The sequence below is a fragment of the Megalobrama amblycephala genome, linkage group LG19, assembly GCF_018812025.1.
Source record: "Megalobrama amblycephala isolate DHTTF-2021 linkage group LG19, ASM1881202v1, whole genome shotgun sequence".
Taxonomy (NCBI): domain Eukaryota; kingdom Metazoa; phylum Chordata; class Actinopteri; order Cypriniformes; family Xenocyprididae; genus Megalobrama; species Megalobrama amblycephala.
In genome coordinates, this window is record NC_063062.1 from 22082851 (window position 1) to 22154939 (window position 72089).

At 37.1% G+C, this 72089-nt stretch overlaps 1 protein-coding gene across 1 annotated transcript; it reads left to right on the plus strand.

Moving 5' to 3' along the window:
- The first annotated feature begins 5769 nt into the window (after positions 1 to 5769).
- Positions 5770 to 41671, plus strand: LOC125254287 (hepatocyte growth factor). The gene is made up of 19 exons (XM_048168846.1): positions 5770 to 6096; positions 11356 to 11512; positions 12099 to 12211; positions 15027 to 15141; positions 17273 to 17415; positions 18644 to 18764; positions 21470 to 21588; positions 23160 to 23325; positions 24077 to 24210; positions 27469 to 27562; positions 29234 to 29370; positions 33254 to 33286; positions 33461 to 33566; positions 34493 to 34567; positions 35522 to 35671; positions 35777 to 35883; positions 36342 to 36484; positions 37859 to 38002; positions 39983 to 41671. The coding sequence occupies exons 1-19, from the start codon at positions 6048 to 6050 to the stop codon at positions 40022 to 40024; spliced, it is 2148 nt and encodes a 715-aa protein (XP_048024803.1). The 5' UTR covers positions 5770 to 6047; the 3' UTR covers positions 40025 to 41671.
- Positions 41672 to 72089: the final 30418 nt, after the last annotated feature.

Below are 72089 nucleotides of genomic sequence, written 5' to 3' on the forward strand. Positions count from 1 at the left end.
AGTCACGACTTCAAACCATGACTCACGACTTTGTAGCGTTCCAGGAAAGTCACGCCAAACTGCCTGAGTGTAAACAAACCAGCATGGCTGACTGTACGGGGCTTATGCTCATTTAAAAAATTTTCTATCGCCAAAGGTGCTTACTTCTTGCTTATTTGAGGGAAATGGAGGAGGTAAACAATTCCTTTTATTTTACGTTATTTTACCGTGCACTTGCATAAACACCGTATCCGTAGGGGCTGCCATTGTTGTTTCACGGACTATGTGACGTCAGAGCGCGGAACTGGGAGTACATCGATCTAGTACGTGTTCACGGGTGGGAAGTCACGGGTTTTACTGCCGTTCCAGGTCATTTTCACGGGTAGTAGAAGGTTGGAAAAACACAGGTTAGGGGTTGCCTGGAATGCGGCATAACACAAGACGAATCACTTGTATTTTAATGGGAGAAATTGCAACGCACAATATGGCGTAATAAGTCCCGCCTTCTAAATAAGAGCCAATCGCCGATTGGTAAAGTCACCGCGTCACTGCAGCGGCCGTTAGAAGCTCCGGTTCCTACAGAAACATTCAGACGCGCACCTCTGAAATGAGGCAAAAGAGCATTAGCTTGATCTAGCTTGAATAATAATATGTTTTTTTGTCATGATTCAAGCGTTTAGAAACACAATTTATGAGACAGTTGTTGTCAGATTTCATTGATGATTTCAAATGTGAAATTTAATCGAAAGCTTGGCAAACAGCTTTGGAGAATTTGATGTTTCCCCATTCAAAGAGATAGGAGCTGCACTTGCCATTCAAAGATGGCCGCCGAGTGAAATGACTTGTCTTAAAGGGACTTTGTAAGAATCCACCAAGGCTGCATTTATTTGATTAAAAAATACATTTAAAAAGTAATATTGTGAAATATTATTACAATTTTAGTCAACAGCAGCCATTACTCTGTGTCACATGATCCTTCGGAAATAATTCTAATATGCTGATTTGCTGCTCAAGAACATTTCTTGTTATTATCGATGTTGAAAACAGTTGTGCTGCTCAATATTTTGGTGGAAATCATAAAACAAACAACAAAAAAAATTCAGGATTGAATAGAATGTTAAAAAGAATTTATAGCATTTAGCATTTATTTGAAATCTTTGCAAGAATATAAATGTCACTTTTGATCAATTCATTGCAACCTTGCTGCATAAAAGTATTCATTTCTTTCAAAAACATTGATTAACCTCAATTTTTGAATTGTAGTATATAATTGTATTGCAATATTTTAAATCACAGTAAGTAATGAGAATATAATAAGAAGAATAATTTAGGGAAAATGATAATGAGAATTTCAGGGTAATATATGCTTAATTGTCTTGAAAATATTGTCAAAATTCAAAAAATCTTAATAACCCTAATTGTCATTATGCAAAATACAATTTTATATGTTTTTTTTCCTTTTAATTTTAGGGGTGAAATGTGATCTGGACATGTTGTGAGATTCACCCAGAGGCGTTGAGAGATGAGAGGACAGGATGTGGAATGACAATGCTGGAAACAGTATTAAATACACACACAGAGACTGATTACTCCCATGGGGCCGTCAGGCATGTCATTTGACATTTGTAGTTTGTATCTCCATCATCAGAGGAAGGAGAAGCAATGCGATCACAGAGTCATGGAGGACACTCACATAAACACCACTGCTATTAACTAAACTAATACAAACATAGTACGGCTAAACAACCAGCCATATACACAAACATGCCAAACTGAGTGAAAAATTGATATTCAAACAAAAAATCTCGAACGCATCCAAAAGCAGAACAGCCTGGAATACCTGTTTGAGTGTGAGCATATCACAAATAAACAGATGGAGTGTATTTCCATCACAGAGCACAATAGAAGAGCTCTTTCTGTTCCAAGAGAAGACGAGAGCATCTTGAGTGTAGTACTGTTTAATAAACAACTTGTGCTTCCAACCTGCTCTCATCCTCCTCTCTCTCCTACTCATTGATCTGAAATTCGTGACACAGGAAGATGAGTTACATTCATTGTGACAATATCATAAACTTCAGATTACAAAAAGTATAAAGCTTTAATGTGCTGCCTGTCTATACTGTGTATATATATATATACACAGTATCTCACAGAAGTGAGTACACCCCTCACATTTTTGTTAATATTTTAATATATCTTTTCATGTGACAACACTGAAGAAATTACACTTTGCTACTATGTAAAGTAGTGATTGTACAGCTTGTATAATAGTGATGGGAAGTTCGGTTTTTTTTCCGCGAACCGGTTCTTTCGGACAGTTCGATTCAATAAACCGGTTGAAAAAACCGGTTCACCGGTTCTTTTACGCTCCGACGTAATGACGTCATCCGGGATTAAAAAATTAACACATTCAAATATATAAAGTCAGTAATCATAACATCAGTCAACTAAAACATTATAATCTGAAGCGTTTCTTACAATTTAGTTTTGCATCTAAAGCATCCAAACACATGACATATACAGGCAGTGATGTGCAAACAAAGTTTTACAGTTATAAAGTGAATAAATTAGTCTTCATCAGAGCAGAAACCATGATCCTCTTACATTACGATTTATTTGTAATTAAATAAACTTACGTTTCGCCAGATTGGCCCCTCATTCGAGCATCAGTTGTCCTAGTTAGCCGGTGCTGTGATGTTACTGTTCTGTAGCTTTAGACCACACGCTGAATCACGCATGCGCAGTATCATCAGCTCACCGGGAAGCGATTCAAACCCCGAACTCTCGAGAACCCCGAGAGCGATTCAAAAGGAGTCGCTTGTTTGCTCTCGCTGTAGTTTGATTACGTCATGTTTTATTGTTTTTTTATACGTCATATTTTTGTTTAGAAATTAAATAAGCTGTCCATGGATTATTTATGAAACAAATAAATGTTTCCAATCTTTAAAAAAACTTAACTTGAAAGCACAACTGCACAACTTTCACTATATTGCTTTTTAAATAACATCAATATAGACAAATAAATTTGTAGAACTATTTCTGAACATTAGTTTGATCTGTGTACAAAATATTATGTTCATGTTGGCATGTAGTTTATTATGTACAGTATTATGTACAGTATTTTATGCTATTAATTTGCTCTGGTGTATTTGGAAAAGCACAATAAACTTTTTGTATTTTGAATTAAGTCATAAACATATTTCCAGTATGTTTTATATTATCACACTGTCCGATGTTCAACAAAACTTAACTAACGTGCTTTTCATTCTCTTGAAAAATTGCACGCATGCGCAGTATCATCAGCTCACCGGTTCTCAAATCGGACATGTCCGAAAGAAGCGGTTCTCGGTCGTGTACTGATGATCCGAAAACCGTTGCAACCGGTTCTTGACTCGAGAACGAGAACGGTGACAGGCCGCGTGTGTTCGTTCGTGTACGCCGCACATGCGCACTCATATCAGCTGCTCTGCTGCCCGTGCTCATCATCATCAGTTCTCTCTTCACAGCAGGTTAAATCAGTGTACTGTTGGATTAACTGAATAACTCCGGGATGTTGGTTTATTTTGAGAGGTAGTGTCAGGCACGTCAAAAAGTGAGTAACTTTAGTAATTTGTGGATTCGTGTTTGCTAACTGGAGATGCGAACTGTTTGGAACGATTCAGACCGATTTGGTGAACTGGTTCGACCGGTTCACTGAAAAGAACCGGTTAAAAAGAACGATTCGTTCGCGAACCGGACATCACTATTGTATAACAGTGTAAATTTGCTGTCCCTTCAAAATAACTCAACACACAGCCATCAATGTCTAAACCGCTGGCCACAAAAGTGAGTACACCCCAAGTGAAAATGTCCAAATTGTATTTGGACATTTGTATTTTACTGTATATACACGCATACATACATACAATCCCGATTCCAAAAAAAGTTGGGACACTGTACAAATTGTGAATAAAAAAGGAATGCAATAATTTACAAATCTCATAAACTTATATTTTATTCACAATAGAATATAGATAACATATCAAATGTTGAAAGTGAGACATTTTGAAATGTCATGCCAAATATTGGCTCATTTTGGATTTCATGAGAACTACACATTCCAAAAAAGTTGGGACAGGTAGCAATAAGAGGCCGGAAAAGTTCAATGTACATATAAGGAACAGCTGGAGGACCAATTCGCAACTTATTAGGTCAATTGGCAACATGATTGGGTATAAAAAGAGCCTCTCAGAGTGACAGTGTCTCTCAGAAGTCAAGATGGGCAGAGGATCACCAATTCCCCCAATGCTGCAGCAAAAAATAGTGGAGCAATATCAGAAAGGAGTTTCTCAGAGAAAAATTGCAAAGAGTTTGAAGTTATCATCATCTACAGTGCATAATATCATCCAAAGATTCAGAGAATCTGGAACAATCTCTGTGCGTAAGGGTCAAGGACGGAAAACCATACTGGATGCCCGTGATCTTCGGGCCCTTAGACGGCACTGCATCACATACAGGAATGCTACTGTAATGGAAATCACAACATGGGCTCAGGAATGCTTCCAGAAAACATTGTCGGTGAACACAATCCTCCGTGCCATTTGCCGTTGTCGGCTTAAACTCTATAGGTCAAAAAAGAAGCCATATCTAAACATGATCCAGAAGCGCAGGTGTTTTCTCTGGGCCAAGGCTCATTTAAAATGGACAGTGGCAAAGTGGAAAACTGTTCTGTGGTCAGACGAATCAAAATTTGAAGTTCTTTTTGGAAAACTGGGACGCCATGTCATCCGGACTAAAGAGGACAAGGACAACCCAAGTTGTTATCAGCGCTCAGTTCAGAAGCATCTCTGATGGTATGGGATTGCATGAGTGCGTGTGGCATGGGCAGCTTACACATCTGGAAAGGCACCATCAATGCTGAAAGGTATATCCAAGTTCTAGAACAACACATGCTCCCATCCAGACGTCGTCTCTTTCAGGGAAGACCTTGCATTTTCCAACATGACAATGCCAGACCACATACTGCATCAACTACAACATCATGGCTGCGTAGAAGAAGTCAAGATCTTTCACCCATAGAAAACATTTGGTGCATCATAAAGAGGAAGATGCGACAAAGAAGACCTAAGACAGTTGAGCAACTAGAAGCCTGTATTAGACAAGAATGGGACAACATTCCTATTCCTAAACTTGAGCAACTTTTCTCAGTCCCCAGATGTTTGCAGAGGGGATGCCACACAGTGGTAAACATGGCCTTGTCCCAACTTTTTTGAGATGTGTTGATGCCGTGAAATTTAAAATCAACTTATTTTTCCCTTAAAATTATACATTTTCTCAGTTTAAACATTTGATATGTCATCTATGTTGTATTCTGAATAAAATACTGAAATTTGAAACTTTCACATCATTGCATTCTGTTTTTATTCACAATTTGTACAGTGTCCCAACTTTTTTGGAATCGGGTTTGTACATACATTTATCTAAGGCAGTGAAATGATAGCATATTTGTGAATGAAAAAGTAAGCATGATTAATAATTTCATTCTATCATGACTAAGAGGGCTGCCGATAACTAAATGTAAAATAAGCTATCTTGCAAACTAAAACAACGTGAGTGGCCCAGAGTTTATCAATTCACAACTTTACTCCCAAACACCCTCAGGAAGGTTAGTGCAGCATCACACAGCTGTGTTGACATCTCCTCAACACTTTCCATCCGCTCCAATAAATTAGAGAGGCAACAATATAAACAATTTGCATTTATTTTACTTCCCGGATCGGTTCAACAACCTCAGTGTCTATCAGGAAATGCGATAATATGTGATAATTTTATATGGAGGAGTGGACAGTGGCGGGGCGACTTTAAATGAGCTGAGGGAAAGGGGAGGGAGCGCGTGAGGTAGAGTCTCTCAGCTCGCGCTCATCTTCAGTCAGTACATCGCGCGCTTGTTCACTGTCCACAAGAGCACCGCCACAGCCACTGCTGGTGAGACTAGAATCTTACTAATAGTATTATTAAAAGGAGGAAAACGCCAAGACTTCTGACATCTCTTTTGAATTTTGGAGTCACATAAAACTATCCAAAGAGACATGTGGATTTACAAAATTTTGCTCTGTGTGGCTGTTTTGGTTTACTCAGGTAAGTTTTTTTTCTTCTTCAGTAAGACAAAGCTTCTTTCTAGGTGTCATGTATAATGTTTTGAAGTAATAACCTAACTGTATCCTGTTTTACAGGATAGCTGCATCATGTTTTACAGTAATACAGTAGTAACTGGTTTCAGGGCTGAATATGGCATGGCTATTTTTTGTAACAGTGTTTTGGAGATGCCCACTATCTCTGCGCGAGCTCATAGGATGCTATTTATGGGTCATTCCTAATTGGTGCCTTTTGGGCTTCGAGAAATTAACGTATTAGTATTTTTTTTTTTTCCATGAAAGTAACATATTAAAGTTTTTGAAAGTCACAGATTAAGCTCACTGATTTGTAGTTACATTTATACGTATAGAAACCTGTTTAACAAATTAGTAGAGTTAGGCTAACACAAATGTTCACCCTGTTATTGTCAAATAAACATCAGCTTAATAGACTTGCATGTATACTTTTTTTTTTTTTTTTTTTTTGATGATGATGAATCTAGAGGTTTGTCACACAATCTTTTATTTGATAAAACATTATATATTATTTAAAAAAATAATACAAATAATGACAAGTGTTATTCCACACATTTATATCATGTTTAAAATAATCATAGATATTGTTTCACTGTTTACTTAAGATAAAGATTAATTTACAACATGTATATCTGTTTCATTATTGTTGATAGTATTACTATGAGTATGTAAATATTTATGCAAGCGTGTTAATTTCTACTGCAATGTCAATATATTGAAAGTCGACTCTATTTACTTTGGTAGTGCACATTAAGTCTTGTGGTGAACAATAGTTAATCTGTAGAAGAAAAAAAAGGTCAAAATTGGATAATTTTTTTCCCCTCTTTCTCTGATGATGTCAGTTTGGCGTCTTGGGCAGAACATTATTAAACACTCCCCTCCAAGGAGGAGGTGCACTAAATTCAAGCCCCACCCTTTATTTTTTCTAACTCAATATTACTTTTCACCCTGAAATATGCCACAATATTGAAGTAAAGTTGGTCACAACTTCCATTTTCACATGGACTTTAAACAAAATGACACAAACAAAAGTGTTATTTTACTGAATATTAGCATGGCTGTGATTTGGCCATGCTAGTATTATGCAGACCAATAACATGGTTGTGAATGTGATGTTGCTTTAATACAACAGCTCTTTATGTTTCATGGCTTGTTATTTTGTATATTTTATTCTCTGACAAGGAAAGTTGTTCCAAAAGAAGCCAAATCACAAACTCTGATCTGAAACCCCACAAACAAGCAGAGCGATACAAACAGTAAAATATTCTGTTGTTGTTGGACTATCAGCACTATTAGAACACCGCTCAGCCAATCAAATTTGAAGACCAATGTCAAATATACTATAACTTAGTGTGCTACATAAATTTTATCCTCAGAATAAACGTCATACATTTTTTCATCTTTATTAATCTCTTAAATTTCCATTTTTAATCTATTTTAAAAGCATCAAAATGCACTGGCCATGCAGTTCATGACTCAAATTACACATGTATCAAAAGCGTCACAGTTCCCAAACATTGTATTAAGTTTCACTACGGAAAACTTCACAGATGTTGACATTCATGGTGAGTGGGCTGTTTCTTTGCAAAACATCTGGATAAATGAGTCACCGACAGTGTGCATGGAGCCGAAGTGAGAGATTAAGTGTTAGAGTGTGGCACTATGAAACTCTTCTTCTGAAATCAAAACCGCTTTGTTGCACAAAGCCTATTAATTATTCTGAGTTTAGTCATTTAGTTTCTAATCTGCTGTATGATCTGTGACATTGAAGAATCAGTGTGGCTTGTTGGTTGCTCTGATCATAGAGTTTATTGATTTTATAGCAATACATTCTGTATAATGGGGAGTAAAACCTTTGTTCAGATGTACTGAGTCATATACACCGATCATGCATAACATTATGACCACTGACAGGTGAAATGAATAACACTGATTATCTCTTCATCACGGCACCTGTTAGTGGGTGGGATATATTAGGCAGCAAATAAACATTTTGTCCTCAAAGTTGATGTGTTAGAAGCAGGAAAAATGGGCAAGCGTAAGGATTTGAGTGAGTTTGACAAGGGCCAAATTGTGATGGCTGGACGACTGGGTCAGAGCATCTCCAAAACTGCAGCTCTTGTGGGGTGTTCCCGATCTGCAGTGGTCAGTATCTATCAAAAGCGGTCCAAGGAAGGAACAGTGGTGAACTGGCAACAGGGTCATGGGCAGCCAAGGCTCATTGATGCATGTGGGGAGCGAAGGCTGGCCCATGTGGTCTGATCCAACAAACAAGCTACTGTAGCTCAAATTGCTCAAGAAGTTAATGCTGGTTCTGATAGAATGGTGTCAGAATACACAGTGCATCGAAGTTTGTTGCTTATGGGGCTGCATAGCCGCAGACCAGTCAGGGTGCCCATGCTGACCCCTGTCCACCGCCGAAAGCGCCAACAGTGGACACGTGAGCATCAGAACTTGACCACGGAGCAATGGAAGAAGATGGCCTGGTCTGATGAATCACGTTTTCTTTTGCATCACGTGGATGGCCAGGTGCGTGTTCCTCGCTTACCTGGGGAACACATGGCACCTGGATGCACTATGGGAAGAAGGCAAGCCAGTGTGATGCTTTGGGCAATATTCTGCTGGGAAAACTTGGGTCCTGCCCTCCATGTGGATGTTACTTTGACACGTACCACCTACCTAAGCTTTTATGCAGACCATGTATACCCTTTCATGGAAACGGTATTCCCTGGTGGCTGTGGCCTCTTTCAGCAGGATAATGCGCCCTGCCACAAAGCAAAAATAGTTCAGGAATGGTTTGAGGAGCACAACAACGAGTTTGAGGTGTTGACATGGCCTTCTCGAGCATCTGTGGGATGTGCTGAACAAACAAGTCCATGGAGGCCCCACCTCGCAACTTACAGGACTTAAAGGATCTGCTGCTAACATCTTGGTGCCAGATACCACAGCACACCTTCAAGGGTCTAGTGGAGTCCATGCTTTGACTGGTCAGGGCTGTTTTGGCAGCAAAATGTGACCAACACAGTATTAGGAATGTGGTCATAATGTTATGCCTGATCGGTGTGTATATGCTCAGATATCATGCCGTTTTGCATAGATTAGAATATATAGGCCTACAGTATATTATGCTTTACTGCTATTAGACTACTACTATACTTTGATATTTGTATAAACATATTCATGTTACTGTTTATTATATTATGAGATGACCCTGAGTGTAGTGCACTGGGAAACTGGCAATCTTGTTGCTTGTTGTGCTGTACAGACTTACTTTCTAATGATATTCAGAGCTGGAGTCTTTTCAAAGAGAATGACTGTTGGCTTTGGGTCAGTTTTAGAGTTTGGACGGATAGTAATGTTCCTTGATTGGTCAACTATCAGTATCCAATGCTTGTTTTACATCCAAAAACATGTCTGATTTTACAGTGTGGTTTGTGGCTGTGTAATTGGTGCTTTCTAACCATGTGCTTGACAGATAACTCAGTTCTTATGACTGCAGTTGGCATGGATGGCCTCTTGTGGTGGTTTTAGAAGGTTTGTTGTGGCACACTCGGATCAGTGCCAGTTTCCGTTGGCCCTGCAACCAAAGAAGATTGATTGATGCCTTTGCATCCTGTTATGCACTCAATAATCTTGAAATAAAGTGTTGTAACCCAGAAAGATCAGGATCCAGGATGCCCAAGAAGGATCCTGCCTGCCCCACAACTGACTAGTCTATTAGTGACCTCACTAGTAGGTTGTTGGGCAACTAACTAGTTGATCAATGACCTCAGCAGTAGGTTGTTGGGCAGCTAGGATCTTTGTAAGTGTAATATTGTGGTAAAGCTGACTAAGTTTAGTCTGATCAGGGGCTTGTGGATGTGATACCATATAAATTACAGAAGGGTTCCTTAAAAGTTTTTTTTTTTGTTGTTGTTGTTGTCCAAAGGCCTTAATAATAATAAAAAACAAAGATATGACATCCAAAGTATGTAAGGTAGTACAACTAGAGCTCTTTTATTGAATCCAAAAGGTTTTAATTATATTTTGCCACATATAAATGTATTTTAAAGATTTTGAAGTGTCAAAAGGTCATTCGGTTTGACCGTCCAAAAGCCAATACAGCCATTTAATTTGTGATTAAAATATCTTAAAATGTAATAAATGTATACATTTTTTGTTCTGGCATGATTTTATAACATCATATATCAACAGTGCAAAATGGTATTAAAATTATGTGTAGAAGTCGTTGCTTTCTCATGAGAAAGAATGTCCAGAAAAATGAATTTCACTGATGTCATTTGGAGTAACCAATATAAAGGGACTATTTTGGATCAAGTCATGCGGTTAGTATCATGTGACAGGATGTGACATCAGACACCTGCAAAGGACCACATGGTCGTAAAGCAAAGTAACTAACTCTCTCTTAACTATTTGAAAAATTCATGTTTTCCTTTGCTCATACACACATCAGGTCTTGAAACATCAGGCATTTGGTACAACTACTATAAAACACAGAAAATTTTGTAATATTTTAAAAAAAATGTACTAAATATAAAATGTTTAATTGTCCTTTTCTTAGCTAGCTAACAAGCTATCTAGCTTGCTAGCTAGATATCAGCCTGTTAGCATTGTTTGAAAATATCATCATTCTGTAAAACCGAAATTTTGGTTTAATGACTTTTTTGGTGACAAATTTTGTCCATCTTATGACCACATAATCTCATTGTTAACACTTAATAAACTTCGAAATTACACTCTTAAAAACCTTATTCGTCAATGACCCTTGTATTTATGTAATTATTTATTTAGTGCAATGACAGTCACGAAACATTCTTTAAAATACCTTCTATGTTCTGCAGAAGAAAGAAATGCATTCAGGTTTAAAATGACTTGAAGATGAGTAAATGATGGTAAAATTATCATTTTTGCCCGAATTCTTCCTTTAACACAAACTAGTTGACTAGTTATCCAGACATCCAACGCTAGTCGATTGTGAAAACATGTAGATTTGCCCATTTTTATTGTGATCTAAGCAGGTTGTTGAAATACAATTTCATCATCTTAGTTCCTTTTTTGCTCCATATTTTATATTCTAATTTATGGCCACTCTGCTCTCTCCTATGAGGCTTATGATCAGCCTCAGCCGATAAAGAGGAAAAAAAATAACGTACCATCTGTCATGAAATTCATGTTTGGATTCGACTAGTGCTTCTCCCCATCCTAACATGTATGTTCTGTGTGGCAGAAACTAAGAGGCATGCCCTGCAAGACTACCAGAAGACTGATGCCGTGCGCTTGGTCACGCCACCTGATGTGTCCTACATGTCCAAAGGCCGCAATATGAGTGTGGGAAAGTGCGCACGTCGCTGTAGCCGCAACAGGAAGCTTCAGTTCACCTGCAGGTACAGAGGTCTACAAAGGTTAAACCACAGAGACACCCCACCTTACACGTAATCATAAACAGCCAAAGCATAATTCTGAAGAGTGTCTAAATAAAAGAAGCACACTCCCAAGTTGCTCTTTCCAAACTCGCTGATTTGAAATAGCATTGGATTGGCTAATTGTGTACAACACAGTGTGAGAGGAAGCAGCTGGAATCTGCCTCACTAGGGGAAATCGAACATCAGCAGTCCCAGTATTTCCTATTTTGATGTTTCAGGTCAATGACCTCTGGTTACTTCTGCATAGAAAGAAAATGCAGCTCTTAGTAGATAGAAATTGCATGAAGTTGCATGACATTTGATCTTTAGCTCTTGCAATGCTTTCATTTCTTTTTTTTGGGAGGCATCACCTGACTTCAAAATACAAAAATAAATCAAAAATAGTAAACAGTAGCTATTTTATGCATTGCTTTACATGATAATAATATCTACTGATGACATTACATGTCTCAATTCGAGGCTCACAATCATCATTTTTGTCACCATCGTCTTGTTTTCATATGCTTAACATCATTTAATGAATAACATCTGTCATGTATCTTTGCAGAGCATTCAGCTTTGATCAGAAAAGTGCAAAGTGTCATTTACTCTCATACGACAGCCTCACCATTGGTGTCCGCATGGAGAATGACTTCAACTGCGACCTATATGAAAAGAAAGGTAAACTGTAAAAACCTGCTTTATTGCCACTAGGTTTTACATCCTTTAGGCCAGAGAGTAGTTCTAATAGGAATGCACAATATATCAACTAACTCTCATTAGAATATTAGTAGACTGTAGTAGACTGTTAGTATACTGTTAGGTTAGGATTATGTGTTAGGGTTAGTAGAATAAGTTGACAGGTACTTGCAAAGATACTTTATAGTCAGTAGAAACATGTCTGTAGGAGGACCATCAAAACAAATTGTTCACAGATATTAAAGCTGCTGTCTGTAACTTTTTTTGGTTAAAAATGATCCAAAATCAGTTTTTGAGCAAGTACATAACCAGCCAGTGTTCAAAACTATCTCCTTACCTTAGCCTGATTCACAACAGTAAGCCTGTAATAATGTTTTCTAATTCGAGTGGTACTGGTAGGTTTCCGTTCGTCTTTGCGTCATTCCATTACATCCCAGCTAGTAGGCTATATCATGTGAGGATGCTGCAGGTAGCAGATCATTTATAGCCTGTTTTTCACAGCAGCTGGAATAATTAAACATATCATTTTGATGGAGGATTGTATGGTCTGACAAATTAGCGTTAGAGATTAGACTGTACAGAAATTGAAATCTACAGGTAATGCTAATACACACTAAATACACGTAGTCACGCAATGCTGATCATTTGAGAACAATTTGAGAACAAAGTATAACAATAATAATAATTTGCACGGTTTGATGTGATATGAGCTAAGCGATCGTTAGATTTAATCACCACTGGTGGCGCAATTCATTGTAATGCTTTTTTTTTCTCAGTTGGTCAGAAAAAAAGTGACAGACGTGTTACTTACTTGTTCAGATGACATTCTCTGGTGAAAATTATTATTTTGGTCATTCTTCCAAGACTACAATCTGTAATTCCGAATCCGAAGTACAGTATCCACCAGTACGGTGACTGACAGCCACACATTCTCCTCAAAACATTAGATTCATCCGCGCTGAGGAGCCGTGCCCATGCACAACCTATGTAAAGATGATAATTCTGCAAATAACTGCAATTGCAGGTTTTCAAACAGAGATGGCGACAAAGAGGCAAAACTTATGGACTGCAGCTTTAAGCAGACAGTCTAATAATACTTTAATGAGAGTTAGTTGACATGTAGTTGCAAATTTGCTTATAGTTAGTAGAATGTCTAAAGTGGACCATCGAAATAAAGTATTACAGAGATAGTAATTTCACAGCTATTCAAAAACCATATTCTTTTTCAATACCAGGTTTCAAAAGTACCAAACTGTTATCAATCATATTCACTGTGCATTTTCATTTTTTAATGTCTGATGTCATGTCAAATTTTTGATTGGGGCTTTAGTTTGAATGCTTTTCAAACTAAAAAGCCAAAACAATATAAATTTGGAATTGGATATCATATCAGTTATCAAGCATAAAATGTCTATATCACATCAAAATGTGTGATTTGGTACATGCTTTGTTTTTAAACCCTTTTAAGTCTCTATACCAAGACATTTAGAGTTAAAGCTTATGCTGGCATGATCTGCCACTGAGGGGTTTTATAATGTGAAGAGCTGTTCTCAAACCTTAGCCAAGCATTGGACTCTTAAGGATTAATTAAGTTTCAGTGTGAATAAATGTGAGATCAGTGTCCATGTGATGATGACACACTCATGCAAACACACACACATTCTATCTGTCCACCATCATGATGAGGATGACACAGCAGAATGAATCTCACTCTAAGTCACTGGAAGTAAATACCCCTCTGTTCACTTCTAATTCTAATAGTACTGCAGATTATCTGAAGTCTAAAACACTTGCCTTAAAGACTTGACATTTATCAAATCAACTCATGTTTGTGTATGTTTATGTAGCATTTTACCTCAAAAACGTTTATGTAGCACTTTACCCAAAAACACAGATCAGGCTGGGATTTCTGTTGACTTTGCTTGTTTATATGTATTACTGCTGACAACAGAGTGGTAAAGTGACATTTAGGGACTTATAGCGACCTTGGTTCAAGACTTTTTTTTCTTTTCTTTTTTGAAAGAAGTAAATACTTTTATTCAGCAGATTCACATTAAAGGATCAGTTTACTTTAAAATGAAAATTATACACATGATTTACTCTCCCTTAAGCCATCCTAGATGTATATGACTTTCTTCTTTCAGATGAATACATTCACAATTATATTAATAATCACCCTGATTCTCCAAAGCTTTATAATAAAACCACCTGTTTGAAGCTTGAAAAAAAGTGCATCCATCCATCATAAACGTATTCCACACGGCTCCACACCACCAAAGAATCACAGTTTCCGCAAAAATATTAAGCAACTGTGATAATAATAAGAATTGTTTCTTAGACACCAAATCAGCATGAAGCATCATGTGACACTGAAGACTGGAGTAATGATGCTGAAAATTCATCTTTGCCATCACATCAATAAATTACATTTTACAATGAATTAAAATAAAAAACAGTTATTTAAAATTGTAATAATATTTCACAATATTAATGTTTTTACTGTATTTTGGGTCCAATAAACGCAGCCTTGGTGAGTATAAGAGACTTCTTTCAAAAATATAAAAAAATTGTTAAATATTTTAAATTCAAAATAAGGTTTTAAAATCACTCACTTCAGAAACTACAAAAGCATACACTATTGCCTAACAAGTTTGAAGTAGATGATTGGTTTGTCTTGAAATGTTAAAAAAAATCTGTTTAGTGAAAATGAATGAGATTTTTGCTTCCAGAACCCGACTGTTGCACATAAAGATCAATGCATAACCTGAGGTGTGTTTGTATGCCTGTTGTCTTTTAGATTTCATGAGAGAATGCATCATCGGCAATGGACTCAACTACAAAGGAAAGAGATCAGTGACCAAGAGTGGAGTACAGTGCCAACTCTGGAATTCCAAAATTCCACATGAACACAAGTAAGAGCTTACTCAGTCTCTTTACCTCCCATTCTTGGTTCGGTCTCTCTCTCTATGGGCAATTAAACTCAATTACCCACTATGTGCATTTCTGTGATTATCAAAAGTCTTGTGGAGAGCAGATAGCGGTTAACATCTCCTTGGTATGTTTCAGTTTATTTATTTATGCACATATTACACTATTAGATAGCTAATGGCAAAACAGACTTGGTGAGTTATAAAAATCCACATTAGACTCTAATGATGATGAATGTGCAAGTTTATGTGTGCTGTCTTACTGACTTTGATTCATAAGAGGGTTCTTACTGAGTCTAAGTGTGACAGTAAGTGCAACTCGATTATTCTCAGAAGTGGAACGCCGATGGAGACAATTAGGTCAATGACAGGAATGCCAACAAGCAGCCAGTACATTCAAACAATTGCTTCCGTTCTTGCATGACCAAAAATAGACGTTTTTGTACAGTTATTCCTATGCGTAAATATCCAATGAAAGTTTACCCTAAATATACATTTTTGTATACACTGACATCTAAAAATAAACATTAAGAAGCCATATGCCGCCTGGAACTGATGTCAGGTTTAGAGGATTTGAGGGTTTGTGCATAAGTAGGAGTTTGACAGAAAGCAGCACAAGAATAAGATAAGATACCTAATGCAGAACACGTCTTTGATACAAGTTCATTACGGATGCAGGAATTCATTAGGGACGCCACATGGTGCTTTTGGTTTACTTCCTCTACAGCAAGTCGATATGATAGATCTGTCCTATTTTGGTAGTAGGCCTGTACAAAAGTTTCATGCCCTTTTTATAAACCTGAAAATGTGATTACCTTTCAGAGACCTTGACCCTACCACCAACTTCCCAACTCCCATATCTCCCTCTCTTTCCTCTTTTTCCTTCAGCTCTTTTTATCTGTCTAATGGACATCAGCTCAGTTTTAAAGCCAGCTTTTGATATGCTTGCCTCTGAAACATCACAGGCATGTTTTATCGGCTCAAGAAGCCAATGGACCTGAACGTTTTGAAATACCGAACAGGCCTCTGGTCAGCTAATTTGTCACAGATTCCATTTTTATCTGTATTCATCAATCATCATGAATGTGGCCAATTTGTGTTGTGAATTACTCAAAAGATAATTACCGTTTGGCTTAAGGCAATGATTTATTAATGGTTTTCAAATATTTGCATGGCAAGGATAATAGGGTATTTGCATAGCGGCATCTCAGAGTTTTACCAATATAAAGTACCCTTAAAGAAATGAATAATAACTTTGAGAAATAGTTTTAAAATGATGTACACAATCATATTGGTGGCCCAACAAAAGCTGTTTTGTTCTAATATGGGGTGGGTCACCCCATAATGGTGGTCATCATGTCACATGACTGCCGTATACTATTACTAATCCATTGGATTGAGATTCTTTTTGGTTTTAGAATAAATGGATAATTGGATGACAAACAAGTCTGCAAATTGTGTAGTTCTGCAATGGCATTGGTAGCCAAAAACGCTGGCTACCATGTGCTTTCAGAGTGTTCAAATAACCAAGAATAAACGCTCTTAAAACAACAACGGCCAACAGCTTTATACTACTCCATTTCTTGCCAAAATCATTATTTGCCTACATGCATGTGTTGTTTTAAGATCAAACCTCTGTACGTTTTCCATATGGGAAAAAAACAAAACAAAAATGAAGAGGTAACAATTTCCCCAGGGCCAAATACATGTTAAGTTCTTGCATCACAATGAAATGTAGAATAGCAGCTGCATTCTGATGTTAGATACCGATAGTCGTGCCACTTTTATTAATGTATATATAAATTATTGAGATCTTCTGTTGTATTTGGCTGGAAGTCATAAATGTGTCACCTGACACCCAGTAAAATTCTTCCAGAAGTGATTCTTACTTCAGTTGTAGTGAGGTTTCTGTATTCAGTAAGACAATAATTGCAGAGGATTGTTGATGTCACTATGCGACCGGTTTAATACGATCATCAATCCTCACCCTATGCAGCTAGAAATGTCAAGTCACATATCAAAGAGTAACTGTATATTGTTTAAGGAAATTGCAGCAATTTCGCTTGTGTATATGATTTTATAAACATCACCTCTGTTTCTGTCCTCACTCCATCAGTTTCTTACCCCAGAGGCATAAGCACCGCGATCTACGGGATAATTTATGTCGTAACCCAGACAACACCACAACAGGTCCTTGGTGCTTTACCACGGACCCTAGAATACGCCACCAGGACTGCAGTATCCCACAATGCTCGGAAGGTGAGTTCAAGACAAGTTTTTTTTATTATTATTTGAAAATCATACTGAAAATGTAATACTTAATTCTGTGAAATTTATTGCTAAACATTAGTATCTTGATAAAAACTAGCATGTTGTTTAGATCTAGAGGAGACTGACTGTGAGATTACTGAAGTATTTTTTAATGATAAAAATCTGTGAATTAGGAGACTTCAAAAGTCTCTATTCACTCTCAGTTTATTGTCCAGGAGAACCAGTTGAGATATTAAAACGATCTCACTTGTGATATCTCTTTCCTCTTGGTTTGCAGTTCAAACTGAGAGATGTTTAAGCACTATAGTACAGATGGATTTTCAGCCTATTAAAAACACCTTTTTCATGTGAATTGCTAATTTATTGGATTTAAAGCTTTATCAACTGAAGATGAATGAAAGCGCTTGATTGTTAGAGTGACTGGGGATTTTCGTTAATAGGAGATCACATCGAGTGAAAGAGGGGTTTTCTGCAGAGATAGTGATCAGGCTCACAGAGAGAGCCTCTTGTCTATTCTAAGAGTTGCATGGTGAAATATGGCCGGGAGGGTTTGTTAATAAATTAGTTTCCCATAATCAAAAACACACAGACACACACAAAAAGAAGGAAAATCATGTTTTCATGAGAGTGGCTGACATTAACATCTGTTTCTACTACAGCAATCTGCTCCTTATACTGTGTGTACTGTACAACTAATAACAGGATTTAGAGAGATGACTCTAGCTTAAGTGACCTCCATCTGCTGTGATACTTGGTTTTGGTCCTACAGTGACTAAGCTCTTTACTAAGTACTATAATAATTACATGTTGCTTTAACCTTTGATCATATGAAATCTGTTAAAAGCCGCAATGTACCTTTGGGGTTAAATGGAAGGCCTAATGGGTGGTATGTCTGCCTAATAAATTGAAGCGTCTGATGATTTATTTTTTACACATTCTAAGGGTCACATGTGGCTCCTTAATTGCTTGTCTTCTTGATAAATATGATAACAGTCCCTGCAGTCATTAATCGTTAGTGATTAGCCAATGCGTAGTTAACGTGCACTAATTTACTACCAACATTCTGCCACAGTTGCATTCTTCTAACTGTTTAACATGACAACCAGGGTTAAACCCTGTTGAGTCATCCTCTACAAGCATGCTAATGTTGCTCAGCTGGGGCCTTTTGGGCCTCGTCCTGGTTAACATTCTTACCAGGCATGTTCCTTATCCATAGTGGAATGTATGACGTGTAATGGGGAAAGTTACCGCGGACCCATGGACCACACGGAAAGCGGCCGGGAATGCCAACGCTGGGACCTTGAGGAACCACATAGACACCTTTTTCACCCTAAAAGGTATGGGACCCACCAGAAAGTGCAAACAGTAAGGGACAACATCAATCAGACAGACTTCAGGTCATGATTTTCAGTCAATATGAGAAAGCTTTGCCAGTTTGCCCTTTTGTTCGCCCTTTGTGTACCATGGTGATACCTCAAAGCATGCAGTTTGTTGCATTAAGGTGGGCAATAACTTTTCTAAGCAATCAAACTAATGATTTTTCACTAAAACAGGTGAAAGGGAGGAACACAAGAGATATGTAGAATATTTTGGAGACTTGGGGGTGGTCTGATTTGAGTTAAGATCTAAGCTGCTTTTCCACCATCGGGCCGAACGGTTTTCATTGCGTAACTGTTCCATTCCGTGCCGATCCGGGCCAGCTGGTACGGTTACGGTTTCATTTTCCACTGTGGGGTTGATAACTGCATGTAATGTAATGTAATGTAATACAAAAGCATCAGTCGTTGCCTTGGTAACGCAATGGTTTACCGATGATATGAGATGTAAATAACAACCACGTTATGGAGGATGATCAGATATTTCTTTTTTAAATTTTGTTATTAATTTGTGTTTATGTCTTGCAAATAGAGCGCTTAGCCAGCTACAGAGAAACTGGTAGCCAGGCAATAGACAAGTGTCCAATCCCGAGTGGCGACATCACTTCACGGATTCTACCAGCATGATAGGTTAGACAACCGTTAGGTTAGACAACCGTGCTGAGAATTCCGTGCCGAGAACGGTTTGTAATCGTGCCGTGCTGTACCAGTTTCAAGTGGAAACAAAACTGGAGCTGTTCCTTACCATTCTAAGAACTGTTCGGCCCGACAGTGGAAAAGCAGTTCTAGAAACCTTCTAAAACTCCATAGCAACACCATAGCAACCCCATAGCAATACCATGGAAACCAACTAGAACACTTTAGCATTGTGGTGGTGAGTTATGCATGGCAAACACCTCTCACATTTTCTTCAGGATTTTGTACAACTTTAGTTGATGGTAAGATGATTACGTTTCAAAGAAAGGAATCAGATATCAGTTGGAAAAATAGACAGAGGTTTACTAATGCTATGCTGAAGAAATCTGGGGTCATGAGTGGATCATTTGCCTCATGCCATTGAATGTGAACTGTGGAAAACAACTCAGATATGCTTTAATCTGTCTGAAATCACAATCTGAGCAGTGATGGCTAACAGCAGTCATGAAAAATTACACTTCGTTTTGGAAAACATTATTCTTTACGGTTTCATAATTTATTTGGACCATGCTCATGTAGGACAAAAATAAGTTCCAAAGTTCCTTGCACATCTTTTCTCAATTACACATCTCTTTTTTTTTAGCATGACCACATTGCTACCTGATGTACAGTGCATCATGTATGCACTTTTTAGCCAATAAATGGCATTTTTATTTTGTATGACCTTCCCAGTGCCCTAGTTACATCTTTACTAGTTCTGGGAAACAACGATATCGTTAATCTTGAAATAAATGTCCGTTTGGTTTGTTTGAATACTCTCCCTTAAGAGTCTCTAAACACACAAAGACATTTTTTTTTAAATATCTCAGATTGCATACATGGAAAATGCTCTTGCATTTACCCTAATCCGGAATGGCATTTGTGAAGAACTTAAAAATATTTGAAAAATCAATAAAGTGTTCTCCCACTTGACCTCATGGGAACTGTGTCATGCCCCTGTTTGATATAAATCACTAAATAAATTGACTGCTTTGTGTGAACCTACCAAAGAGGCAAATTGTCTATGATGTCTTGAGCCTTTATTTATTTTTTTATTTTTTTTGGAAGTACAAGCAACTATAAAAAGCCACTGAACATCACAAGGCAGAAGCCCTTCACCCTTTACATGACCAGTCTGCAACAAAAGGTTTCAGATCGTTGCCAACTTTAGTATAAATATAACACTAGAAATCAGTCGTATGTTCATTTCTTGACTTAAAGTTATTTAAAAATGTAATTATTGGAGAAAATATGGGAAATGAGCACACACAATTACATTTTGAGTATTTTCAATATACAGTACACAACTGTTTAAAAGTTTGGAGTTGATAACATTTTTTTAAAGTTTTTTTGAAAGTCTCTTATGCTCAACAAGGCATTTTTCTATTTTCATGTAAATAAAAAAAACTATAGTTTATTCCTGTAAAGGCAAAGCTGAAATTTCAGTTTCACACGGTCTTTCTTTCAGAAATCATTCTAATATGCCGATTTGGTGCTCAAGAAACATTCCTTATCACACTTGAAAACGGTTGAGCTGCGTAATATTTAATATTTAATAAAAATATATAATAATTACAAAACTTGATCATTTTTTTCAGGATTCTTTGATGAATAGAAACTTCAAACAAACAGCATTTAATTGAAATAGAAATCTTCTGTATTATTATAAATGTCTTTACTGTCACTTTTTATGAATTTAATGTGTCTTAGCTGAATAAAAATAGAAATTTCTAAAAAAAAAAATTAAAAAATCAACCGATACTGGAAAATTTTAAATTGTGACTTCTGTGTCTTTAAGTGTGTGCAAGTCGACAGGCTTCTGTCTTGTGAGCTTGGCTTAAGAAGTCCTGCTGTACCAGAAGCAGAGAGCATGTTATGTATTTTCTGGAGGTTATTAGAATTTTATCCTGCTGTAAATCAAAGTTGCTGTAGCACTGGGATGGTTGATATGTGGCGTGTTAAGTGTGTTCTTTTTGCCCTTCTTATGACAGGTATCCCGATAAAGGTCTAAAGGACAACTACTGCAGGAACCCAGACGGGCGCCAGAGACCCTGGTGTTTCACCACCGATCCAAACACTCCATGGGAGTACTGTAACATCAAACAGTGCGGTGAGTGTGCGCGTCTGCGTCCTATGTGTAAGATGAAGAGACAGAGAAGAGAACAAAAAAAGAAGCCAGAGACAAAAAAAGAATGAAAAGAGGCAGAGTTTGCCAAATTTACAACTTCCTCTTCCTGTAGCCCGGGCTCCCCTTTCGTTTGGGACCCTCACAGGAATGTTGTTTGTAACCGGGAGAAGAGAGAGAGAGAGGGTCCACCTATAAAACTCTCTCTCCTCTCTTTCTCTTTCCTCGGCTCTTGCCCTGTCTTTTCAGTAACGTGCCTCTGTGTTTATTTTTCCTCATCAGTGCAGTAGAGCATTCCCTTATCTGCATGAGAGAAATGTGGTTGAGTTTCAAGTGCTATGTAAACCTTCCACGCTTAAGACAAAACACGCGTGTGGGTTTCAAACCCCCAGCGCGCTCAAACACACAAGCTCACAAGCGCCCAAAAACCTATTATTATAATGACACCCCTCTCCTCCTCCTCATACTGCCTCCGTTTATTTTCATTAGCAAGGCGACGGCATGTTGGTTTAAGTGGGAAGTGAGGCAGAAACTCAGGCGTCCGACGTTCACGCACTCCATTCTAGACCGAACCGCGGGGGTTCGCATTTGTTTTTCAGAGCTGTTTGGCAAGTACTGGTCATAACCTTGAGCAAAATCCTGTGACGGATTCTCGAAGATCACCATCATGGGAGACACTTTTCACCATGCTTTTCACTGTTTGGCAGAATGAAGCTTCTTTTCAAACACCTCAACATCTTAATAAGCAGTCAAAAACAGAGTTTAACCGTGTATGTCACCTCCCATCTGTGGAAACGCATCTGCTTTTACAAGAAGTGGATTTCGTCCTTTTGCAGAATGAACGTCGCCCCTTAACAAGACTATTTGATCCTCTATAAAGCTAAACATGCTTTTAAAAAATACCATGCTCCTCTGCAGTAAACACAGCAAGACTTTAAGGCACAGAGCACCTCATTGTTTTCCAATTGCTTGACCTTTGTGTTTGTCTTCATGACATTACGCCACTGCCTGAGTTAGCTGTAAAAAATGCTAACCTAGCATTGCTTGAATACAATAATATCACATACGCTGAGATCCACTGTATAACTCTTCAGACTCTCACAGTGTATTGGATGCATTTGAGAGTTTGACTTTGGGTTTTATTAGCAGGACTTGGCCTATATCCCTATACTGCTAGCCTCATTAGCAGACTGAAGTATTATCAGGTTATTGGAGGTAAACATAACTCTGTCTCTAATGAGCGTAATTTATTGCAATGAGATGCATGGGCAAAAACAATATATCATTCATAAAACGCTTACATTTTACCCTAAAAAAAGCTCTGTAGGCTACTGTTTTACCATTTGTCACAGACTTAGTGACTGCTTTGACTCATTCAGGAAGCATCTCTCTCCGTTAAGCAGGACAAAGCTGTTGTTATTCCTCCCTAAGGCAGCGCTGTCTTACAGTTAATAGTGAATCTATGATTCAGTGTTCATCATGCCTAAGGAGTGATATTGTGCCTCATTCTCTCACTCCCTTTGTCTTTCTGTTTATGTTTTTCACCGTTTACTCAGATTCAGACAACGGCGGTGACGTTGACAACACAACAAGTTGTTTCCGTGGACGTGGAGAGGGTTATCGTGGAACGGTTGGCATCACCCCCGAGGGAGTGACCTGTCAGAGATGGGATGCCCAGTTTCCCCATCGACACTCTTATACACCACAGAATTATCATTGCAAGTAAGAAAATATTCATTAAGTATTCATATATAGGTCAAATGTGTGTTGGCTGGACATCCATGCTGGTTTGTATTCATGCACATGCACAGCCAAAGTTTGAAGGTGTTTTTATAAGATGGTAGGCCGAAGTCTTGCTGGAAAATCTACTTCAGTATACAAAAATCCCTTGCTGGGCATCAGCATCCAAAAAACATAAGGATGCACCGATATTAGAATTGTGCTTGATACCAAAAACTCCATATATATATCAACATATACATATATAAAACAATAAATGGCTCATAGTAAACAAAATTTACACTATTTATGCCATTTTGCAACGTAGTATAGTACTATTTATGCCATTTTGCAACACCAACAGCTTTAAATTCTAAGTAAATTTAGGCATCACAACATTACAATATATATCATGAAAAAACTATTAATAATATGTATTTTATGTATATGTATATATACTGTATGTTACCAATTCTGATATATTGTGCATCCCCAAAAACACATATGTTCACCAGGTATGCTGGTTTTATCAGCATGGCTTTCTGCCAGGTTCTGCCAGCACTAGGAAAACCTGAATGTTTCCTCTCCCAGATTTTTATCTGTCATCATACAGGTTTAGATTTTTAAAAAATGCAGATAATTATTCAGAATCTGTAGTTTTTAAGCTCAATCGCAGTCTGTTCAACATATGCTCTGTAACAGAAACATGTGTGCTGTGTGTATTTATGATTAAATGTATGTGTCTGCACTGCAGGGATCTCCGGGAGAACTACTGTAGGAATCCTGATGGTCGTCATCTCCCATGGTGCTTCACGACTGACCCCAATGTACCTGTGGCATTCTGCACGAACATTCCTCGCTGTGGAGTCCACACCCCTGAACCTGAAGGTAAGAGTCATTCACAATATATTTGTCTGATATTTAAAGTTTGACGTTCCTGTTGAATGGTATTAGCATTGCAATGTTTTTGGTTCTCATGCACACTGATGAAGTGTGTGCTTTGAGATCTGTCATATGTTTAAACCGTTAGACCTTCCTTGCTTTATTAAAGGGTTAGTTCACCCAAAAATTAAAATTCTGTCATTAATTACCCTTGTAATTCATTCCACACCCGTAAGACCTTCTTTCATCTTCGGAACACAAATTAATATATTGTTGATAAAATCCGATGGCTCAGTGAAGGCCTCCATTGACAGCAAGATAATTAACACTTTCAGATGCCCAGAAAGCTACTAAAGATGTATTTAAAACAGTTCATGTGACTACAGGGGTTCAACCTTAATGTTATGAAGCGACGAGAATACTTTTTGTGAGCCAACAAAACCAAAATAACGACTTTATTCAACAATATCTAGTGGTGGGTGATTTCAAAATACTGCTTCATGAAGCTTCGAAGCTTTATGAATCTTTTGTTTCGAATCATTGGTTCGGAGTGTGTATCAAACTGCTAAAATCACGTGATTTCAGTAAACGTCATACCTTTTGATATTTCAATGGTTCACATAACTTTGGCAGTTTGATACATGCTCCGATATTAATTTTTTTTTTTAAATGTAAATGATCTTGTAAAAGCACTGTGGCAGCTGTAGCTTATTGGTATCTCAATGTAGTCACTGTCACTGTGTCCTTGACTGAAGACATTTAACCCTCAAATTGCTGCTGGAGTACCGTGACATGTCTGACCCTGGTTTTACCACCTCTCTGTCTAGATGTGTATTTCTGTACTGGTGACTGTGAGTTATGCAAGAGCGAAAATTCCAGTACACCAGGCGAGTTTACAGACAGTGACCATAAAACCTATTACACTTATTTGCTTTTTTAAGAAACATGTTTATAATCTACTGGCTTGATCTTGTTTTCCATGATGTTATGGCTGGCATTCTTCCAAGTTTGTTTTGCTGGCTGGGTAAAAAAAGAAGGCTGTAACGTTTGAAGTCATGCCTTCTTTGCATATCAAAACGACCCTCAAAAAACGTCCTTGCCTTTGTTCTTATTAATCCTCCCCAGCAAGACATAATATCTATATAATTTCTTTTCATGATGCTCAAAAATGCCATAGCTCTTTCTCCCTTGCTCCCTTTCTCTCTCTTTCATTTGCTCTTTCTTGCCTGTCTTGGCATCGGTACACAGTGGTCCCTGTAGTCCGATCTCCACGGCCACTAATGGGGGCTGTTTGAAACATGTGCGGGGAGCAGGAGCCGCAGTGTGGGAATGAGACAGCATGAGTCAAGCATTAATCACTGCTGACAGCTTCGTGTGACTGGCAGGACCCAGGAGATGCTTCATAGAAGGACTCGCACAAGCGCTGATGTTAAGATCGATTTAGCTGGTGTTCCAATTGAGGCCGCTGGGATGATCGCTCGACTATTGTGGTGCTCTGGGAGCCCTGCTGTGTTTCCATAAGCACTGTGTTTCCACAAACCTGCTGTGTTTCTTTAAGCACTTCGACTTGCAGAGTTTGATAATAATGTTAGGTTAACAGTGTCTCATTAAAGGCAGAGCTCTCATTGGGATAATTACAACATGTATATAATTGCATTTATCTTTCATATTGTGTATATATTTAGAGGTGCTTGCTTTTACTTAGGCTTAGTGGGTTTAGAAAAGTGCGCCTACATTTTTTTGTGTATGTAAATTGTTTATACTGTTTGTCTATTCCTTATCTCTTTTTAAATATGCGTATTAATTTGTTTGTTTATCTATTTTTCAACTGACTTTACAATGTTCCTGCTATGAAAATACCCTTAGCTGCTGCCGAGACATAAAACAAACAAATGAATAAATTCTGCCGTTACTCATTCCACAATGTTTGTGCTACGGACATGAACCATACTTCAAACTGTGCAGCTGGCAGTATTGTAATTTTTAACTAAAAATACAAAACAATGCTTTCTGTAATTTAAGTTTTATATTGAGAACTTAAACCTAAAACCCTTAAATGAAAATTAAACTAAAAATGAAGTAAAAATGTATTAAAGCTAAATAGAAATATTAAAAAAAGTAGAAGCACATAACAAAATTACTAAAGCTTAAACTAAAATTAAAATAAAAACTGAAAACGTATATAATAAATATAAGCAGTGTTGGGGAAAGTTACTTTTATAAGTAATGCATTACAATATTGTGTTACTCCCTAAAAAGTAACTAATTGCGTTACTTAGTTACTTTTTATAGAAAGTAATGTGTTACATTACTTTTGCATTCCTTTTTCTCATCTGGGCTGGGCTTGCTTGTTTTTTAATAACAAAAATGTTGTTCTATTTTTGGCAAATGTAAAGGCCCTTTCACACCATAAGTGAAATAAGAAGGAAATGCAAATTCACGCTTGTACAGTAGTGGGCACAGCTCAGACAAGAAAGTTCAGTACTATTCAACAATAAAAACAAAAAATGAAACACAAATGTGATGTTTAAAGTCATATTTGTTTAAGAGTATGGTTGAATTGGATCATTGAAGTTCAGCAGCAAAGACATTGGTTAATAAATTGAGATTAAATACATAAAGTATATTTGTGTTATATAACATTTAAACATTGCAGTTTTGTGTAATATTCTGAGCTTGCATTTCTCTGTTTTTATTCATTTTGAGGAATACTGAATCTGTTTTTGTGCAGGTGAGATGAGTAAATGCATGTTCACATTTAGTCTAGAACTACAATAACCATCATGTTTACACAGCACACACAACACCTCTGCATTTACTCATGATTTCTCTTAACATGGGAACAGAAGAGCTGTCAGTTATGGAAAAAACAAAGTAACTTGCATTACTTATTTGAAAAAGTAACTTTTTATAAATTTAAAAGTAATGCGTTACTTTACTAGTTACTTGGAAAAAGTAATCTGATTACATAACTCATGTTACTTGTATTGCGTTACCCCATCACCCAATATAAGTATATAAATAATACTAAACACTGGCGACTGGTTGAGGAAAAGTGAGCTATTACTTTTCTAAACAATTTGATGCACAGTTTTTGCCTGAAAATTATAAAGAGCAGAATATCATATCAAGTTTTGAATGCAAGCACTTTAAAATTTTAAAAATGTTGTTGCTTACAATTACTGCACACGCCATTTCTAATCTCTGCTTCTCTTGATATGTATTTTGAAACTGTAATGATTTTTCTTATTTTTGTTATTTCAGAGTGCTATACGGGTATTGGTGACACGTACAATGGAAAACGGGCAAAAACTCGCTCAGGCATCCCCTGTGCTCCATGGAAAGACCACAGTGAAAGGTAAAAGCTGGCCATCCATGTCTAGACTGCAAAATAAACTTAAAGCTGAAATGTATATTTAAAGTTGTCTCTGCATATTAATCTGAGAGAAAGTATATGAATCTTTTTAGAAAAAAAATCCTACAGCTTTAAACTGAATAAATAACAGGCTTGGATTTAGACAGGAGAAATGGATTGTTGATAGTCCTTTAGTATGGGCACACATAGTTTTTTAATTTTCTATAGTCTAGTATTAAGCAGAACCATCATTTATAGTGGTAAAGCGCACAGTTACAGTCATGGACATTCACTCAGTTTCCATGGAAACCAAACTAGGTCCATAACTCGCAATGCAGGATCTCAAGGACAATCCCATGATGCCGTTGTGCGGCTTTGCAAGGTGAACAACTCCATTTAGTCATTAGGTTCAAGGGTCAACCGTAGCAAGTTGTCGTTAAATTGGTGAGAATGAATAAATGAGACAGATGCATTGTGAAATATCTCATGTTTTTTTAATATGTAAACAGACAAGCATATGGAGCTATCAAATATGCATGCACAGTTTTACTTACAGCCATACTGGAGTGTTAAATAGCTATGTTTTATGTTTGTTCATGCCAGGTGTGGTCTGTTTCCTCTAATGCAGTTATGGTTTTGCCTGTGTTTAATGTGAATTGGCACAATTTTCAGTGAGCGTGTGTGTTTAAGTCTCAGAGGAATTGAACAACCGGTTCCACAACAGGCCTGTGTTGTTTCTAACATCCACACTCACCCTGAGATGTGTGGCGTTAAATAACTTCCCTGTTTTATGAACAAGTTCCAGGTCAAAGGTCGACCTTTCCAGAGCCCCGCCAGCTCACTGATGCAAAGCGCAGGGATTTTCAGGTTTTGTCTTTGTTGAAAAAATAAGACCCTCACAGTTTTCTGAGGAAGGAAAACACATTTTACCCCATTCTGAAGATCTCTAATTGATAGTAAACGTGGAGCAGTTGGAGTGACTCATTTCCTAAAATATTACAGGCAGGCCAACCCAGCTGGAACAAGATTCTTTAGAGCCACCCTCTGACCCTTTTCCTCACCCTAACCCCTCTCCATGAACACATCAAAGCCAATCAACTCCTTTATTTGGCCCGCAGCCTGTGAGCCGCCACGGCCGGGTTGCAAAGGTCACTGCCGGGCAGGCATTAGGCATAGATTGTTTACATTGTATGAACCCTAGAGTAACACGGCAAGAAGATCATTGGTGTTATGCATATTTGTGCTCTTCGTTGGTCTTTTGTTGAACTTTTGAAGAATCGCAGCATCTTTACATCTGTGAATCTTCCTGAATCTGACTGATAATGTGGAAAAACTTAGGGAAACATGTCATGAGTAATGCACAAGCTAAATACTTCACCTTGCCTCCTGAGAGGAACTCTACACAGCTGGAGCTTAAGATTAACTTATAAGAAGAAGATGTTTCTTTGGACTCTTTTCTTAAATGGTTTTAGATGTATTGTCTTGTCACAAACACCGGATAAACTGTTTGATTAGTGTTAAACGACTTTGGATGTGCCTGAATGATGCACCTGTTTTGGATGTTTATATGTAGACATGTAATGATAATTTTCACTCTTAACACTCTTCTTTTAAAGCTGCACATGTTCTGAGAATGTCCTGAGTTGTAATGATCAGATTTGTTTTTGTTCTCAGTAACGAAAGAGAAGTGGACTTGCTGATGGCTGAACAGGCGGGGAACTTCTGCAGAAACCCAGACAAGGACAAACACGGCCCGTGGTGTTATACCAACAGCTCATCCATCCCGTGGGACTACTGCTCTCTCAAACCCTGTGAGTGAGCAACACACGTCTGTGCTGACATTACAAACTGATTGAGACCTTTGGGTTCACTAAAAGTGCTACTTGAAACATGAAGAGGCGAACACAAGCTGAGGAATAGGGGGCTAATGTAAACCACTCACCTCAAAAAGCGAAATGCTAAAAAGCTATAAGCTTTCTGTATTTTATTCATTTAGAACGGTCTACCTCATCATACAGTAACCAGAGGTTGGAGCAGAACTTAAAAATATACAAAAGTAACGATAAAAGTGTAAATGGTTACTTTTACTTTACTAAATTTTGAAAAACAAATTAACATTTTTTATTCAGACGCTCACAAGACCCTTTCATTTATGACTGCAAACCACTGAAAAGTTGCAAATTAGTGGTTTGATTATTGTAATGTACTGTTAAGTCAATTTTTTTGAATTGGTTTAATTAATTAAAAATAATTAATGAACTAGTTTGTGTCTGAACCATTACTTGAGACCCTTTGCAAATCAAAATCACAAATATTTCAGTCAGTCACACAACTCACTCACTGATTTGATTTTAGTTGTCCTTTAGTTAATCTACTGTTTAAAAGTTTGTGGTCAGTAAAATTTAAATGATTTTGGAAGAAGCTTTTATTCCCACCAAGGACATTTAATTCCAGAGATGGCAAAGCTGAATTTTCAGCATCATTACTCCAATCTTCAGTGTCAAATGACCCTACAGAAATCATGCTAATATGCTGTGATCAAATAACATTTCTTATTAGTATCAATGTTTAGAACAGTTTTGTTGCTTAATATTTTTGTGGAAACAGTGATACAGGATTTTTCAGGATTCTTTGATCAATAGAAAGTTAAAAAGAACAGCATTTATTTGCAATAGGTATCTTTTGTACCATTATAAATGCAGTGGCGTAACTTTGTTTTAAAAAGTGGGTGGGACAGGAATGTGTGTGTGCACAAAATTTATTGACATAGACCTCATGTTTAATATGATAGTTTCGTCCTTACATCTACTATAATACAATATATTGTTAGTCTTGAGAGTATTGACATGAGTCAATAAATACATGGATCCGCGATTATTGTTAAATTGTCCTGATGGACGAGGGCGGATTCAAACCCAGAGGTTCTGGGTTCGAATCTGCCCTCGTGTAATTTATTTCATTTTTTTCTCATTAAAAAAGATGTTCATCAGTGATTGTATATCAAGAGCAGGGACATGTTTATGTATATTTTGTTTTGTGATTTTACTGGAATGAACAGAGTCTCCGGCCACAACAACGTTAGCGATATTGAAGCTGTGAACACTGTTGCGCCACTAATAACAGTGGCAACAAAAACAACACATCCCAGTGCCAGATCGCCTATTATTTAACACAAACAAACAAATTGCTAATCAACTAAAGATGTTTCTTTTGTATAAGTATACATCTGTACCACAAGATGTTTAAAAAAGTGATGGGGACAATATCGACCCTGGCAAAAAGTGGTGGGGACATGTCCCACCCGTCCCACCCGCAAATTACGCTTTTGTATAAATGTCTTTACTTTCATTTTTGATCAATTTAAAGCATCCTTGCTAAATAAAAGTATTATTTTATTTATTTAAAAAAAAAAAAAAAAACTGACCCCAAACTTTTGAACAGTAGTGCAATAGTTAATTAATTCACTCAATCAATTGGATTAGTTCTGGAGGTAAGAATCGTTCGTAGTATTTAACAGCTCTCACACATTTTGATGTCAGAAGATTTATACTTTAGTTTAAGCACTGTTGCTAAATTAGTTTTTCACTCATATTAAAGGGTTAGTTCACCCAAAAATGAAAATTATCCTACAATTTATACTCAGCCTCAATCCATCCTACTGTAGGTGTATATGGGTGCGTTCACACTTGTAGTTCGGTTCGTTTGGTTCATTTGGTCCGGACCAAAGAAGAAAAAAAACATTTAGTCCTGGTCCGGTTAGCGTTCAGATTGGCAATTTTATCACCCAACCAAAAGATACCGAACCTTAAGGCATAGGGATACATTCACAATGTGATTGGTCGGTTTTTATGACGTATTGCCTATTTTGAGACAGAACTTACCGAACATCGAAAACAATGCTGTGTGCTGAGGTAAATGTGCTCGTTGTGTGTGCGTAGCGGTGCGTAGCCTGCATGTGATGGTATTTTGGCCAGCTGGGAACTCGTGAAGAGCTTATAAAATGTGTAAAGTAGTCAAAACACCGTCGGGAATCCATCCGTCACACACAAACGATCTGCTGCGTGGAGACGCGCGTCTGATGCCTGTGATGGGCAAACTCGCGACTATGATGAGAAAAACCGACATGCGTGAGGATTCTGTCCTTTTTAGGGTCTCGTCTTCCTGTTTTTGGTTCGGTTACATGTCTTTGGTCCGTGTTGCGTTCATATATCATTCGAACCACACCAGAGTTCGTTTGGAAGCGGACCGAGACCCATCTTTTCAGCGGTCTCGGTCCGCTTGTTTGGTGCGCACCAGGGTTCGGATGGCAGCATTCACATATGTTCAAATGAACCGCACTGACCGAGCAATCGCACCAGGGTTCGTTTTAATCGAACCAAACATGACAAGTGTGAACGCACCCTACGACTATCTTCTTTCAGATGAACACAATTGAGATATATTTAAAAATATCCTTGCTCCTCCAAGCTTTATCATGGTTGTGTAGGGGAGGCCACATTTTAAAGCTCAAAAAATGCATCCATCCATCAAGGGCTTCTCAAGCGAAGCGATGGGTTTTGTAAGAAAAATATACATATTTAAAACTTTATTAACTATAATAGCTACATTCCAGCAGACGGCCATATGCATCGATTTGCGATGGAAGAGTAACCTCTGACCCAATGCATGACGTAATGACGAACATGGAAGTGCAGAGGATAAAGCAAAACAAAACACCGGTCACGAATTAGAAGTCTAAAACGATATTTTTTAAAGAGAAATATCAGAGGATTTCGATATAAGAGAAGATGAGCTTGAGTCCTGTTTGTCTGAACCACGAGAGGTGTCTAAGCTTACACTACTCCTACAAACTATGTCATACATCGCGTCAGGGGTTACTCATTTTGGCGCAAGTCGACTTGTGCAGTATGTGTATGATCGTCTGCTGGAAGCTAGTTATTTGAATTTATAAAGTTTTAAATATGGATATTTTTCTTACAAAAACGCATCTCTTTGCTTCAAAAGGGTGTTATTTACCCCCTTTAAGCCATACCATTATAAAGCTTGGAATAGCAAGGATATTATTAAATATATCTCCAATTGTGTTCGTCTGAAAGAAGATATATACATATACACCTAGGATGGCTTGAGGGTGAGTAAATCATGGGATATTTTTCATTTTTGGGTGAATTGTCCTTTTAAAGTATGACTATTGAGTTCTTTATACAATACAGTCAATAACCATATTTTTCACCATTATATACCCACATTGCTGTATCACATGTGCTTTCCTGTTGACTTACGCTCTCATCACTGACACCGCAGACTTGTGTTGAGCATGTAGGCCATGTGTTATGAATCTACATACGACACATCAATCACTCACCCACACATGCGCACACACTTTCCACAGAGGCTTCAGTTTAATTAAAGAGTGTAAAGTCCAGGTGGCTCGGACTGTCAGCACTCCTTCTGTCTCTGTCACACACATACACACACTCACATGTATAAGTTAAGCTTCAGTGCTGTGCAGGTCTAACTGGTCCCACATGCTGGACCAAGACTAGTCCTGTGCTAAAGACCTCACACACACTTTCACTCGAATTATACTCTAAACAGCCATCACACCGGTGACCAATTCTTCTTTTAATTTCTCATGCCTATTCATTGCTTAGAACAAAAATAAGCGTCCTGTTCTTTTTCCTTCCTTTTTAGGTGAACCCTCACATAACAGTCTACCACAAAAAGGTAATCACATCTTTCAAATGTTGTTAGACCATGCAATTTTCCAGCTGATACTCTTTCGTTTCAGATGACATTAGAAAGAGTAATTCATAAACACTTTTATGAATTTGTGTGTTTTTCTGTATTCTGACAAACTCATGTGTCCCCCTTATTTTGTGTTTTCTTTTCTCTGCACAGATGAGGTTACAAAGGCATCATGCTTTGTTCACAAGCAGGTGAGAATTGTCGGTGGCGGGCCTGTACCGATTAAAGAAGGCATTTGGATGGTCAGCATACAAAGAGGGTAAGCAATTTGCAAAACATAGGTAACACTGACCATTTTACATATAATTTACAAACACTGTGGTTCACTAAGAATTGGTTACTCAAGACTAACCCATGTGTATTTATTGAAAGGTGAAGAATTAGCATGTGAATTTTGTAAGACCGTTAAATATAAAGCATTATTTTTTTGGAATGTCCTGCTTAAAATGATTTTATGCAACAGCTGTATTCAGAAATATTATTAAGAGACATTTTTAAAAGACTTTATTGTTTTTTTTATTTTTATTATGTATTTATCTTGATTTTCTATTGAATATAAAATGTATATATTGCTATGTTTTTATATATTTTTTTATTTTTTAAGAAAAATATATTTATATAGTATAGTATATAAAATATAGCATATATTATACTATATAGTATATTTATAGTATATAATTTTCTTTTTTAAAAATTTGATTTTTTTCTATTATGAGTTTGCCATGAAAATGGCATTTGCTGCTGATATGGCATTAAAGAAAGAAAGAAAGAAAGAAAGAAAGAAAGAAAGAAAGAAAGAAAGAAAGAAAGAAAGAAAGAAAGAAAGAAAGAGCATAGAATTAATCTGTTAGCATTATGTTTACTTATTAATGTGTGATACTATTAATTTGTTCCAATATATTTAGAGGAAGTCGCAGTCATTTTACAATGTTTTTGCAATTACAAAATCTTTGTATTCACTTTCCTTATATAATCCAGTAAATATACTCATTTTCTATTTTTTTTTTTTTTTTTAAATCCCATCGCCAGATTGACAGTAAAATTCCCTCCAAATAAAGTGCAGTTGTCTATGAAGTCAGTGTTCGTACAGCTCCTTAGAAGTAAAGCCCTGCGCTGTCATGTTTTATAATGTGAGAGAATCATGTTGGAGATGCGTCACTGTCTCGTGCCTCTCTGTCTCTTCAGGAGCACTCACTGGTGCGGAGGTTCTCTGGTCAGGGAGGAGTGGGTGCTGACAGACAGACAGTGCTTCTCGTCATGGTAATTATCTCCAGCCTTGCTGCACAGTCACCGTCATGCCCTGCCCGTGACCTCTGGATTCTCAGGGTCACAGGGTCAATGATCAGCGAGCTTCCAGGATTTGTTTTATGCATGTAACCCAACAAATCATAGCTGCCAATGTTTTTAGAACATGCATCTCATGGCATGAGACATCCATATATCTACATATCCACAAAAGAATTTTCATTATAGAGGTCATATAATGGTAAAATTATAGATAAAAATAGTTAATTTTACTATGAAAACAAACTGTAACATCCTCCCAAGTAAAAAAAAAAAAAATAATAATTATATATATACACATATATATATATTGAACCTAAGCTGGCTTATTCTGAACTTTTTAACTGCAAAGAGGTTGTTGGTGCAGATAAAACTTATATCGGACTAGCAAAAATGCAGTTTGTGAGTAAAGTTGATACAGAGTGCTGTAATTCATTGCACATTCAAAGAGGGTGTTGGCATGGAAGTTTTAAAGACACACAAGCAAAAACTGCCCATTAAATTTTAACCATCAGAGAAAAAGTAGAAAATGGTCACAAAAAACTTAAAACTAAACAATTGGCACAAAAAAGTAGGATATGACCTTAAAGGATTAGCTCACATTAAAATGAAAATTACCCCAAAATTTACTCACCCTCAAGCCATCCTATGTGTATATGACTTTCTGATGAACACAATCAGAGTTATATTAATAAATATCCTGACGTATCCAAGCTTTATAATGGCAGTGAACAGGACCAACGAGTATGAAGCCTAAGAAAGTGCATCCATTCATCATAAACGTATTCCACACGGCTCCGGGGGGAGTACGTTTATTATGGATGTGGATGGAGGCACTTTCTTCAGCTTCATACTCATTGGTTCTGAATTCAGGAATATCTTTTGCCTGAAACTTGAAACCATAATATTATCATATGCCTTTTCCCCCAGCGTGCCTGATCTATCGGAGTACAGAGTTTGGCTTGGTATATCCCATTTGAACGAATCGGGTGAGAATTACTTCCACAGACAGGAGAGGAGAATCTCGCACGTCATCTGTGGCCCGGAAGGCTCTAGTCTCGCTCTTCTCCGACTGACTCAGTAAGACCTGTCGATTAATCAATATGTGTATCACTAATGTATTCCACGTCTGATCTTATTAATTTGTTGTTGATGAAATGACCTCTCTGTTCCTCTTTCACACAGACCAGCACTTATAAAAGAGCGTGTCAGATTTATTCAGCTGCCCGTGGCTGACTGCCACATTCAGGAGGACACCATATGCTCTATGTATGGCTGGGGTGAGACCAAAGGTAGGTTCAACTTAAGAGCTAGTCTTCAGAGACTCCACACCACCTGACAGCTTTGCAGGTACACAACATTGCTGTCATGCTTCCGACTTAACAACCTTTCAGTGCCCGTATCATGGACAGACACTTGGTACAGAGCACCAGCCTCTATAAATGTTTTGGTGCAAACTCGGCTTTAGTTTATCATAAAGTTTGGTTCATTTGGTTCATGAGAGCAAAAACAATACATCCTCTTTAGAGTTCTAGTTTTGTTGCCAAGCACCATTAATAAACAGCTTCTGAAAGTATTCATGTTGATGATGAAAGCATTTTGGAAGTGTTTTGCGGTTTGGAACTACATGTACAATAACAGTGTGTAAGCAGGATGATGGAAGGCACATATTCATATTCAAACAAACATGCCAAATGTGAAAACTTGCATACTGTAGCTTATCTAACAAAGGCTTCTCTGGCTTTCTCAGGCACTGGACATGAGGGAACATTGAAAAGGGTTCATCTGCCCATAGTGGGCAATGAACGATGCCAGCAGCTTCACAAAGGGACTCTTCAAATAACTAGTTCTAAACTGTGTGCTGGTGGCAGAAGGGATGAAGGAGTATGTGAGGTGAGTTTATTCATCAGATTTACTCTGTAGAATAGACAGCTCAAAAGTTTATTTATTTTAAATAAACGATTGCCTATATTTAGCAAGGATGCATTAAATTGATCAAAAGTGACAGTAAAACATATACAATTGTGCTCAAAATTATTCATACCCTTTGTAAATATGACCAAAGAAGGCTGTGAAAATAAATCTGCATTGTTAATCCTTTTGATCTTTTATTTAAAAAATTTACAAAAATCCAACCTTTCATTGGAGAATAAGAATTTTAAATGGGGGGGAAATCTCATTATGAAATAAATGTTTTTCTGTAACCTGACTGTCCCTGCTAGAACTCTTATAATGGGCTGTGGTTGGATCTTCCTACAAAAACAAACATTAAAATCAACACAAAAATGTGTCACTGAGCACAAAACCAAGCTTTTGCCATTACCATCCCAGTTCCCTGACCTGAACCCTAAAGAAAATGAGTGGAGTGAACTGAAGAGAAGAAGCACCAACATGGAGCTGGGAATCTGAAGGATCTGGAGAGATTCTGCATGAAGGAATGGTCTCTGATCTCTTGTCATGTGTTCTCCAAACTCATCAGGCATTATAGAAGAAGACTCAGAGTTGTTATCTTGGCAAAAGGAGGCTGCAAAAAGTATTGAATAAAAGGGTATGATTAATTGTGAGCAATGTGTTTTAGAGAAAAACATTTATTTCATAATGAGATTTCCCCCCCCCCCCCATTTTAAATTCTGATTTTCCAATGAACGGTTGGATTTTTGTAAATTTTTAAAATAAAAGATCAAAAGGATTAACAATGCAGATTTATTTTCACAGCCTTCTTTAGTCATATTTACAAAGGGTATGAATAATTTTGAGCACAACTGTACATTGTTACAAAAAAATTCAAATACATGTACTGTTGAAATGTCTATTCCTCAAAAAATCCTGAAAGTTTCATGGTTTCCACAAAAATATTAAGTAGTACAACTGTTTTGTACAGTACAACATTGATAATAATAAGAAATGTTTCTTGAGCACTAAATCAGCATATTAGAATGATTTCTGAAGGATCATGTGACACTGAAGACTGGAGCAGTGATGCTGAAAATCACAGGAATAAATTAGCCTACATTTTAAAATTGTATTAATATTTCACAATATTACTATTTTTACTGTATTTTTACTCAAATAAATGCAGCCTTGGTGAGCATAAAGAGACTTCTTTCAAAAACATTTCAAAAATCCCCAAACGTTTGAATGGTAGAATATGTCATAGACAATTTATCTTAATCGCTTCCATCTTACCTTTGTTATACTTTTGGATGTATTATTTCTAAATATTTATATTTGTCCTATTGTTTTTTTTCCCCTTTTTTATGCTCACAGAAAGACTATGGCGGCCCTCTAATATGCCAAGAGAGTAACAGTAAAGTCATTGTTGGCGTGAGCATAAATGGCAGAGGATGTGCCCGACACAACCGACCAGCCATTTTCGTGAATGTGGCCTTCTATACTGGATGGATTCATAAGGTGTTCAAACATTATCCAAACTCAGAACTAAACAACTGATGAACAACATTTTAAGATCACATGACCATTATCGAACATATGATCTGATACACAACATCAAAAATACAGAATCTCCATAAATCCATCAGCTTATTTCTTGATTTAAGGATCATCTGAACAGCTCTTTTTGAAAAAGTTCTTCAGAACTTTCCCAGCTTGGCCATGAAACATATATTCAGAAACTACTCAAAGAGCTAAAACTGAGGCTGAAACCATTGCTCTGAATTCAAGCAATTTGTACACCTAATAATGCCAGAACCGCAGAGCAAGGCGCTGGAAGACAGAGTCTCTAAAGGTTACATTCGCAACTAGCCATACGGAAAGATAAAGACTACTGGACCAAAGTGCGGACGAGCAGCCAGAATCTGTTTCAAGAATCAATAGCAATCCCTGGCCTCCAACCAAAAACCTCAAGTCCTCGAAGAGAAATCTTGCTGCAGTGTGCTTCAAAGCAATCATATGTATGTTCATCCCACACATTACCCATCAAACTAAAAATCTGGACTTCAGTTGGGATATTGGATTCAGAGACCGAGCCCAAGTTTGAGTCTGGATTCAGACCAGAACTTGATATATGAATACAAACTCTTGAGATCCCAACAGGAATCTGCCATTCCCTCATTTAAAAGCTCAAAGCTGACCGACGTACCCGCTACATATTTCGGCCTCTCCTCATCGAGAAAGATGGCTGTTATTATTATAAGTACTTGTTGATATAAAACTCTCATTAACGGTGTCATTCAAAAAGCCCCTCGATAAAGTATTAGCTGTTAGCTGTTAGCATAGCGTGTGTAGAATATCTTATGGGTAAAAGTATACACAGAAGGCTTTTTTTTTTGCGTTCATGCTCCTGATAATACTTGAAAACACACATGAGAGAGGTCACTGTGTCCCTCAATAACACCTCCTCATGTCGCCGTTTCTTCAGCATAGGTGTTTATATAGTCAAAGGTGTTCCATCCATTTCCAGTGTTGATATTTTGTCCGCAAGTCTGAACAGAGATGACATGACCTGCTTGTAATGACATGCAGCAAAAAATCGTACTTGTCATAACATATCAGCATCTGAGGTTCCCATACACTATGTTTAGTTTAGAGCGGAATTCAGAGGAGGATTTGGAAATGTGTGTTGTAAATACTGTGGTCATGGGAGTGGGGTAATCACTCCCAGTTCTTTCGTAGGTCTCATAGACCTTTATAAGATGTTAGGGGACGGTGGCCTCCTCCATTCCAGTGCCGTTTTGTGTGCTCATCGGGTGGTTTTATATATTTGTAAATATATCAGTATTAATTCCAAATGCACATTGTGTCAGTGTACGCTAAGTGTTGTGAAATACAAGAATGAGTGGGATATTTTATGTTCATTGAATCAAGCGTGTGTGATTGTGTGCAACGCTGCAAAGATGCATTGAAGCCGAAGCGTGCACCTCTGCAGGACAGAGAGCAAAGTGAGCCACATCTTGTATGCGTTCCTGTAGACGTCGGAATAAAGGCCAGTTAGGGAAATTTACAGATTAACTTAGCTCTTTTTCAGATCAGAGCCGTTGTAAGATAAATCCGAGTGATTTTCTCTCTTGTGTGGTCTTGGATCGCTCATTCCGCGAGCGCCTCGTTCTCTCGAGCTGGCCTGCCTCCAAAAACAATCAACTTGGGAAATTACCTCCAAAAATCATGTCGGCTTAAACAAATAGCTCTCTGAGTGATGGCTCGTAAGTGTTTGTATTCCAACCACTCCCGATGCTAATTATGTTGGTTAAAATGAAGGATGAGTTTAATTTGTAAGAGTCCTGAGGCACAAGTCCTTATGTAAGGACGTTGTTGAACACATTGAGATTAGTGTTACTAAAGCACAAGACAAGGTAAAAGAGTCCTTTAGTTTTACCTCATTTGGCTTTAACATTTATCAAAACAAATGTGTTTTTTTTTTTTGTTTTCCTGTAGTTGTGTTGGAACAATACGAAACCTGTGTTTAAGGAAACCTAGAAGCTGCTGGATGATGAAGCGGCTTGTTCTGAATGGGGGCAAATTCAATTGCAGTATTTGCGTCGTATTCCCCAAGCGCCTGCAATCCAGTTTAACCAGGTGATAAAATCATTGTCATTATTTTCAGTGCAAACATTACTCCTTTAAATATATGCAAATTAGGCTCATTTTGGAGTGCGCATTATTCACGAATCCCACCAATATTTGCCTATCGCAATTAAGGTCCAAGTATTACAGCAAAAGGAATTTAATTTTCATTTCAAGAGATGTTTGTGTACATTCTATATTGAGCATGGCAGTACAGATTTTGTTTGCACTGTTACTTCATTTACATAATTATTTTAGTGAATCGGGAGCTAAAACATGGAAATCCGCCACATAAAAAAAAAAAAAAAAATCATGCTTTTGGTCAATTCTTTTGATGAATAGTCAAAACTATAAAAAAAAGTCATAATTATGAGATCAAAAGTCATAATTATGACATAGAAAGTCATTTATTTGATGAAAAGTCAAAATTATGAGTTGGCCTACATTTGAGATGAAGTCGAAACTGACATAAAAAGTCGTAATTATGACATTCAGATATAGCAGAGTCAAAATTATCACAAGAAATAATTTTCTCTAGTTTGTGACATAATTATGACTTAAGTTCATTTCAATATTTATGTCAATTTTGACTTTTTATATCATAATTTTGGCTTTTTATCCCATAGTTTTGACTTTTTATCACATACATTTGACTTTTTAAGACACAAATATGACTTAGTATCTATGTCATAATTATGGGGCCTCATTTATAAAATGTTGCGTAGAAGCAGTCCTACATTTGATCTTACGATCATTTCTCAAATGTGCATTTGTGTGATTCAGACAACGAACACGCGCACAAAAAACATGCATACGCGTCTCTTCCAGATGTTAAATCTATACATTGCAAATGATCTTGAAATTGTGTGCAGCTGAATGGTTTCAGATTTCTGCCTTGTAAACGCTGCCTAATTAATGTCATTAACATATAAAGTAGCACCAGTCAACGTCCAAATAGCTTAGATTTCCAAGTGCATGCAGTTCTCCGACTCTCTGCCACAAGGAAATGTGCATACGTCTGCTTAGACCCTTTACCACGTAAAAGATTTTTTTATAAATATGAATGTTGGTGTGGATTTTAGCGTACACACACTCTAGGTTCACATGAGGCCCATAATTTACCAAAGCATGATTTTTCCCCCTTATGTGTCAAAAATGGGCTTTCAAAAAAAAAGAAGAAAAAAAAAAAAGAGAGAGAGGGGCACAGGCAGTGTGTGCAAATAAAAAGCTGCTATCAGCAGGTGCACTTAAACTCTGAATTCCTCCCTTTGTGTTTGAAAGGCCTGTGGTCCATCAGAGTTAATGTGTATTCGATCGGTTGCTCCTCTCTCTGATGTTTGTATGTGAGAAAGACGGCAAGTGTCTCGGTTCTGAATGTATAGTAAGCTGCTACGGACAATGTAAAGATGTAAAATGTTGTCTTTGTACAGTGTGTTTAATGTCTCACATATTCATGTACAGTAATATTCATACGCAATGTATTATTCTCCTCTTACTCCGACAATAGTATTTATCAACTTTGCGTGTGTTTGTGTTTATTAAAATATATATGTGCCTTTACTTCTGCATATCTGGCAAGTATCTCTCAAATAGCAATAATAAAGATGAAGAAAGTGAGAGAATAATAATAATTAAAAAAAAAAAAATCACTGAAAGTGGAAGGATTTTGCTCACTTGGTAGGTGGAGTTGTTTGTGTATGTCTCCTAAGTGCAACAGATATGAGATTTTGTTCATCATTTAGCAGATGCCCTGTCATCTAAACCATTGTACAGCATACTGAATCCACAGGTGGTCCAGAACAGCCTGGGGTAAAGTACATCAAATTAATATGTTTTTGGATACCCTTTTACTGAGACAAAATTCATATTGCTTGGTGTGAGCAGTACTAAATTTCAATAATATACTGGAGCAAAATGGTGTATGTAGAGGAAGGGGGCCTTATATCACGCAGATGCAAAAGTTAAAATCCTTAGTCTGTGTTGACCCTCTCTTTTTCTCAATTGACTATCACTTCAACATGAAATTCTGCTGCCCTCTTCTGGTGGGTTATCTTCAACAGGATGATTAGGGCTTAACTATGATTTTACTTTTTAACCCAGCATTATTAAAAATGATTTACAAACAGCTGCATCATCCTGCATTCATCCTGCCCCTTACGAAAAAGAAGTTTATTGAAGTGTTCTATTAGTGTACTTCTTTTAAACTAAAAACAAGAAAGTACTTTCAGTCTACTTAGTATGGAAGAGGATTAGGGCCAAGCAATAATAAAAAAAAATAAAACCATCTTGAGATTAAAGTTGTTAAATTTCGAGAAAAAAGTCTAAATAAAATGTTGAGAATAAACTCGTTAAATTACGAGAAAAAACTCGTTAAATTTCGAGAAAAATGTTGAGAAAAAATGTTGAGAAAAAAGTCATTAAATTCGTTAAATTACGACTTTTTTTCTTGTAATTTAATGACTTTATTCTCATAATTTAATGAGTTTATTCTCAACATTTTATCGACTTTTTTTCTCGTAATTTAATGACTTTTTTCTCATAATTTAATGAGTTTAAACATTTTATCTCGACTTTTTTCTCGAAATTTAACGATATTTTTCTCATAATTTAACAAATTTGTTCTCGTAATTTAACGACTTTTTTCTTGTAATTTAATGACTTTATTCTCGAAATGGTTTTATTTTTTTATTATTGCTTGGCCCTAATCCTCTTCCGTAACTTTGTATGTACTTTTCAGAATTATACTTTATGTACTTCTCAGAAATATACTTAAAATTGCAATCAAGTATACTTAAACTTATACTGACAGAAAAGTATAAGTATATTTGGCCTTTACTTGTACTCAATCTTTTGATCAAAATATACTTAAAAGTATAATTAAGCATTAAAAGTATACTTGACTTGTAGTTTTGTTTAATCTTTTGATTGAGTAGGCTAAATATACTTTTTCTTATTTTCTTTTTACATAGTTTGACATACAGTACATAAACTTACATTGTTTGAAAATATTGATTTATAAAGAAACAGATATGTTCCTAATTCTGAGTATCTGGATTTTTTGTAGGCTATAGTCCACTGGTAGTGTACATAGGAATTTACTTCAGATCTACTTAATTAACTCTTTCATGGCCACCGACTGAATTTTTCTAGCTATCCATATTTTCATTGTTGTACGAAAGAGGGCACTATTACGCATCTTCTAGTACAGAATCCTCTTCAAAACACAAGAGAAGAAGAAGCTGAAGCAAGCGATAGAAGATTGCTTATGCAAAAGTCATAATTAAAAGTTATCATCAAACATTAAACTGCATTTAAATCACAACTGCCTAATGTTACTGAAAGAAATGATGAACCCATAATAAGGAAATGACTGTGAAGCTTTGGGAGTGTTAATGGACTCTATCTAGCCTACTCTATCTGTGTTTTGATCATCATTCTGAATCTGATCCAGGCGTAGTCTTTGACAAAAAAATTATATTTTCTCAACTTTTTGTTTGAAATGTTGCCTTTCTTTATGAAACTTACCCTCATTAAAGTGTTGATAAAAAAGGATGCATGCAATAAAATGTTTTTACAGTTATATTATACAGATATATTTCAGTATAAAAAAATAACAACTAAATTGGAATATATACTGAAAGTGCAAAAATAATATATAATAAAGAGTAAACTATAAGTATGATGTTGTTCACTTAAAGAAAACTTAGAAGTATACTTGCAGTATAAAACTACTAAACTAGTAGTGTACAGAGAGTACACTTCAAAGTGTACTTTCATAAACTAATAAATGTACTACTAGTATTAAAATAGTAAACTATTAATATGCTTTACTTTATTTGTAGTGCAGATGCAGTACAAATGAGAAACGGGGTCATGAACTAGTTGTGCACTTTATGTTACACTTATAGTACACTTAAACGTATACTTCAATTTGGCCAATTTAGTCCCAAGCAGTATTGAAACAGTACATTTACAAGTTTACTACTAGTACACATTGATATTAGTATACTTACTACATAAAGTATACTTAAAAATATACTTGAACATTACTTAAGTATACTTCATGAAATGAACTTAAAGTATACTTCTTTTTTGTAAGGGGCATCATAAGACAAGAACCTCATTATGTGGCTTGTTGATTAACTAAATAGAATTACATCTTTGGGAAACCAGAATATCACTCACTTTTGACTTGGACAATTAGACAACCACCTAGCAATGCCCTAGTAGTATATTTAAATCACTTTAGCAACCATATACCATAGCAATGCCCTGGCAGCCATCTTTGCATCATGGTTGTGTTCTGTGTGCAATATTCACTTTTGAAGAAAATGTAAAAATTTAGTTTATGTAGACATATAATGCCTCTGTGTTAAAATAGACACACACACACACACAAATGTACTTTTACAGTAATTTTCTAACCAGCAGAGGGCAGTGTTGCTTGACACCCAGAGGTTCAGCCTTATGGGAAAAAGTTATTGATTTGGAGTTGATGAATCTTTTTTTTTTTTTTTTTTTACAGAACATTGCATTATTGCATGTTTATCATAAGTGATTTATCCATGCACCATTATAATAAACCTCTTGCGGAAGCTCAAACGTGCTGCGTAACACACGAGAATGAACCTCATTGATTCTCGCACACGTCAAGCAAACATGCTTGAGCTTCTGTTTACCACAACTGATGTGTGAGTTGATGAATGTTTATATGTGAAAAATTCAATCTGTTCATCATATAAAGCGATCATGTCTCTTCAGAAAATTTGGACTAAACCGCTCAATTCCTATGGATTAGTTTTACAATCTCTTAATGAACTTTTTAAAGCATCAAAGTGGTAGTCACATAGCTGTCTATGGAGGGACAGAAAGCTCTCAGATTTCATCAAAAAGACCTTCATTTGTGTTCCGAACATGAATGGAAGTCTTTGAACTTGCTTTGAAGCACATCATCATGTTTTACTGGATGGGATAAATCAACATTTAAGTAAGTAAAATGCCCAAAATATTTTAGATTTTGAGCTTGTAAATGTCAATGTTGTAATTTTACAACCCTGGGTGAAAAAGGGTAGCAAAATTTGCTTGTGCACCTTGCACATTACATGGATGAATTGTACTTCTCAACTGTTCTATGTGAAATAAATACTAATAGAAACAATGTTTTTGATCATTCACAAGTTTATTATTAGTGTATATAAAGGCTACTGTTATGGGGCTACATAAGCAGTACATCCTGCAAATGAACCCTTAAGCCCGGAACACACCAAGCCAATGTCAACGAACTAGTGGCGATGAAAGCAGACTGCAGGGTTGGCTCATGTCGGCAGCGTCTGGGTCCAAAGTTGCCCTGACACACCAAACCGACGCTCGACACCCGACGGCCAAGTAGCACGTCCGTTCTGCGCCTGCTTAAGAAGAAATGCCTTTCCATACCAGCAGGTGGCAGTAGCTAAACAGCCAATCAGAATGATCAGATGGCCCGATTGACCGACGATCTCCGACGCTGATTCAACATGTCAAAGCAGACGAGGACCAACTTCAGCCGACGGTGCGGAACACACTGAGAAAACTTAGTCGGCCGACCGTCGGCTTGGTGTGTTCCGGGCTTTAGATGTTCTCTACATTAGTTCAGACAGAAAGTGAATATACTGAAATTCTTCTACCCAACAGACCCAACGTTGCAATATTTCCCTAAAAACTTACTAAAATATCAAAAAATTATAAAAACCTATTTATTTCTGCATTAGAGGCCTCCTACAACAACATGTAAAAGGTGGGAATTCTTTTTTACATATTTTTCTATATTTGGGTGTTTGAAGGGTTAATGTGTTTAGCCTAGAATATTTCTATATTTAGAGATACAATACATTGTGTCTCTGTTTGTTAAAGATTATATTTTTTAATATTAATTATTCCTGCGATAGAAAATGTTATGCCACCAAGATATAAGGGGGCCCTTGAGTTTGCTATAGCTCTAGGGCCCTATGTGTTGTTAATGCGGGCCTGGTGCTGAATGTACCTTTTCCTGAGAGTTACACCAACAACACCCTGGGGTCGAATAAAAACACTTTTAAAAATGCTGACCTGTTTCCTCAGCCTGTTTGCTCATAAAACGAAGGTGTTAAGCACCGTTTTTATGGAAAGGGACAGGACGGTTTAGTTGGAAAGTGGCTTTCGGGAAGACACTCTCCACGGGGAAGCAGCAATAGATTAGAGCGGTATGCTGTCACCTTGTGTTCAGCTCCAGCAGCCCGTTTTCCTGAGTTAACCTGGGGTTTTACAGGACATCGGGCGCGGACACTACAGGAAATGTGGCAAAGCTAATTAGCAGAACAGTGGCATAGCTGGACAAACCATGTCTGTCATAGGGTGTAGTGTCAGTCTGCGACCACTGGGTGGTGGTGATGCCCCATCAATGAGACTGTTCTAACCGATCCGCTGATGTAATAAGGGTATCTGAATGATTAGTTTTGAACAGCTTGGTTCCTCTCTCTCTTTGTTAAACCCATGCAATTTATGTATCCAGCCAGCAGTGGAAAGGAGTGATGTACTTTGATCTCTCTCTTCTCCGTTCAGTGCGAAGGTTGACGCTGTGTTTATTATGCTGAAGCTCTGTAGTGTGTGTCGTGTTGGCCTTGGCTGGGTTTTAATCAGCGATCTGAGCTCAGGGACAGCAGCCAGTACCCTGCAGGGGTGGCATTGCTAAAATTGAAGGTGGACAGATGAGTTAAATACAAGCTACACAGCTCAGCAGGATCACATACGACAAGAGCTCAGCTCTTCACACAAGGATGAAGAGCTCAGCTAATAGCGGATCCATGTAGTGGCATCTGGTACCAGTGCTTTTGCTCTCAGGACATACAGCCTAAACACTACTATTCAAAAGTTGTCTTATATGCTCACCAAGGCTGCATTTATTTGATCAAAATTACAATAAAACAGTAATATTGTGAAATATACGTTTACAATTTAAAATAGCTGCTTTCTATATAGAGGGTATGCACGTGACGTCACCGTCGACCGTTAGGACTGCGGTTACACGCTGAGTGGCAAAAGACTGAGCAGCAGCTTTGGTTTTCAGCGTGAATGTCGCGAAAAAACACACAAAACACATTCAAAACGGGAAAGAGCTTTGCGGCTGACTGTACAAATAGATTTGACACAAACCCTGAGGTATATATTTAAAAACTAGAGAAAGCAACAGAAAAAGAAGCAAATGGATCACTGCAAGTCACAGAAACAGCTGGACTCCAGGCAAAGAAACATGGATTTGCAGTTATCATTTTGTGTGGAATTGTTGGATTTTGAGGTAAAATCATACCTTATATATTGTATTGTTATATATTTTGTTGACGACTCATCAATTAAATATTTTCCATCTTATATTATGCATAATTGGGTGTTTTTAAATAAACAACACTGTCAAAAACTATAGCCTAGAACTATAGCCTATGTTTTAGGGCTGGACAATATGACGATATAACATTGATATAAGTGATTAAGCAGATTTAAACCTACCGATATTGTAGTTATATAAAATATTCACAGCCAGATTTGCTTTATGTATTTCCCCGGCGTCAAATCAGGCACATATAAATGTCAGGAAACACGACTCCTGGCTGCATGTCAATATCCATGGATTAGGTTTATTTGACAAGTTGTAAGAAACACTTTCGAGTCCCACCTTTAGGGTAATTCGTTAGTTTTACTCGCGTTTTCGCCGTTTCTCCTATTAATCCAGTTAAGCAGCAGGTTCTCTTGCCACTCAGTCCAGCTGAGGGAGCGCGTTTTCGGCGGGAAAGTGACGTCGACGCATACCCTCTATTGCAGTGGTTCCCAAACTTTTTAGCGTGGAGTACCCCCTGAAGGGATTACCATCCTTCTGCGTACCCCCTCTCTTCGACTGCAGTCACACCTTTACCATTAAGGGACAATATTTGACCCCTAAATTTATTTTCCAGTGCATTTTTTTTTTACCTTTATGAATAACTTTATAAAATAAATAATGTTTTAAATAAAAATGTTCAATAGAGAAATATGCAATGATGGTAAAACTAAGTAAAACTTTTAAATATTAAACTAAAACCGCCAGTAGGTGGCAGCAAGTCACTGTTTTTATGAGTGAGTCATCGAGTCATTCATTCAGTAACGAAGCAAGTGGCTGTAAATGAATCATTGAATCATTGACTCTCACAATTCGTTCAAAGCCGCAGAATTGTTCGCGAAACACAGAGATGTGTTGTAGTTCTGCTGTGGTTTTCGTTATTATTTCATTGCAAAATAGAGTAAATCCTGGCAGTACTATGTTTAAAATGTACGTTTTGTTTTTTGACCTGTTGTATAATAATGTCACGTTGGCAGTCATGTGGATATTTGGGTACAATTGCATTCTTGCTCGTTATCATCATTAAATACAAGAACTCACACAAGGTATGTTTTTGTACCGGAGAAAGTTTGAGTCTTAAATCTAAATTAATTCATTATCCGTGTCTATATTTGTTCTTCACGCGAGTAAGTGCTAAATCCCCACTTTTACAAAGCTGCATTGTCGAGAACGACAGTAATTTAGCGCGATTTAAGGCAGCAGATTCGGCACGCAATCTATCACATGCATTCTGCTTGTGTGGATACAGTCATTTTTGACTGCAAATGATGAGGTAATTTGATTAAATGTACTGGATTTACGACATTTTGGCAGTTAGAAATACATGCTCTATTTTAATATTATTTTAATGTAGAATTAAATGAACTACTCACCATTTTGTTCGCGTACCCCCTTTTGTCACCTCAGGTTCCCCCAGGGGTACGCGTACCCCAGTTTGGGAACCACTGCTCTATTGTAATATCGGCTATGTTAACATGTAGGCTAATTTATGCCTGTGGTAAAGCTGAATTTTCAGCACCCATTAATCCAGTTTTCAGTGTCACATGATCCTTCAGAAATCATTCTAATATGCTGATTTGCTGAAAAATAGTTCTTATTATGTTGAAATGAGTTTTGGCTTATAAATATTTTTGTGGCAACTGCTTTTTTTGTAACATTTGTAAATATGTAGCTATGTCTTTACTTTTTTGTTCAATTTAATACATCTTTGCTGAATAAATGTAGGCCTATTCATTTCTTATTGTAGCCTACTTTTCACGTCTTCCACAAAAATATTCAGCAACTGTTTCAGAATTAATTAGAAATGTTTCTTGAGCACCAAGAAACGATTTCTGAAGGGTCATGTGACACTGATAGGCTAACTCAAAGCCACTGGAAGGCAAGCCTGCAACCTTTAGCCAAAAAAGCGTAACGGCTAAAGCTAACGCTCCGCCCCCCGCGGTACGCAGGGAGGGAGACCGGAGGCTGTTTTTTGAATGGAAGTCAATGCATGAGAGGCTTCACTATGCTGATAAACACCTTTTGTGGGGAAATAGCTAATCATTTAATTAATGGACAGCCTGTTTGCTAATCTTCAGAATGTTTTACACTAAACCATACTTTCTTTGGGAACTATATGTATATTTTAGCATGATAAAAATGTATTTTTTAAAGGTCCCATTTTTCGTGGTTTTTTGAAGCTTTGATTGTGTTTATAGTGTGCAATATAACATGTGTTCATGTTTCGCGTGTAAAAAAAAAACAGTATTTTTCACATAATTTACTTATCTGTATTCCGCTGTTTCCACTGTCATAAAAACGGGCTGATGACTTCCTTGTTCTATGAAGTCCCTCCTTCAGAAATACGTAACGAGTTCTGATTGTGCCAGCGGTTCCTGTGTTGTGATTCGACAGCAGCTTAGCGCTCCTTGCCCGGAAAGGTCACGCCTCTTACCATAACGTGGAGATGCACGCGCTCAGTGTTATTGTAAACGTCTTTAATTTTACCCTATCAATTTGAGCCGGAATCAGACCCGGTGATTGGACTGCGGGATGAAAATAACAGCATTTCGACGACATGGCGACAAACACACTCCACAAACGCAACTCTTGCGTATTCCTGTGGGCGGAGGTTAGTCAAAAAACTGTTTTAGTGATGTCATTAAAGAAGGAAGTAGAGGGATGTAGTCCAAACTGGCCGTTCGATGTAGGCGACTTCTGTTAAATAAAATATCTCGCTTGGCATTGAACTTTGAGCTTTAAAATTTTACAGATTTTATTTATACTCTAACAACAACATTACACACTAACTAAAGTTTGAAACATGGGATCACGAAGAACGGGACCTTTAAAGAGAAGGCAGACTAGGGAAAGTTGCGACTGACGTCACTGCCATTAGCTACATGATAGGCTGAGAGGTGCCACATCTGATTAAGTTAGCCGTTACGCTTTCTCCAATGGTAAGAGATACAGACCCTCTTATCTCCCCATTATATACAATCTCTGGCTAACTGGAGTAATGGTGCAATCAAGTAATGTCATAAAGATTGTATTTATGAGCTGAACACAAATGAACGCCACCACAATGTCGTAAATACTAGTGGGTACGAGTCTAATCTGTACGAGTTGGGGGCGTGTCAATGACAAACATGGCGGAATACCATAATACTTATAGGTATTTAGCAGTGACATTGTCAGACTTTTCTATTTACAGCGAAGTAAGTTAATTGCCTGCACAAAATATGATAGCGTTATCATATAACAATATAATATGTAACGATAAAGGCTTAATAAATTAATTAAAACCATAAAAACACACCTGATGCACTTCTTTGTTGTTCATTTTCTAGAAGTATTAGTGCTGTAAATTTGTACACCGCCATCTTACTCCAACGAAAGTGACTTGAACTCACCACCTGCCATTGTAAGCACGACTTCCCACCTCATAAATAGGAACTTACCAGGAGGACTTTAACACACCATCTGCTGAAAAGCCAACTTAACAATATGTTTAACATTTCACAATATTTTTATATTTTATTTTATTATTGATCAAATAAAAGCAGCAATGAGGAGCATAAGACACTTCCATAATATAGCATATTTTGAGTGAAATGGGTTTCCAAAACAATAGACCACATGACTTAGGCTACATAGTATGAACAAGATAGTATGAACTACATAGTATGAACACCGACTTTTTTTTTTTTTTCAAAATGTAATCTTTTCATTTAGAAGAAAAAAGTCATACAGTTTTGGAATGACATGATGGTGAGCAAATTATTTTATTTACATATTATTTTATTAATTATCTATTCTTTATTCATTATCAGTTTTTTTTTTTTTTTTTTTTACTTTTGGTATGAACTATTCCTTTAAGAAAGTAACTATGGTCCATTTTGATTTTATGCTGACTTTAAATGCTATCTGATCACAAATTTTTAGGCAAATCCAAAGGCTTTGTGTTCATTTTTGTCATCATCGTGGCCATCAGCATTGTTCTCGTAATGTAATTATCTATCATACATTTTCATTATAATTATAGTTATAATCATCATAATAATGGTCACTGACACTATATTGTGCTTCTGCTGTATAATGTCCTTGCAGTTCTAATGGAAAGGGGAGGATGGAGATTGTTGTTCTTGATTGGCTGGCAGCTGAGTACAATGAGATGCAGTTCAGATAATGAATCAATCTTATTGTCCATATTTTCTTTTGTACTTTAATAATCTCCTGACACATGCTGAAGAGAGTGTTATATATAAGCTGATTAGTCTGCGACAATGTGTCATTGTTGCCTCAAGAAGATCGTAAATTGCGACCCACCGCATGCGTCACAGCGTGTGGCCTGTGATGTGGCAAATCAAATAGTCTTCGGTCCAGCAGGGAATACTCCAGCTATGATAAGAAAAAAACATTTCAAAAGTTGATGTTCTTTACTTCCTTGTCTGTACAAAGGCAGTTTCTTAAGGACATAACACACTGATGTTTCGAAGTTTATATGCCAGCACAGTTGCAGGTATGGGGAGAGGCTTTCTCAGTCTGGAGAACATTTAATTGGAAAAACGTCTGTGCAGTGCACAATGAGTCATCAATATATTTGGTCCGTTTTCACAGAAAGGGGAGACTGTAAATTGTACATTTGAATTATGTGAACATTTAGGAGTATACTATAAATTTTATGCATTCATGCAGCAAATTATCAATGTTTCTTGGTCTTCTCTTTGACTGAAGCACTATGGAGTTACATTTGTGTCTTTTTATGCAATCAAACATACTCTGTTTGATTGCATGCAGAGCAAAAACAATTATATTGTAATCAAAAACAAAAGATTGCAAATAAAATGCCAGATGGCTGCTACAATACTGCTCTCAGAGTCAGACTCGCGGGACTGGGTAGTGGGTGTGACTGAATTATTTCGCCAAGCGAGAGTGACCAATAATAGAAAAAGGTCTTTCATTCTGGTGCTTAGATACTGCCTACTGGAATGCAGCTTTACTTGGATTCAAAAGCTTTTAGACTCACAAACAATGACAGCAGAACAGAGAGCATGCGTGATGAAAACTACACAAAGAAAAACAAATATGACACTGAAAGTGTTAGTTTTGTTAAGTTTTGTTATCAATTACTTTAGTAATTTAAACAGTAGATAGTTATTTTTGCTCTCACAACCATTTTGTTTAATTGCATAAAAAGACACAAATGTAATTCCATAAAGCACAGGCTCTACTTTTCAGCACAATGTTAACCTCACAAAACCTTAAATCCCAACAGAATATTAAACAGATCTCTCAAGATCTCAGCAGAGGATGATTAAACAACCCAAAAACAGCTTTGTCAGCTTCACTTATTACAAACCAGATTGACTTTATTTTCATATACGCACAAAAGTCCTTATTGAGAATTAACATGTTTATCTGTTGATGATTTATTGAAAATAATAATGTGTGTAGTCGCCATTATGATGATCATTGTTCGCTTTATTAGGGGTCTTGATCCATTATGTTTTCATCTGGCTGCTGTACAAAAATTTGAAAGTGTGATATTATATCATATTATAGACAACATGATGTGTCCAAATTTAAATAATTGGCTTTTATATTGTAATTCAACTAAATTTAAATGAAATCTTTAACATATGTTTCTGAATATTTATTTAGTTAGCTTTTTGCTACCCACTATTACTGTTATATGTAAATCTGAAGAGAAACATTTCCAGTTCATATTGTTAAAAAATAGAGTTGTTTAACTTGTTAATTATTGCAATAATCATATTTTTCTACAGTTTCTGCATATATTTTCTGCAGCGTCCCTTTTGCAGCCCCAAGTTTGAATCAGTAATCCTACAATGGCTACAACCTACCTGCCTTTTAGGACTACTTGGTGAACCTAATGAAATACTCATAAGCCAAGCTGAAAGTATATAATTTGCCTCTTTAGTGTGTGTTATTATGTGCAAACTATTCAGATTGTTCTTACACCCCGAGGATGAATGATCGACTTGGAAGAATGTCTAGCTATCTTACAGCATATTGAACGGATTGTACTTTCATCCTTCACAGTCTCTCGTCCTTTCACATCAAATTTAATATGCCGTCTGCTCTGTCTAATGTCTATGCTGTACCAGAAGTCTGGCTTGACATAAATATAACATAGTGTGCTGCTTGGTTCCTCATGTGATGTTTTCCCATGTCCTCCTTTAAGACATTAGTGCCCTTTCTTCCAATTTTCCCATCATCCCACGTTAGGAGTCGACATACAGGCTCTGCCTTCCGGCTGAATTCGGTGAGCATTCGCTCCTCCGTTTCTGTTCGTTTCTGCCTGTCCGATGCTCTGAGGTGTAAAATAATAACAGATATGTGCCGTCTGAGGTTGAAAACATCCACGTTGATATCGAGCGGAGTAAAATCAATATGTGTCGAGCACGAGTATCTCAACCCGAGACCCCAGGCATGCTTTTGAAGGTGTTGTGGGCGCCAGGCGGAGGATGAATGTCAGTCAGCAATCGTCGTCATGGAGACTCAAGGGCCAGGTGGCAGGTGTCCTGAGGTCATCACGCAGCCAATCAGGACTTAATGATGTGTGAATGAGACTGACCGAGTCATCACTCTATTAGCAAAGAGAAAGGTCTGGATCCGCTGCATCAACATGTGGAAAGTAGCAGTGAACTGTGGAAATTAATGTTTTAACCAAATGTAGACATCTGTAGTCCTGTTTTTTGAATACGGCATGGCACCAAAATAGCAGGGAATTCATCTGTCAGACATGTTGAAATGCCAGCTGTTATGAATGTCCTGTGGCCTGAATCATAATTTATGACCTGTCAGTCTATGCGGCCGAGTAGAATCTATTGCCATAAAGACATACAACACAAAATGGCAGCCTAGGTAGAAATGGTCTAAAAATGAGCGCAAGATTACATGAATAAACATTTATCTTTCCTGTTTATCACAATTGCTTTGCACTAAATTTGGAAGTAGTGATCATGGGTGAAGAAAATCTAAGCTAAACTAAGGGTAAGTTTGTTGTTGTTGTTGTCCGTCAGAGTGGATCTAAACCTCACATGACAGGACCGCTGTCTAGCAACCTGTTAAAGGCACTTCAAACTGATAAACAAAGTTTCAATCTCCCTTTTTGCCAAGACACCTTAAACTGCGTCACACAGCCCTAATTCCCCTTCCAGAGATATCTTATCTATGCAACACAGTTCAAATTTTTGAACTGTTTGGCAGGCCATTAGATGGTGATGAAACACTATAGACTGCATGTGTAATGCCTATGTGCATGACGTCATCGTTTTCACAGATTCACGTTTTTATTGTTTACATGGAAACCGTTTTCAAAAACTTGCACTTTGAAACCCATTTTCAAATGTTTGCGTTTTCAGACCATCAAAACTCTGTATACGCATAAAAGGAATAAAAAGTTTTCCATTTTTAGTTGAAAATGGTGTCATGAAAACGGCCCCTAATTCTAAATATAAGTTCACTGGTAATGGGGAAGTACATACAGTCATATTATTAAATGTCATATTAAAGGTGCTCTAAGTGATCCTGGGCAGAGTAACTTTCTGTTGACGTTCGAAGTGTTGTCAAACAAAACAGAGGCTAGCTAGACCCTCCCTCCTCCTCCTCCTCCCCTCTGTGCTTCCTGAAACAGTCATTAACGCGCATTTAAAATCATTCTTGTCGGTTATTGGCTGGAGCGTTTATTATGTTTCATGGTCCAGGCTGCACCAGTTTGTTTTTGTTGCCGTTTTTGGAGCTTGTGGCGACTACAGAGACCGCGTTTTTTTACAGTGTGTTCAGGGGACAGGCAGCTAACTGACAGTGAGGAGATGTTTGCTGTATGTGACAAAAAATGTTGAGTAAAGTCAAACTTTACTCATTCTGGGTCGCTGAGAATGAAAATTGTGCTTAAAATCGTTGATTGGCTATAGTTTTCAAGATATGCTATTGGGTCAGTATACAACTTGGGAATGGCGGAGGATAAGTGAGTAATAAAGGGAAGGGGTCTCAATTGACCCTTCACAGGGAGTTTGATTGACAAGCGATCTAACCAATCAGAACGCCGAATCCGCCATTTTGTCCGACAAAGCAGTCAGTAGTTAGAAGATTAACCTCGGCGGAGTTAAACTTGAAAAATTGTGTATATTGACGTCTTTCCACGTTTGAAACAACATTCTTTCTCATGTTCATTCATGTTTATTTGACGCTATAAATTGACTCGTGGTAAGAGATGATCGGTTTACAAGCCTCTTGAGCCGAAGCGCTACAGCAATCTGTCACGACACATTAAAGAGCCACAAAACGGTTTTTATTGTTTGAATTTCTTAAAAAATTACACAGTTTGAAAGCTGGGACTTTGTTTAAGATCATAAGTAACCCACTTTGTCTTGTCTGTCGACGTGTTGTCAGTGTCCTCTTTGCTCCGCGATGTATTTTTCACTGTGTGTGGCGTGACAGCACCACGGCTTGTCGGACAAAGCAACAGTAACTAAGGGGGGCGGGTCTTTGCGAAGGGTCAATTTAAAGGTGCTCTATGTACGTTTTTGACTGCACTAAAGCATAAAAATACCTTAATATGTTTTCAGATATTTATTAAACATGCTGAGTTCACATACTCCTTTCTCTGAAAACCATTGCTACAGCCAGTTATTTTACTTTGAAATTTGCTTTCTGTGTAGGAATTTCTGTTTTTGTTTTGGTCTGTGCAAGACCACGTTGCCAATTTACCCAATAGTATTTCGCCACCCCGGGTTGCCAGTTGGCGGAAAACACATGCAGTGAATTGCAGCCTTGGAAGCCAGCGAACAAACTGGGTCAGAGATCGCAGATTCTACCCGACCTAAAAAGCCTCAGCATCCATCTAAAATCTCTATGAACGGGAGCATATTAAAATGCGATATCAACTCATCATAAATCTATAAATCAACTAATTATCTTACAGTAAGTCTCCTCGCCTTCCAATGTCAATTGAGCTCGCTCCTGTTGCGTGTCTTCAAACTGGCAACTAGGGATGGGCATATCGATATGAAGTATCGATATATCGATACTGACGTTGAATATCGAAAGTATCGATACTCAAATAAAAATATCTATACTAAGATGTGTTTTTTTTAACCAGTGATTTTGTTTAATTAACAATAAATGTAATGCATACAATATGTACTGAATTGGACAAATAACCTATGTTAGTGAATAATTGTTGTAGAACTATTTTCCTGCTCATCTGAACACACGCAAATGTTGCAAGTAAGAACCAATCAATCACAGAAAGTGTTCGCTCACTGCCGACACTACATTCAAACAGCTGTATGCGTTTAACATTGTAAGAAACCATTGATGCTTTTTGGGAAACGCAGCCCAGAACGATGCTTAACAGAAAACGGAACAACATAATATGTTTGAGTTGTTTCACAACAAACAACATGAAATAGTAGCCTACATAGTTTTTGCAATTACATTTTTTAAAATTGAACATTAAATGTTCGTATTGATGTTCTGTTCTGTAACTACACTTTCAGAATACAAAGTTTGCATTTTATGGGTGCAACAGCCTGTCACTGGCAGTCCCTTATGAAAATGGACCATTACTACAGTGACCATAGTTCAGCTAAGTATTTGTAGATTTCGATGGTTACCACTACAAGTAAACATTTTAACCATGTGTAAACAAAAATATAATCTAATAAATTGCAATTAAGGCATATTGAATGTTAAAATACCTTTCAAATATAATGTTAAGTGGGTACCATTACCCATTTTACTCATAGTAATTCAATAATTTAGGGACTTAAATTATTAATAATTTAATAACTTAAATTCAGATTAGAGGTATCGTATCGGTATCGATATCGGTGATTTTGGCCTTGAAAGTATCGGTATTGTATCGAAAACAAAATAAGTGGTATCGCCCATCCCTACTGGCAACCCGTGTGATCGTCGAATCTGAGGAGGAGGGGGCAGGGCAAACAATATTTTGAATTTGGACTGCAGTACCCATTTCAACCACTAGCTGTCATTCTTACATAAAGCACCTTTAAACCAAAAATGATTAAATAACATCCTTGAGTGGATCTATAAATAAATCTATGCCTGGGTTTGGACAGTACTTGCTTTTTAGGCAAAATAATGAATGATGCAATCTGAAGCGGGTATTGTGTCATACATAATATGAATTTCAACATGCTATTCCTAGAAATCCTGGATGATGCAATCATAATGAAGCGTACATCACTCTGCTGAACAAATTGTCCCATATCAGCTCTAGAAATCATACAGCAGGGGTGCAAAACTCGATTCCTGGAGCCCTGCAGAGTTTAGATCCAGCACTGCTCCAAAACACATACGTTTTCAAAAAAGTCTCAATGACTTGATTAGCTGAATCAGGTGCATTTAATTGGGGTTGAAGCTAAACTCTTCAGGGCCGTGGCTCTCCAGGAGTTTCGCATCCCTGTCATAGAGTGCCATGCTCTCATTTGAAGTGTTTAATTTTGCAAACTGACACATTTCTGTTTAGTCAAAGTGAGCCTCATACTTGTGTGAACAGTGCTGATAACATCAAATGGAGCCCATTAATGCTTGTAGACTATTGCTGGACAGTGAAAGGGATGCTCCATTTAATGACTACAAGAGACAAGCCAAGAAGCTCTGAGTAGACACCGAATAGGACTAAACTATGTACATAATAGTTTCTTGCCTATTTTTCATAATAAATTTGATTTATATAACCTTTTTGCTTATTTTTAAAATGTTTACATAAACAGGACAGGTGACATGTACTATCTACACAAGATACATAGACGTAAAATGTAAAAACTTAAATTGGAAACATTACCCAGTAACAGTAGTTGTTTTAATGGTCATATTTGAATTTAGCTCACATCAAAATACATAATAAATAGCACATTTTATCTCTGAAGCAGACAACTTCTAAAAAATTGATCACATTTTTAATTTTTATGTTTATATTTTTAACCACTTCTAAAGCAGCATCAGTCTTGTATTTGTTAGCATTTTTTCTGCAAAAGACATTATCATATTTTACATAATGTAGGCTATGCACTAATATGAGATGCAAATGAATTTTCCATGATTCTGTTCAAATTGTTGCTGAGATGCAATGTGTCAAGAAAGAAAAATATTTTTTCTGTAAGTACACATACAGTATAAATAAACATGCATAAATTGCTCCATGCAAAAACTTGAAATATTCTCTTTAAATTGCCTTATTTATTGTTGCTTCACTGGATGCCAAGGTAAGTGAATGTAATATGATGGTAGCTCTATTTAGAGCTAATTAATTCTGTTAATTCTAAGAACATCTGATTTATGATCAGTTTTGTAGAAGAACAATAGATGTACAAAGAAAGTCAAATATCTTCCATTATTCTTCTAGTTAATCATGTGACCTAAACACCCCCAAGGGTCAGACCACTAAATATTCATATCTAACTTTTATAAACAGAATGGTTTTTGTGATTTTTTTATTTTTATTTCTGAGTTCTTTGAAACTTTCTTATTCACTGTAAACATCAATGCAGTCTATCTTTAGACGAATAAAAGAACTCAATAGTCCCAAATTATGTAACATTTTGCCAGTGTTCTGAAGGGGAGCATGAAACATAATAATTCTTTCTTGTTCTCGTATTTATAAACTCTTAAATGAGATTCAGAATGAGGAAGACGATAATAATGATAACAGCAAGGACAGGTAGGACAGGTAAATGAATAAAATGTTAAATGTGTAGGACAATGGCCGACAGCTTGAGATCTAATCTTTTTATGTTGTCTTTAAACACCTGTACAGCTATCAGACAGATACAAATGAAGGTCCTCTTGACAAGAAACAGTAAATGACACTGTAAATAAAAATTAAGTGTCCTTGTGCTTCAGTTGTCAGCAATAGAAGTTTCTGACAGTACAGCTGTCGTCCATTGTGTAATGTGTGTAATGTGAAATATAATTCAAAACAGACAGATTACATAGTGGTCCTAATAAAGTCCAGTCCTTGTCAGTGCTCTTTAGAAATTTACAACATTGTACATAGGCCTATATGCATGTATGTACAGTATGTATGTGTGCAAGTATAGTGGCATTTCTTTTTTATGTGAAGTAGAGAAGAAAAAACATCAATTCAAAATTCATTGCACTTTGACCTTTGATCTTTAAGACCAGTGGCTAGTAGTTTAGGGCTCTTTCATGTACAGGTGCTGGTCATATAATTAGAATATCATGAAAAAGTTCATTTTTTTATTGTAAATTATTTAAAAAAATGAAACTTTCATTTATACTAGATTCCCTACATGTAAAGTAAAACATTTCAAAAGTTTTTTTAAAAAATGTGTTGATTAGAGCGTACAGCTAATGAAAGTCCAAAATCCAGTATCTCAAAATATTAGAATATTTACATTTGAGTTTCATTAAATGACCATCCCTACAGTATAAATTCCGGGTATCTCTTGTTCTTTGAAACCACACTAATGGGGAAGACTGCTGACTTGGCAATGGTCCAGGACACAATCATTGACACCCTCCACAAAGAGAGTAAGTCACAGAAGGTCATTACTGAATGTGGTGGCTGTTTACAGAGTGATGTATCAAAGCATATTAAATGCAAAGTTGACTAGAAGGAAGAAATTGGGTAGGCAAAGGTGCACAAGCAATAGGGATGACCTCAAGCTTGAGAATACTGTCAAGTAAAGCTGATTCAAACACTTGGGAGAGCTTCACAATGAGTCAAATGAAGCCGGAGTCAGCGCATCAAGAGTCACCACACTCAGACATCTTCAGGAAAAGGACTACCAAGCCACTTCTGAAACAGAAACAATGTCAGAAGCATCTTACCTGGGCTAAGGAGAAAAAGAACTAGACAGTGAACAGTGGTCAAAAGTCCTCTTTTCAGATAAAAGTACATTTTGCATTTCCTGTTGAAATCATGGTCCCAGAGTCTGAAGGAAGACTGGAGAGGCACCGAATCCAAGCTGCTTGAAGTCTAGTGGGAAGTTTCTTAAGTTAGTAATGATTTGGGGGGCCGTGACATCTGCTGGTGTTGGTCCATTGTGTTTTATCAAGTGCAAAGTCAATGCAGCCATCTTCCAGGAGATTTTGGAGCACTTTATGCTTCCATCTGCTGACAAGCTTTATGGAGATGCTGATTTCCTTTTCCAGCAGGACTTTAGCACCTGCCCACAGTGCAAAAACCACTTCCAAGTGGTTTGCTGACCATGATATTACTGGGGTTTATTGGCCAGCCAACATGCCTGACCCATGAATCTATGGGATATTTTCAAGAGAAAGATGAGAAACAGTCGATCCATCAATATACAGATGATCTGAAAGCTCAATAGTGCCTCAGCAGTGCCACAGGCTGATCACTTCCATGCCATGCTGTAATTTGTGCTAGGAGCAAGTCATTTGCTGTAATATGTGCTGCTGACCAAGTATTGAGTGTACAAATGAACATACTTTAAAGAACTTGAACTTTTCTGTTTTGAAAATCCATTTTTTGATTGATCTTATGAAATATTCTAATATTTTGAGATGCTGGATTTTGGACTTTCATGAGCTGTAAGCTCTAATCATCAAAATTAAAAAAAAAAAACTTTTGAAATGTTTTACTTTACATTTAGGGAATCTGAAATATATGAAAGTTTCATTTTTAAAAATAATTTACAATAAAATAAATTAACTTTTTCATGATATTCTAATTATATGACCAGCACCTGTATGTGTGCCTGCCAGCAGTCCATTGAAGCATGACCAGCTAAACTAGTTTAGTTAATTAGCCATTGAATATGGTTTCCATATACTTCATTAGATGCATTAGGAAACAAGTATGATAGTACAAAGTCGGCATGATCTTATTGTGAACATTCACCCACAAAAAAAAAATGTAGGTTGTATTTTTAAAATATATAGAATAAAGGCCCGTTCACACCAAGAACAATAACTATAAAGATATCTATAACAATAACTATATTTGTGTCCACACCAACAATAACGGTCTGTTTATTCTAAGCTCACACTGCGGTTTCAAAGTGTGTACATGTTTTTGCTGTTCTTGTTGCATTTACACGGCTTTAACCAGCAGATGTCCTAAGTATGCTATGTTTCGAGTGAATAGCTAGCGTAATTGATCTACTCTATAGCTGACAAAGTCAGTATAGTGGTATAAAAACAACACCTAGTCTTTTTCACTGCAGTTTCAAAGGAAGCAAGAGAATATTGTCTAAACTAGCGCTGGATACCTGAGGTAATTTTATATTACACTGTTTGCTAGTCGCCATAATGATCTCATCGTTAATACTTCCTAGGGTATGATAGATTGTTTTATAACTATATATTTATCATTATCTTTATAGTTATCGTGTTTGGTTTGAACGGGCCTTAAAGGCACAGTATGTTTTTTTCGCCGCTAGGGGTCGCTAAACTCTTCAAAACAATAACAAAGGCGTGATTGATGACGCAGTGAATGAGCGTGGACTCAAGGAACTTGTCGTCATGCCGATGGATCTAATAACGTTTATGGCGAAATAATGTTTACGGATGAATGAATGCATTCATGTTTTTAACATTACTGTGGTATAAAGCAGGGCGTGGCTGAGAATCGCGGGCGCGATTGCTAATAAGAGACAGATATCAGTGCCACACGCGAGTCCCAGGGGATATAAAGGAATGATTTCATTTTACCGAACTGCTCGCAAAGCTGAAATACAGGTCAGTTTATTTGACGAAATAAAATTGTGAGGTAAGGCAGTGCTGTTTCACTTGGTCTCACATTACACTATCATACTAAACTGCATTTGAGTGTGTTGTAATGTTATTCTATAAGTTTGTTGGCTGTACGAGACTAACAGTAAGCTAGATCAACATTGAATATCATACTGATATTCTAATCATCATACTGATGATATTCTGTTTCAGTATACATACCATACTGACGATATTCTAACATTTAATCGTTGAGCTATATTGATTAGTTTTATGTAGCCTACATTTGCTTATCTTGTCTAATAACGTGCAAGAGCGGTGTGGAGTCAAGTGAAAGTTGTCGCAAAGCTCTCACCATCTCTGAAACGCCACGCCGATATTGATCCTCGTTTTATTTCTCCTTTTGTACCAAGGTTTGCTTGCAATGGTCCATGTTTGAATGAAATAACAACAGCGCTAGACGTTACGCAGCTGTCCGCGTCTGTTGGTTACTATCAGAGCGGCTCTGGTTACTATCAAAGAGTATAGAACCCAAGAGGCGACACTTTGATACTTTTTGGGTAACAGCCACTAGAAGGCGCTCCGGTAGCGCAGCAGCCATTATGGGCTGAAAATACTAACTGGACGGCAACCTCTCCCCAGTTTCTCGTGAAGCCAATACGGAAGTAACTTAAACTGCGATTCATCGACTGGCCGCTAGGGACAGGCTGCAAAAGGGAGCAGAATCTCATTGACCATCATGTTAAAACAGCCAAGTTTACAGCAGAAAAAAACATGTTTACACTCTGGTTCAAATTGTGTTTTGGTCTATACTGCTAATTTTGCCTTTCATGACAACTCTGAGGGGGGTGAATTTTTTTATAACTCATCCGTTTAAATTATATTAAGCCTTAAAGTTCTGCATAATTAAGGGCGTGGTCACTTGAGTGACAGGTGGATTGGCGCTGCTGTCTGTGAGCCGTCATGTTACCTCAGCTAATTCCAGCCGCTGAATTTGGCATCTCAGCCGTATTTGTGCCTTTTTTCTGGATTATTTCATACAATATATGCCTTGCTGCATACTTGAGACAGATGTCAGTCTGTGTACATGTGCTCGCATGCGGAACACACGTTGTTGGATCGTCGTGGCATTGGCTAAAAGTTTTGTTCCTGAGATTTACTACAATGACAATACCAGGAGGATATACAACTCCGACAGCACTGCTTGGATATTATAACTAAAACTGCTGCACTATTTTGAAAAATTATACTTTGGACACGTGCTCATTAGTTTGAGAGAACATTTGAGAGTTATACAGATATCTGGTACTGTACGTATAGAGTTTTACATTATAAACAATGCTCAGATTGCATCCTTTCTTGAAGAACGATGATGAAGAGCAAATCATTCCTTAGATATGTAATGAAAACGATGGATAATATATAAAGATTTCATGGATTTAACGCTTTCATGAACAAAAAATAGTTTTTTTTATGTTTTGAAATGGACATTTTACCCAAGTGCAACGGATTGGATTCATCTCGCAATCTCTTTTTCATTAAAGGTATGAAGTCCCAGTTGATTTTTTGTGTTATTTGCACACCCCACGCAAATTAATTAGCCTACTGGTGTTAGAGCATCTAACTTTATAATGTATAACGTTATCTTAAAAATCACCGTAGATTGACAGTAAAACTTTAGTACTTTCTAATGGTATTGTTATCTTTATTAATATTTTAGATAGTATCTAAGATAGATGCTAGGCGGGCAGTCGCATGGGCTCCAACTACATCCCGCCTCTTTGCCCATTTTCAGTTATCCATGAGTGACGTGCGGTCACGTGCAGCTAAGATGGCCGCGGCCTCATTTACACATCAAAACTGCTGTTCAGAACTCTATGGGTGACGTCACGGACACTACGTCCATATTTTTTTACAGTCTATGAATAGAATCCTTCACATCTTAAGCACCCAAAATCGGCAAATTTCACCGCCAAATCAAAAGCGCAATAGAAGTTTTTTTTTTTTTTTTAAATTAAGTCACCAGTAAATTTTATGGCACCTACAGTAAATGTTGTATTGTCTTATATATGTTTTATTTTACCAGTTGGAATCCAACCATTCAGCCATCTGAGGTAACGTAGTTAGCCTACTTTTATTGAGTATTTTATGCAACTGTACACATTTATTAATAGTAATAATAATAAAAGTAAAATTAATAATTAATAAATTTAAGATCATCATGTTTGCAGCGAACAATATATTTCAGACCTAGTGGAGTAATAGTAATAATAGTATCACTCCACTAGGTCTGAACTGAAATATATATATTGTACGTTTTAATAGATCATGCTACAAACATAATGATCTTATAATACATGATGCATTGCTGTGTCCATTATCACATAATTCCTTTTGGACACTTTTGCTTTAACGGACATTAGACAAAACTGCAAAATTAAGCTGTTATATTCATATATTTATTGTCCAACATTCCCAATTTTTCTGATGCATGTCCTTAATTTCATATGTTGCTATAATTCAGTGTTTATAATGCTAATACTTGAACTTCAAAGAATTTTAACTTAAACTGAATGGGTTTCTAGTGAGCAAAGGTTTTATGAAAAAAGTGGAAGACTTAAAGGGTTAGTTCACCCAAAAATGAAAATTCTGTCATTTATTACTCACCCTCATGCCGTTCCACACCTGTAAGACCTTCGTTAATCTTCGGAACACAAATTAAGATATTTAGTTGCAATCCGATGGCTCTGTGAGGCCTGCATAGGGAGCAATGACATTTCCTCTCTCGAGATCCATAAAGGTACTAAAAACATATTTAAATCGATTCATGTGAGTTCAGTGGTTCAATATTAATATTATAATGCAACGAGAATATTTTTGGAGCGCCAAAAAAAACTAAATAATGACTTATTTAGTGATGGCCGATTTCAAAACACTGCTTCAGGAAGCATCGGAGCATAAATGAATCAGTGTATCGAATCTGTTCGGAGCGCCAAAGTCACGTGATTTCAGCCGTTGGCAATTTGACACGCGATCTGAATCATGATTCGATATTCTCGTCGCTCTATAATATTAATATTGAACCACTGTACTCACATGAACCGATTTAAATATGTTTTTAGTACCTTTATGGATCTTGAGAGAGGAAATGTCATTGCTGGCTATGAAGGCTTCACGGAGCCATCGGATTTCAACTAATATATCTTAATTTGTGTTCCGAAGATTAACGAAGGTCTTACGGGTGTGGACGGCATGAGGGTAAGTAATAAATGACAGAATTTTCATTTTTGGGTGAACTAACCCTTTAAACACAAAGTGTGTAAAATAAACTGTAAAAAGGATTTGATGATCACTAGTGATAGTATTTTATTCTGTGTTGTCATCATTCAGGTTGGATTTCAGCTTTAATGTACGTTTTGTTTTAACAAAGTAGCTGATATTGCCATATAAACTAGTGGACTGCCGACTCGCTTTCACCACAAAATGGCGGAAACGAAGGGCTGCTGCTGGGCGCCGATGTTGCAATGGAACGTTCTATTGAGTGTCGCTTCTTGTTAGTGTACATTCTTTGATACTATGCAGTACAGGGAAACCAGGGATAATGCAGATATTACATCATTGACTGGCAACAAGTGACAAGTGTTTTTTGATATATTTAATATAAAAATCTAACATAGCCTATTGTGCCTTTAAGTTTTTCCGAAAGCTGCTTTTTCCAATTAATAGAGGTCTAACATAAAAAACACTGTTTTTGTTGTCACATTGTTTGCAAACACAGCTGCCGAGCAAACTAAATGACCAATTAACATGCCCTCCTAAACTGTGCTCTCTCTCCTGTGTAGCAAATGAAGTCTGATTCATGTAATTCGGTTCTTCTTGAACAGTCCTCTCACTATCTATCTCGTATGTGGTGCCTGAAAGTTCAGTTTGTTCAAGTGAATCAGTTCTTAAATGGTTCTTAAAACCAAAGTATCTCCCTTCTGTGTCGTGCTGGAAATTTCAATTCATTCTAATAAATCGGTTCTTCTTAAAACTTAATTTTGAAAAAAATACTTTGTATCAAAATTCTTTGTATTAACTGGTATTAACTATTAATGCAATACAGTGAATGACAACCATATGTGGTCTCCCAGTGGCCTACCTTATTGGCAGTTTAGTATTAAGTGATTAATTTACACCAAAACAAAAGATAACATGCTTTCATGTCCGAAAACATTATTTCATAATAAACTCAGTCAAACTCAGTACCAACTCGTTTTCCGTCAGTTTATTTTCATGAATTGGAGTGTGTGCAAAGGATTGTGGGTGATTTAAGGCCGCAAAGGATACATCCAAAGTGTCCTTCAAAAACAGGCCAAATGAAGGACGCAAAAATAAGGCTGCCTTAGGCTGACTCCCAATAGAGTCAGCAAAGTCAGTTTTGAGAAAAATTGACTTAAAGTTTTCTGAAGGTTCCAAAACACCACCAAATTTGGCACAAATCAAGTCAAAACCCATATCTATAGGAAAAATATATATATTCAACTTTTTTCCATGATTCCACAATTGTTTGATTAACATACAGCCTATATTAAGACCTACTGTATCACACGGATCTAATATAGTTACACATCAGATGTTTTTTCCCAACAGTTAACCAAACGCTCACTTAAGACATAACAGATAATGTTTGCATGAATACCCGCCAAGTCAGATTTTTGAAATACTGTAATTCTGTATATGTATGTATCGTGATCATGCACTCTCGGAGGCGTCTTTTTTCGCACGCTTTGAAAATCACATTTCATTGGTTCAGATTCTGCCATCGAAAACATCGCTATGAATATTCACAAAGTTGGAATGCTGCGCTTTAAAACGATACCAAACTTGTGCTGAAAGGAAGCGCCAGTCTGCCATAAGCAGAGAAAAGCAGTATTTTTCATGGTCAAAGGAAAGGTACTCCTCTCAGAAAACATACAAATAAAGATACTTTTAGATGTTTAATTGCTATTTGGAGCATTGGGATCACTAGACGAGGGATTAATGAATTCCTTATTGTGAAAATGTCAATTTTGGTCAAAATTGAGGTTTTTCACTTGTTTGAAGCTCATGGTATAGACAACAAATTTTTCATAAGAGTAGTTCCCACTACTTTTAATAAGCTTATAGCTTTGCAATCTACAGTATCAAACTTCCCCAATGCTGATATGCAGTTACAAAACAACCTAATTTATGTCAGTTGGAATTGTTGGCTAATTGTGAGGAGCAGACAGAAATATGTCTTGGCTCATTAGAATCTAAGCTCAAAGAGAATATTTTGGTATTATGGAAAGGGCCCCATCTCATTAAGCATTTTTATATGACGTTATTAGCCCACACCAATTTTCTTTGCACTGATTTGTCCCCTTGCTGCCCCACTGTGAGCTCTAATCACCCACAGTCTCTAAACCCAAAGCACTAACGTCCGAATGCCAACCCTGCTCTTCTGCTCTGAAGGGAACACTTACTCAGCTATAATTATAGTAAGAGTCCTACAGCATTGCTCTCATCCATGCTCTTCGTCTCCAGCAGGGGCCTCAGGGCACAGCGAAGTCAGATTGTTCGGAAACAGAGAGGAGTTGCAGAATTCCCGCCTGGATCGCTGGCAAGAGGCTAACTAGCTCTGACAGTAGTGGGGTCATCTCTGAGGCCTGGCCATCAGCTGGTGCCACACCTAATGCAACCTGAACACTTTGGGAACAGGAGTCGACTGCAGAAATTCACTTCCTGAGATACTCTCTCACTGTCATCAACATGCATGGCGGGAGAGTTTATGCATAAACATGGAATCGGTAACTATAAAATGAGTGTGTGTACATGTGTGTGAATGTGGCCATCTTCTATAAGCAGGCTGAAACCAATTCATCAGACAAGGAGTTAATGCAGTATGGATGGCCCATGGCTCTGGGTCATTAAGGACATGTGGTTTACAGAGATACTGGCTCTGTCTTCATAACTAGATATTGAGGGTAAATTCAACCTTAGTTCGTATCAGGGGTCTCAGAGCTATTCACATGAATATTGATGTAAACTATCTCTAAACCTGGGAAACAGGCCGTGAACATCTTGGGAAGTTCATTTTAAGCCTGCAACACATGCTCACATATAGCATTATGAATGCTAAACACACAATATTCACTTTATTGTGCATCATGCTAAGTATTTTTGGGCATTATCATACAAAGATAATGATGACATGCAGAGATGAGGTACTCATGACAGGAGGAGCATCATAAGGTTTTCTTTCTGTGTTCTGTTTGAAATGAACCTTTGCAATGACACGTGAAATTACAACAAAAATATACCACTTTTGTATTCTATAAATGGATGTAGGCTGAGGCTGTCAGTAGATTACAATTAATCATGATTGGTCTTTTTTGCAGTTAACATGATTAATCTCACATGATAATATTTCATGTTCTATTGATGCTAAAGCCAAATTCCAGAGCTTAAAATAAGCTACTTCATGGATGTAATTATGACAGAAGAAAATATTTGTAGATTTAAATTTAGAGCATAGATATTTAAATTTAAGCAATAGATGCTATTTACACTAAATGTGCCATCAAATGTTTTTTTACAAGATGTAATATAAGTCTAAGGTGTCCCATGAATGTGTCTGTGAAGTTGCAGCTCAAAATACCCCATAGATTTTTTGTAATTATTATTTTTTTAACTGCTTATTTTGAGGCATAATTAGAAATGCGCCGATTCAGGCTGCGGTCCCTTTAATTGCTCGCGCTCTCCGCCCCCTCCCAAGCTCTCGACTCTATCATTGCATAAACAAAAGTTCACACAGCTAATATAACCCTCAAAATGGATCTTTACAAAGTGTTCGTCATGCAGCATGTCTAATCACGTAAGTATTTATTTGTTAAGTAAGTATTTATTTTGTATTTATTTGGATGTTTACATTTGATTCTGAATGAGTTTGCTAGTGCTCCATGGCTAACGGCTAATGCTACACTGTTGGAGAGATTTATAAAGAATGAAGTTGTGTTCATGAATTATACAGACTGCAAGTGTTTAATAATGAAAATAGCGACGACTCTTGTCTCCGTGAATACAGTAAGAAACGATGGTAACTTTAACCACATTTAACAGTACATTAGCAACATGCTAACGAAACATTTAGAAAGACAATTTACAAATATCACTAAAAATATCATGATATCATGGATCATGTCAGTTATTATTGCTCCATCTGCCATTTTTCGCTGTTGTTCTTGCTTGCTTACCTAGTCTGATGATTCAGCTGTGCACAGATCCAGACGTTAACACTGGCTGCCCTTGTGTAATGCCTCGATCATGGGCTGTCATATGCAAATATTGGGGGCGTACACCCCGACTGTTACGTAACAGTCGGTGTTATGTTGAGATTCGGCTGTTCTTCTGAGGTCTTTTAAACAAATGAGATTTATATAAGAAGAAGGAAACAATGGAGTTTGAGACTCATGTCATTTCCATGTACTGCACTCTTGTTATTCAACTATGCCGAGGTAAATTCAATTTTTAATTCGATGGCACCTTAAGTGCAAAATAGTGATAGATGCTATTTACACTGTGAAAATAGCATATTTTCTTAGCGATAGATGCTATTTACACTAAGTGAAAATAGTAGGGGTGTGACGAGATCTTGTGTTTAATTCAGTTGGATAATAACAGTCACCGCCGCTCCATATTTACAGAGTATGCGTGAAAGTGAAAGTAAACGCGAGGGCGCTTTCAAACTCGATTTCAATACCCCACATTTTGAAAGAGGCTCCCTGATGAATGCAGATATCTCTCAATATGAAAGCTATTTTGGGCTGGGCAGTGTAGTTGTAACCATCTCTTAGCTCTGTATCAAAGAAAAATCTGGTCTTATTTGCACTTTGAATATTAAGAGAGTGCGATTGTGGTTGCACTTATTGTAAAGTGTTACCATAAAAATGAATAACAGTTTTCTCTTAATCTTGTTATTAAGCACAAACAATAAGGTTTCATTTGTTAACATTAGTTAATGCACTGTGAACTATCATGAACTAACAATGAATGACTATTTTTATTAACTAACATAAACAAAGATTAATAAATACTGTAGCAAATATATTGCTCATTGTTAGTTGATGTTGTTTAATACCATTTGTTGTTACCATTTTTATTTATACTGTTTTGTTTCTATGATAAGTTTGTGGAAAGGAGTTCAGTTAGGAGGTCAAAAGTTGTAGAAGCTCATAAATCATGTACAGTAAGGTCTGAAGAGACTGAAATCATACAGAAGAGAAGTCAGTCAGTTGAGTTAGTGGCAAAACCTTTTACAATACTTGAGTATTGTTGTCTTTTACTACATATGATAATTCATTCTCAGAAAGTAGAACTGAAATGACATTAATTACAAGATGATTAGTTAAAACATTTCAAATACACCTTCAGAATATTTTTTCTAGTCATGTATTTCGCCATTTGAGGATTTCTTAAAAATAGTGTGTAAAAATCTTGTCTTGTCTTGTTCTCGTGAACTCAATCTCGTGTCTCGTCTCGTGAGCTACCTGTCTCGTCACACCCCTAGAATATAGCGATAGATTCTATTTACATCATGTAAAAGTACCAGTTCTTTGCAATAAGAGTAAATAGTAATTAGATGTTATCTATACTTTATATTGGCAGATACTATTTCTACCTCAGTATTTTTGTACATTAACAGGATGCAATAATATCATAGAATGTAAATGATTATATTTATTAAAATTATTAAATGGATGCTGCCTTATTGGGAGAATAAAAACCCTCCCTACACCTTCCTCTAACCCTACCCAGTAAACATTTTTAATATTATTAAACAGACATTCACAGTTTATTTCCACTTTTAGAACATTATTTTCATTTTTATTGAAAATAAATGCGAGCTCGGCAAAAGGCGGATTCAAACCCGCGTTGGTCATGGTAAAAACCAGGTCTGCAAGCCTTACTCGCTACTGCTGCACCACTGAAGACATTGTATTCTGTGCGTCTTTTTTAAAACTTGCCAACAAGGGACGCTATTTGCACTTAGTGCAAATAGACACTCTGAAAACGGCAACAGTATTTATTTAAACAAAACACTGAGGAGATAGCAAGAATAAATAACAGGAATTAGGAGATTGCATACCACGTATGAACAAACAAGAACTGTCAAGGAGTAACTGAAACACAGGGCTTTAAATACACAGGACAAACAAAGAAAACTAGACAACACACAGGTGAAACTAATCAGTAACCATGGCAACTAACTGGGGGACTAAACTGAACAAAACGACAACTAAACTGAACATAACTCTTACACTAAGGTGTTCTGGGATTTTTTTTTTGGTGACCAGGGCCGTTGCTAACAGGGCGAAAGGTGGTGACAATTCTAGGGGTCCCCGGCTTTAGGGGTGGCCCGCGATTTCAACCGAGGGTGACCCCCACCCTATAGCACTTTACTGTTTACTACTGTACACCCAAAGCACTTTACAATCATATAAACAGGTCTCCCCTCAACCACCAGTGTGTAGCATCCACTTGGATGATGCGACTGAAGCCGCAGTACAATGGCGCCAGTGCGCTCACCACACACCAGCTATAGGTGGAGAGGAGAGAAAGTGATAGAGCCAATTCAAAGGATAGGGATTATTAGGAGGCCATGATTTATAAAGGCCAGTGGAGGAAATTTGGCCAGAACACTGGGGATTTCACCCCTTACTTACGAGAAGTGCCATGTGATTTTTAATGACCACAGAGAGTCAGGACCTCGGTTTAATGTCTCATCTGAAGGAACCTCCGGGCCGATCTTGTTGCACAGCACCTCAAATGCTGTTTTTGGTCATTCTGTAATGCCTTAGCAAAGTGGTTCGGTTTGTTAAAGTGGTTCGGTGTAAT

Bases quoted from the DNA above. Each gene is read 5' to 3' on its own strand.
- LOC125254287 (XM_048168846.1), top strand. From the start codon at position 6,048: ATGTGGATTTACAAAATTTTGCTCTGTGTGGCTGTTTTGGTTTACTCA. The intron at 18,765-21,469 runs GTATGGGACCCA...TTCTTATGACAG, and splicing joins CACCTTTTTCACCCTAAAAG to GTATCCCGATAAAGGTCTAA. The intron at 33,567-34,492 runs GTAAGCAATTTG...CTGTCTCTTCAG, and splicing joins ATGGTCAGCATACAAAGAGG to GAGCACTCACTGGTGCGGAG.